This window comes from Perognathus longimembris, chromosome 10, assembly GCF_023159225.1.
Source record: "Perognathus longimembris pacificus isolate PPM17 chromosome 10, ASM2315922v1, whole genome shotgun sequence".
Lineage (NCBI taxonomy): Eukaryota > Metazoa > Chordata > Mammalia > Rodentia > Heteromyidae > Perognathus > Perognathus longimembris.
Window position 1 is genome coordinate 55,683,975 of NC_063170.1, and position 72,089 is coordinate 55,756,063.

The 72,089-nt window shown below is 38.1% G+C and overlaps 1 protein-coding gene across 1 annotated transcript; it reads left to right on the top strand.

Annotated features, from left to right (window-relative positions):
• Nucleotides 1-32,497: 32,497 nt before the first annotated feature.
• Nucleotides 32,498-45,522, top strand: Kbtbd8 (kelch repeat and BTB domain containing 8). The gene is made up of 4 exons (XM_048356120.1): nucleotides 32,498-32,580; nucleotides 33,187-33,397; nucleotides 37,538-38,652; nucleotides 42,399-45,522. The coding sequence occupies exons 1-4, from the start codon at nucleotides 32,565-32,567 to the stop codon at nucleotides 42,860-42,862; spliced, it is 1,806 nt and encodes a 601-aa protein (XP_048212077.1). The 5' UTR covers nucleotides 32,498-32,564; the 3' UTR covers nucleotides 42,863-45,522.
• Nucleotides 45,523-72,089: the final 26,567 nt, after the last annotated feature.

Here is a 72,089-nt window from a genome sequence, read left to right on the forward strand (position 1 = left end):
TTGCTTCGTTTATACCTACTAGACCTTACTAATAGCAGGTTCCTCTTAGCTCTAGGTCAAGATCTCTGTGAGCTGGCTTTCCAGACCATCAGTAAGGGCATTTTTGGATCATCTCTGACCTGACCCTTCGAGGGCACCAGTATATTGTGTGTAGATAATTTTCTGACTTCTAAATACAATTTCTTCATAGGAATAGGAAGACTCATTTCTATTTCCCCTCTGGGCTGAAGGCAAACAAAACACATTACACTTTATAGTATTAAAATAACCTGACATTTCTAGTATTCTGAGCTCTTAATATGATAGCTCTTCATTCTCATATTTATTTCTCTAACTGTGGCTTAGGATATTCCATGAGAATTATATGTTATCTTCTTCTAAACATTAGTTTACCTTTAAGTTGGGTCAATAAGGTTCTTGTTGTTGTTTTTTAACACTTTGGGAGATGAAGACTAGAAAGTATTCCTATTATTCTTCTGAACTTGTGTTTATTTTCAAAAGCTAAGATCATCCATTTGAGAGAAGACCATAACTTCTTTCAAATGAATGCTAGACAACATTTCTGACAAGCAAGTTGTTATATCAAGTATCAACTTAATGGTTTCACACCAAGAGTAGTGTAATAGAGATATAGACATGTATTCAGCTCTATGGATTTCTTCTATTATTTGTAAATGAGTAAGTATGCCAGCTTTCCTGTCAATTTGGCTTCAGCCTTATTAGATGTCCTCCATCTTCCAGAGGAAGTATGCCCTGCCCCATAGAATATCCTGCCCTGTAGAGTTCTGGATTTCAGTTTAGAAACAAGAAGCTCATATGTAAGCTCTGGAAAGTGAGATGGAAAGAAACCTCTATTCCCTACAGGTGATAGTGGCTTCCTGGAAAGCCCATGCTTACAGATATAGGGATCCGGTCAGAATTTCCCAGAGACTCCCTAGAATTTCAGGGGAATCTGCTGCAAAGATTTGCACTGATATCCTCTCTTCCAAGAGCTTCTAATACTCTAATTCCCACCTTAAAACTGTCACACCCATGAAATATTCAGTGGCATCTCTTTCTGTTTTCACCTTGTCTAATACTATAAGTAAATGAATAGATGAATATCCAGAATATCACTGTATTATTCTAAATTATTCACCATAGTATTCAACAGTGGAGACCCAAGTGTTTGCTGCTGGATAAATCCTCACGAGTTATGTTTTCCATCCTATTCTACATGTAAGTAGGGCTGGCCATTGAGCCTATTGTACGCAGAGTTGCTGGACCCTTTTAGGGCTAAAGCATGCAAGAGCTCCTTTGCTTTTACTCTTTATTACCACCCACAAAGGTCTTAGGTTATGAGCTATAGGTCTAAGACAAGAACATTTCCAAGAACCTGAATCTATGAAGGGTAAAGCCACTTTTCCTTATCTATGCTGGACATGTTATAGGAGAAGTAAAAAATCCTTCACTGTGTGAAGTCTGATGAAATGTGGTTAAATTTGTTTGCACAGCTGACTCTAACCCAACGTCACTATTTCAGAAGCATAATGGCTACTGCTCAAGATAAGCTTTGAAGCTGTAATTGTACTTTTAAAATAAAGTGCGTTGGTCACAAAGGTCAGGGAATGAGGATGAATACAGTAGAAGTAATTTGTCTGCATGTATGAAAATGGAATTAAACCTATAGTAATTGCTTTAAGTAGGGGAGAATGATAAAAAGGTAAGGTTGACTGTATATACACAAGGATGTCTGGAAATGTAAAACTAACATATGCTAATGGAACTAATTAAAGTGTGCTATATTATTTAAAGAATCCTGGCAACTTTATACAAATTAACTTAAAAAAGAGCAAACAGGAACCAGAAGTAGTGTATGCAGATTCTGGCTTTTTGGTGATTAATTGGAGATAAGTTTCACAGACTTTCTGGCCTGAGCTGGCTTCAAACTGCAATCCTCAGATTTCAGTCTCCTGAATAGCTAGGATTATAAGGATAGGCCATTGGCATCAAGCTCATTCCATTTTTAAGAATTATAAAATGATGAATAAATGAATAGCAGACACAAAAATGTAATCCATAAAGCAAAAATAGGAGAAAGTATTCTTTGCTTGAAATGAATATGTAAAATGAAATAAATAAGCTATTACTTTCAAGTTATGAACTCATTAAATTCATTTTGAAAGAACGCTACCTCAAGTAATTGAGTTGAAGGAAAATTATTCACTTATAATTTTAGACTAGTAGTATACATGTCTTTTGGAAAGAAATTTGGCAAAGGCAAAGTGTCAAAATTTGTCAAAATTTGTCATAATTCTTGCCCTAATAATTCCACTGTGAAGAAGAATTGGAAGTGAAAGATATAGACACAGACACACACAGACACATATACATAAACACACTATATACAATATATATTGAATGTGTTAGCCAACATTGAGTTAGTAGTCAGCAATGTATTAACAATATAAGAACATAATAAAATGCAAATAATAGATGTATTTAGTTGCATGATGTTTCATAGCTATTAAAATAGTAGAAAGCAGGATATCAAGCTTGGACATGTACCAAATGCACCAGAACTTAGAAAATGAAATTGCTGAGCCCAACTTGAGTTTCTACTTCAATAGGCCTGGGGTAGGAGCTAAGAATTTTCATCTCCAAGTTTTCAGGTGTTGCCTGTTCAAAAGTCCACACTCTGAAAAGTCTAGGCATAAGGATTGCAAAATATGAGCTAATATTTAATATATACCAGGAAAAGAGAAAAAATAAACTTTGAAATTATGTACTACTTGTTCCTAATTAAGAATAAAAGAAACACTGAAGTGAAATACCAGTTAAGAATATAGGATGAGCCAGGCGCTGGTGGCTCATGCCTGTAATCCTAGCTACTCAGGAGGCTGACATCTGAGGATCAAGGTTTGAAGCCAGCCTGGGCATGAAAGGCTGTGAGACTCTTATCTCCAATAAACCACCAGAAAACCAGAAGTGGCACTGTGGCTCAAGTGGTAGAGTGATAGCCTTGAAAAGAAAAGCTTAAGGACAGTGCCTAGGCCCTAAGTTCAAGCCCCAAGACTGGACAAAAAAAATGAAAACAAAACCAAAACCCAAACCCCCAAAACCACAGGGATGAGGAACCATTTGGCTTCCATAGAATTTTTCATCTGGAATCCCAGTGCTTTGGTCTGACCAATTCTTCAAGGTTCTTTAAAAATACTTGAGATGTACAAGAGGGAAAAGAACTAACAAAACAGAGAAAATATCAAGATAAAAATAAGTTAACTAGTTTCCCTTTTTTGTTTATAATTTTATTGCTTCTATTTATTCTTATTTTTTCATTTTATCATGCATTCAGTTTTTACATCAAATCGATTCTTCAATTGAAAGACAGACCTTTATAATACACACCTTTATTAAGTGATGTGTCCACATTTACTATAAATTGGATTAGTGGCCTTAAAAAATAAGGCAAGTGGATACTTTGGGTAAAAAATACTCATACCCCAAGCTCATCCATGTCAAACACTAATCAATTACAAAAGAGAACTCCCTGTGCTCTTTTCTTACTGATAAAATACAAATGCTAAATATTGCATGAGACACACTGAAATTCTGATGGTTTGTCTGGATTTAAATCTCCATGGTCTTCTATAGTTTTATTTGCTAAACCTGGCCACTTTGTCTCTACATAAACAGCCCTGTGAGCTATGTCCTCCGCCCATGACTCTGCTGTCATTGCTCCTGTTCCATTTTCATTCAATTCCTTGGTCCTTACCTCCCCTGGATCACGGTGCCAGCGCTAGTCTTTCCCTGGCTGGCCCATCTTCTTTTCTTCTTTACCCATGTAACTTCTGATTGAGCTGACATCAACTCAGAAGGACATTCTCTGATGTTCCTAGCAAAGGAAGTCCTATACCCTTCCCTCTTGCCAGTATGGAAAACAGCAGTATTTGTCTTCATGGCTGTCTTTCTTTCCATTCAGACAGATATTCCATGAGATCTTGCTTTGTTGCCTTTCTTGCTCATTTCTGGAGCAGTATTCATGCCTAGCTAGTTACTCAACAAGTGCCTCACAAATGTATAGATTATGAGTATCAAAATACAGTGTCTTGAATTTCTTGACACAGGAATAGACACACATTTCCCCCCCCTGGAAAGAGAGTTGCTACGCTTTTCCAGAAAGACCTTAAGCTCAAACGTGAACTAGTTTCAAATGTGCAAAAGTAATACATATGGTAATGGTTTCATAAGGCATGTTAATCAAGAACCACAAAAATCATTTAATCTAGAAGGTTTCCTCACCACCATCAAATACTGATTATATTTACATAGAAATTGACTCATTATCATGCAGCTGATAAACACTACTAAAGGGAGAGCCTGAAGAAACAAATTTGCCAGAGAGAATTTCCAATCCTAACTGCTCCCAAGAAATAATCATTTTAAACCTTCCTGCCACCCAGAAAGGTGACATTCTGTGTCATCAAACTTCCTTTCCTTATAGAGGCACCAGAAATTCTATGCAGTTGGTAAGAATAATGTTAAGAATAATATTTTAAAACTTTAAGACGTGTGCAAATGTCTATTGAAGGATGTGATCATAAAAAGCTAAAATGACAAGGTTCTAAAAATCCAATTCATGTGGCAAGCTGTTTTAAAAAAAATGGTGTAAGGAGATGAAGAATAAGGAAACAATTCCACTTCAGATTCTTTGAGAACCATGGTGTCAATGACTGGGCGTGTATGAAAGCTCTAATTACGTGGTACATAAATGGACTCATACGTTGAAAGCAAATAAAACTTTACTTTCTATCCCCCAAAATTAAAGAACAGATAAAATGTATAATCATGTGAGTATATTTTCAGTATGATTTGTATTCTATATATTTTAAAATCAGCCTCATTTTCACTGATGTTACAGATGATTCTGCTGGATATGAATCACCACCAAGTAAATCTGGGATCTTTATTGATTCACTGTTGACGCTGGCTGAAGGCAGCCACATGCCAGCATCCTTACCTGAAGGGGTACTCTCCTGCCCTGGCCCTCATTCAGAGAGCAGACCCTCCGGTTACAAAGGTGCAGGGTGTCATGTCAGCTCAGTTTACGTATACACCCATCTCAGCATGGGGCTAATTGTAGTTCTCTATTTTACAGATCATTTTGTGTTGAAGAGCTAAATTCATTTCTATAACACAATTTGAATGATATCTAATTGGAAGATTTAAAGCAAGGTCAATATGGTGATTTTTTTTTTTTTCTGTGCTGGTATAGGGCCTAAATGTTACTGAGCAATTGCTACTCCAGGCTGGTGCTCTACGACTTCAGCCATAGCTCTCCTTCTGGCTTTTTCTTTCCTTTCTTTCTTTTTCTTTTTGCTGGTTAACTGGAGATAAGCGTCTCAGGACTTTCCTGCCCTGGTTGGCTTCAAACCTGGATTCTGAAATTTCAGCCTTCTGAGTAGCTAGTGAGCTAGCAGCTAGGGAACTCAGTCACCTCACCAGGGACTATTACTTTCATTTTTTGTTTGTCTCTCAATTTCTTTCAGAAACATTTGAAATTAATAGCTAAAATGGTGAATTTAGCCAATAGTTGTAAATAATTAGCTCATGATTATATAAAGAGAATTTTTTGAGCTCTAACTTCAATTATATTAAAAACTGCAGTCATAAAAGGTCCAAATAAATGTTCTAAAGATGAATAAAAAGCTGTTCAGAGGCTAGCAGGGAAGAAGAGTCTAATATGTTGTTCTTTGGCTATGGGTTTCATGCAGGAATAATTACTTATTAATTACATAAATGAAAACTATTTAGATTGATCATAAACACAGGGTATAGCTAGGGTGATCCTATTTAACTGGAAAATGAGAGATTTTTTTATTTAATTCACTCCCTCATTAAAGCAAACCTCTGGCTAACACTATCAATGCGGCGCACCTGTCTTTGTGGTATTTGGCAGTCCTGAGATTTGAACTCAAAGCCTCATACTTTCTACTCTGGTACTTTACCACTTGAACTACACCTCTGGCTCAGCTCTTCACTGTTTGTTTGTTTTTTTAAATGTTGTCTCACTTCATGCCAGATGTATGAATGACCCTCAAACCACTTGTTTTAGGTTTCTTATGGCTGTAGAGATCACAGGCGTATGTTACTCATTCAGCTTCCCTCTGTAGAGATAGAGTCTCATGGAAGTTTCTGCCACGAACCATGATTCTCCCAACTCAGCCCCACAGGTAGCTAAGACTACAGGCGGGAGCCACCAGAATCTGGCACAAGGCACAGATTCCTATACATTTTCATTCTCAAGCTGCTCAATAATATACTTCACTTCAAAAGTATGGAAAGTATTCTCTGTGGTTTCTTATATAAGGAGTCATTCACCCAAGCTGTATTTAATGCGGTTGAGGATTGGGGTGTAAAGTTGATAGCATGAAACAGATGGATAGATGGGGAAAGATCAGATACTGTTAATACACAAGCCTTAGCATGTTCAATTGCGAAATAAGCTATCAGGGTATTTTATAAAAATACAAATTCCATACCCAAAGACATATTTGATACAAAAATACAATTTGTCTTAAAACCTGCTTGATAAACAGGACTGTACATCAAGGTAAACTGCACACGTGGATAAGTTTTCCAAAATGACTAATAGAGTCTCATTTTAATAGGTTAGCTGTGTAAGTGAAATAAAAATTTCTCACTTTTTTTGCAGATGGAAATTAACATAATTTAAATAAAATAAAAATTCATAGAAGCATTGCTTTGCATCTGATTTCTTTAATTTAAAAAAATGCAATCAATTTATCCAAACATTAGATTCTGCCTAAATTCTCTCTTTATCTCAGATGAAGGACTATATAACAACACAGGAGCAAAATCTCAAATTACAGATGGCAATCTTCTCATAATCTTTTTCTTTTTGTACTAGGGCTTGAACTTAGTGTGTCATTCATACTAGGCAGACACTATACTACTTGAGCCACTCCAACAGCCCCTTTTTGCATTGGTTAATTTTTTGAGATAGAGTCTGACTTTATGCTTGTGTTATCCTGACCACAATCCTCCTATCTATGCTTCTTCACAGAGCTGAGGTGACACACAGGCACATACCCATCCATTGGTTGAGATGGAGTCTCACAGATGTTTGTCTTGGGCTGGCCTTAAACTGTGATTTCCCCATCTCTGCCTCCCAGGTTGCTAGGCTTATAGGTTTGAGTCTTCTTAATAGAATTCACAGTGCTGCCTGGAACTGCATTTACATTCACGAAGACATTTAGATGTCACCATATACAGCTGACCCATTGATGCGGTGGGCTCCTAGAGTTGAAATCTGGCTAAACTTTCTGCTCCTGTTTTATTTGTCTTCCACAACCAAATCCATGACTTTGTTTTCAACACTTAATGATCTTTATCATTCCCAGATACATCACATTTAATGAAGGATCAGATCAATAAGGAAAAGAAAGATCCATAAAGATAAAACTAAAAATGGGATCTTAAAAATGAAGTCATCCAGAATAGAGAAGGAAAACCAAGTAAAATGGCTCAAAAGGACAAATTTCCTTATAAGAAATGAGGTCACTAGGGTTCCGAAGAGACAACAGGTAAACTGGGTGCTTAAAGAGGCTTATAAATTCTCCAGGTAAGATTTAGAATAGAAAAGCAGTTATCTCAGGAGTAAAAGGGGGGATAGGGGAAGCAAAAACAGTTGCTTGTTCTCTTTTACCATAAATATTTCACCCAGATTATCAAACTATTTCCCACTAAATCTTCTTCATTCTCAGACAGAGCAGAAGTATTTGCATTGTATTAAATAACCACTCTTTTAAATTACTGTTCATTATACACTTGTCTCTCAACTGAATACAGAGTGAAAAATAATGTAGGAATAAAAAACAAAGCATATTTTCACCCAGAAAAGTCCTAATCACAATAAACTTATATGACAAGTTAAACTAAATCAATATCGTTTTCAAAAAGGAGATATGACAATTTGCGAAAAGTATTCAATACACCTTTATGTACACTGCCATAAAAATAACAACCTGTATGAATTGGTAAGGAAACTTTTTACAATCCCCAAATAAAGCAACTGAAGTTTCTGAGGATTCTTAAGGAGGTGACAGCCCCAGGGGACTGTACGGCTCCTGTGGCTTGCTTCCCCCCCTGTGCACGCACTTATAAATAGTTCCTTTACTAAACCGCCCTTGAATTAACCCAACTCCTGCTATGCCATCTGGCTCCTGCGGGGGGCCTCGCTGACACAGAGAATGGCTATGTTAGGCGCTTTGAGAGAGTGGCTATAAAGAGAAACCTGGCATTAGGCATAAAGCAGAGAAAGGGTGAAGCCATCGCTTCATCCCTTCAATCTGTTAGAACATGTGTGCCTTGTATCATGTCACATAGAGTGCAAAAACTACAGCCACATTAAAAGAAAGAAAAAAACATTCTTGCAATGACATCTGGCTCTAGCGTTGTCAAAGTAAAAACTCTGGAGCTAGGTGGTCTTAGAAAATCCAAGGGGATAAAGCATCCTCTGATCTAACACCTCTGGGTATTCTGAAGGCTGCGCCTCCTTCCGCGGAGCATTATGGACCTTGTGCAAATAGGCATCCTTGTGTCTTAGCTAAAGTAAGAAGACCTCTGTTGGCACTCCCAAAGCCTCAGAGACCATCCCATAGCTGCTGGAGCCTCCGTGTGTCAGGCCACCATCAGAGCAAACCTGACACCCTTCCTCCCCAGTTGAGTAGCTGGTCTCAATTTCTCATCATCTCCAGTTAATGCACAAAATGGGTCTCCAGCACATTCAGATGAAACAGAAGAATAAGCAACCTTTTCCTGAGTGCCCAAGGAACCTTATTTTAATCATTTGTCCCATCACATCAATTTTCTACTATATTACTGTCTAGTACATGAAGGAAATAGAAGATCTTTCATAATTCCTTTCCCAGCCTGTCTTCCTTCTTCTACCATTGGTTGCTTCTGTCTTTCCTTACCAATAGTATACAGACAGTCTAGCTTCATGATGATTTTTAAGGTGGTAATGGTCCCAGGGACATACTATGCCTCAGTTTACCAACATACAGAAACCTAGTACTCAGGGTATTGCCCTAAACACCAAGTAATAGAAAGAAACTAATGTTGTCCAGCATCTATGATGTGTCCAGAGTATGGTATATGTTTCACTTAATCCATACCATCCATTAGGAGCCTGAGGCTCAAACACATCAAGTGCTGTACCCAGAGGTTAAGATCCAGTAGTGATGGAGCTAGGGAAGAACCATGGCCCGTGCTTTCTAACCTGGTGAGATTTCCATGGTTCGTGGCTCCCAACCTGAATGGAAATCTCCCAACCTGAATGCTTTTTCTCAACTGGCAGAACCCTCTGCTTCCTTGAAGCAACAGCTGGACTTTCACCTCCCCTGTAGGCATCCACAGCTAGGCAGGCAGGGTTGGTCTCTTCATTTGGTTGGATCCCATAGCACTTTGAAAACCTCTCTATCACAGTTCTTATAGCACCACCTGTATTTCAGTCAGTCTGTAAATATTAGTTTCAAGGACTTTCTTGAGAACCAGAATCAGAAATTAATTCATTTTTGATGTTCAGCTTTCTCATAAAGCCTGGTAAAGATAGGATGCTCTGCCAATATTTGATAAAAGAGGAGGAAGAAAAAGAAATACATTTTAGAACTACACTGTCCCAACAACTTTGAATATAATTGGAATGGAAACAATTTATGTGTTTCTTGGTAGGAAACATTCTAACCACAGCCTAGTTAAATATGTCAAATAATAGGACATGCCACAGTCATGATCCATGGAATGAAGGACTTTCTAAAACAACAGAGGAAAATAACATTTACTGATAACATCACTTTTAGAAAGCACATCATGCCATATGGTTCTCTATGAGATATAAACTTAGTTTACCAAAATGTACAAAGGTAAGATTCCCTAAGATAAAAGGCCTTAGTGGCGATAAGGTAACTGACAGATTTATAAAAACAAAAGGCAAAAGGAAATGTTAACTGTTTAAGATGAAGTTGACTTCTCTAAAATTCTATAGCTCTAGCAGAAATTGTTAAAAGTGCATGCTAGTGGTTATATAATTACCTTAATTGTGACTTAGGTTAATAAAAGCTCCCCCAAAGGAATACAATTATTATCTAAAATTATGACTTTCAATGTTCTAATCTAGAATAAAAAGGGAAATGAGATAAAGTATTTTAACAGCTGTGTATTATTAGAAATATGACATTAGAAAAATCTCATTTAAAATATGGAATAAAAATGACCTTTTTCTGTGAGGTAGGATAAAATCCATTTATTCTCTTCAACATAATATAAGCCAGTTTTAACAAAAGGACCTAAGTTTTCTTTGTGCATGATTGTATTTAAATTACTACAGCTCTACAGTACTAATTAATTAATGTCAAATCAAGACACTGAAATGGTAATTATTATAAGTATATAATATTCAAAATTCAGTACTCTTTGCATTCCCATTAAGTATAAAACAGAAACTAACAAATTAAGTAGAGGTCTCTCTTTTCTCTTTTTTTTTTCCTATTTCAAAAGTTTATAGACAATGGTCCAATAGCAAAAAGTAGTGCTGGTCAAAGCAAGGTCTATTTGCAAAAGAGCTTCAAAATCTATCATTTGTAAACTGATTTTGCCCTTTTAACCAGTAAAAGAATCCAGGAGAATCATTTCCATCTTCCATATATTTAATCAGTTAACTTAAAGACTTTTCCTTATAAGTAGCCAAAAGCCAAACAGGCATATTTTCAGAGTCAGTAAGTCCCTAAGCTTATTACCATAAAATGAATTTGCTTGGAGTATATGAAAGAAGATATGAAAGTGTTTTATCCAAAGAGAATTCAAGAACCTTTGCTTATAGAATGCGGCTTCTGACTTGAAGGCCTTGGCATGTGTGCTCTGATTTTATAATAAATAAATGCAGGAAGGTGAGGAAACTTCTGTAGTTGGTGATCTCATTTACCAGGACAAATCTCATATTCCATTCCTCCTGAAACAGGGATTGCAAACAATATCAGTATTAATGCGCTATTCTGAGAAGATATACCACTGCAAATTGCTTTATTAGGAGTTCACTTAATGAGGTTCAAAATGTCTTCTTTGTAAATCTTTAGAGCTACATTAGATTTTAAAATAAAAGATCCACAAGGAAGACAATGGTTTAAATGCTAGTCACATGGTTCATTCAGTACATTCACTAAAATAAGCCTCTAATGGAACACAAAACTTCTACAACAATCCTTTTTAGTTACTTCAAACTAAGGGCTTCACAATACGGGAGGTGAAATAAGTTATGGTGATTATTGACATTTGGAGTTCATTGTTTCATTAGTCAGTGCCTTCAATTCCAACTATTTGCTCAGGATTCAGACACTTAGCTAGGGAAGACAGACCCACCAAAGAGAGCCCCTTTTCCCATGGAATTTAAGGTCTCTCAGGGAAACACAAAGAGAAACATAGTATTTACAGAAAAAGAGATTTCTCCCACACAGGATGGGGGATAGAAAGCTCTGTGACTTTGGAGCCAGGTAAACCTGAAATTAAATTCTGCCAAGAGGTGACTGAGTGATCATGTTTCAGTCTCTTCATTTTAGCAACATAGGGATTGTGATTTATACCATTGAGAAATATTCTGAGGATTAACCAGGACAATGCCGAGAAAGGCTTGACAATTAATAAGTACCCCCCCCATCTGCATTTCTGTTCCCTTATTTTCTACTCAGATAAAGCTGAGTAACAAGAATCTGGCAGTGCAAAACTCCTTTCCTCTGTTAAATTTGAGAAGTCATGGGCTTTTGGAAGCAAAAAAATAAAGTATTTTTCTTAATGAAAAAGTTATCAATATAAAGAATAAGTATATATTGAATTTTGTTATCAAGTTCTTATTCTATTGGGAGAGTTCATCTAATTTCCTTACAAGAGAAAACATTTACACACACAAAAAAAAGAATAATGTTTTCAGTTGCTTTAGGGACAACTGGATTTTATATTCCAAACAACAAAATTCAGATGTGGGGGTGGGGAGGGAGAAAAAAGTATACACTTTCTGAGCTATTTCCTATTAGGTATCTGGAAACCAAGTTTATGGTTTAGGTCTGTGCAATCAATATAAATTTGAACAAATCTAATGCAGTTAAGGCAATCATCAATAGTTTATAGGGACAACAAATATTTTTGCTTACTATGGTTGTTGGACAAAACAAAATATTAATCTTCATTAGAAAGCCTCATGCATGTTAAAAATTCTCTAGGGCATTAATGCTATTTCTAAGTCATTAAATGGCCTTGATTTTGCAGGTGACATTACAAATAACAACAAGCACACTCCTTGCCTCTCTTTAGCTTCTGAGGATGCTAGTTAAATCCTGGAGACCTCTGTACACATTTTAATTCACCACAATTCCTTTAACTATGAATTTCCTTGGAAGAAGCCTGAGAATTTTGCTTATAGTCTACATTTTCATTGAGGAAGAGAATCCTGCTGCTTTAACCTCTTGTTAAAAAAGAAAGCAATTAGGTATAGTGGTATACACTTACAATCCCAGCACTGTGAGGCTGAGGCCTCATGACCATGACTTTGAGAACCCATCTTAGAAAAAGCAAAAAGGGAAGGGAAGGGAAGAAAAGGGAAGGAAAGAGAGAAAGTCATATCATATCAAGGTATGGATGACCATACCTTGGATCAGGAAAGTAACTTCAGAAAATAACTAGACCAATTCCCTTATCATAATAATGAGAAAAGGCATGAAGTTTAAGGTATAGTTTCAAGTGAGCATCAAATCTGTGGTCAGGTCCCTGAGGGTGTAGCATGTTTGTCATGGCCAGCTAGCTAGGGGGCAGGGGTCTTCTAGCTTGTATGTCCCTGTGTCATCTAGCTATGGAGTACAAATCAAGCACTTGAGATTGCCAGCTTCACTGAGAAGAGAGAGGAAAACATTTTCCTATTTATCTCAAAGTGATTTTGAAACGGTTGTTTGGGATTCATGTGTGTTCTAGCATCATGAAAAATATATTTTTTTGTCAGTCATCAGTCTTGAACTCTGGACTCTACCACTTGAGCCACAGTGCCATTTCCAGTTTTCTGGTGATTAAATGGACTTTCCTGCCTGGGCTGGCTTTCAACTGCGATAATCAGATCTCAGCCTCCTGAGTAGCTGGGATTACAGGTGTGAGCCACTGGCACCCAGCATGAAAACCCTTTTATATTTCTTATTCTATCTCTTTTAAATATCTAAAAACAATGTTTAAAGGAACAAATCACACAACAATCACACATGCTATCAACAAAATTCTAACCCATTAGAGATCTCCAAAACATAACTCCTTGCTGCTTAGCTAACTGACTTTAGAACAAGTGACTGGGACCAAGGAGGTATAGTAGGGACTGAGGGCAGTAAGGACTCCAATGAACTGGACAGTCCAATCGTATCTAATGCAGGCAACAGAATTTTGTCTTACGAAATACACTGCCAATGTGGCAGGCCTTAGTTCTTTCAAGTGAAGACTTGAACTCGGTATCATTAGGAAAGTACCAAGGAAAATCACCTGGTTAAGGATCCACATGTGACTGGCTTTGTTACTACCTGTTCTAATGACCTGTCCCTGCCAACCCTAACATAAAAAATATGAACTTGAAAAGAAAGACAGAGTTGGACACTTATTAAAGACTAGCAACTATTAGGGGAAAAACAGAACTGAAGAAATAAACAAAGAACATCTCTAGAAAAAAATTTTGTGGTTTAAAGAATACTCTGGAATTCCAAGGAACTTGTTTAAACACACAAATAAGGAAATAATTGGCCCTGCTGTCATTGGCAGCCAGGTTACTGGGCAACTGTTACTTTGTTACTCTTTCAGGAACATCCAAAAATGTAGTGATGGTCTGCTTACTCACTGTTTAAAGGTAAGTGTGCATTTGCATTTTGTTATCATGCCTGCAGCTGCCTTTAGATGCTACACAGCTCTGTATTACAGTATTTGTCTTCTTAGAAATGGACTTATTTAAAGACTCTGAGCCAGCGATTTTTCAGTTGCTCTCTTTCAAATTGTCTGATCACTTTTTCGTAATGAAATCCAGGTTAAGCATTTCTGGCCTGGATCTGACATTGGTGACATTGTATTCTTCTGAGAGCACCCTATCAGAACAGACAATGGTTATCTGTCCCATTACTGGTGATAGGTTTTTATCACTTGGTTAAGAGATACCCACTAGGGGCTGGGAATATGGCCTAGTGGCAAGAGTGCTTGCCTCCTATACATGAAGCCCAGGGTTTGATTCCCCAGCACCACATATATAGAAAGTGGCCAGAAGTGGTGCTGTGGCTCAAGTGGCAGAGTGCTAGCCTTGAGCAAAAAGAAGCCAGGGACAGTGCTCAGGCTCTCAGTCCAAGGCCCAGGACTGGCCAAAAAAAAAAAAAAAGAAAAAAGAAAAAAAAGAGATATACCTACTGAATTTCTCTATTATCATCTCTATTTTCATTATCATTTGTAGTCAATAGTTGACTACAAAGTTTGTGATCCAATAGAGAGGTAGCATAGCTTATGGATGTGGTCATGAAACAAAAATAAAACTAATTAAGGACCCAAACAGGACTGTATCTGTTATCACCTACTTTAATTGATGGGTTTTATAAAGTGTTTTGGAAGGAAAACAAAAAATAGATAAAAGCAAGTCAAATGAAGGTGTTAGGAGGCAGAAACTCTTGAGTCTGAATGCATCTGCATAACGTCTAAGTTCCAAGGCCACCTGCAAGTCCTTAAGACAAAGACAACTCAGTCTTCATTTCTCAAGCAGAGAGAAACATCACCTTATGGGACTGACTGCAATTAAATGAGATAATAAAGTACATGGGGCCAAGTATCATGCAATTAGTAAATTCTTTTTGTTGTCATCATCTTCATTATAATCTTCATCATAATCATCATCAACATCATCATCATCATCATCATTCAAGGGGAGTGACTCTTTAGAGTAATACTGCAAGTGGATTCAATGTAGTATGTAATCCCATTTCAATGAGTGCATTTTATATAAAAAAACTTAAACCTTTGAGTGCACTTAAGATGTTTAAAATTATTTTTATAATATCCACAGAGTACATAATGACAATTTATTGACACAAAGAGAAATTAAATCTTTTCTCCTGGCATAGAAAATTAAGTAAGGGTTCTACTTTTACCTATTTATGAAGTAATTATCATTTGTCTTCATTTGCCTTCATTCTTTTTGAAACTGTGATGGCTGTCGGCCCTGTTAAAATCTAAAATGGTTTTTTTTTTCAAGATTAACTTTTTTAGAGGCATTTGTTCATGATTTAAAATTTTTCTTCATCAAGATTTAATAATTTCAGAAACTTTTATTTTTCTTACCAAATTACATATAGCTATCTGGTCTAACAAAGTTCAATAAAATTTTATTAATATGAAAAGTGTGTGTGTGTCCTTTGTCTTTCAAAAATATAGCCATTTCTCTACACTGTAGAAGATAGTGACAAAATACACTACAATATCTCTGAGTTTGGAGTCTATACCTCCAAAGTTCCAAAGATAATCTCTTAAAGCCTTTTTTATAAAATTAAGCTTGTGTATATAATAAATACCATATAAAAATATCTCCTAAAATTGGATTCAAAAGGTGGGGTTTTGTACAATGTGCTTGCCATTTTTATTAGCTTCCAACACATTTGTAAATTGTTTGCTGTGCTTTTCAGGAGCATGTATATGTCACACTAATGGGGAGAGTCTCTCTTTGCAAGGCTCAGAAGTCAAGGAAACAGGTCTCCAGAGACCTGAACAACATGAACACCACCCACATGCTGAAGGACCCTGTAATAAGATAAGCAAAACAGGGGTGGGAAGGGGCTGTGTGGAGGGATGTGTGTATGTGTGTGTGTATGTGTGTGTGTGTGTTCATCTTTTTCATTATCTTTAGACAAAAAGAGTCGTATTTTCCTTATTCCTTCTCAAGAGAGCTCTAAAATCCTGAGCATTATCTTTTCTTTAAAATGTACACCAACATGGTACCTAAATCTGAAGGTCATAGATGAAAACTTGCCCTGGAGAGTTCAGATTCCATTATACGTCCAACCTAATAGTTATTACATAGAAACACTAAGTTCCGGAAGCCCGCCATCAGGGACCACGTGGATCTGGAGAGTGATTCTGCTAGAGAGCTGGATGAAATTGATACCGATTCCAAGACCTTCTGGTCTCGGGACAACAACAACAAACATCACACACCCCAAAGGACAGGGTTCTTGCCCATTGCTGAGAACCTCCAAAGGAACGTGCACAACCTTCGTGTCCTGAACGGCGCTAGGCTGTCCCGGACAGCAGGCTGACCTCCAGGGCTATACTGGATGCTTTCCCGAGGGCCGACGATGCCCTATTCAGTACAGAGGACACTGCTGTACGTTAAAGACACTATCAAACATCTAACTGCAGCTCCTTTGGTGGGACTGTGCCCGCATGGAAGGGCCCTCGCTGTCCAACCCGGTCCATCCATCACTCTGTTAGGTCACACAGGTCAAAACACAGCCCTCTAATACAAGAAACAAGCTGGGCACCGTTGGGTAGCCCCCAATATGTCCACCACGTGCACCTGTGATTCACTGAAATGTTTTGTATGAAGCTGCATCAGAAAGCACTTGATTTAGGACGATCACCTGTGTTGGTTTGATCAGGACTAAAAGGGAAGCTGGACTTTTAGTGGAAAACCGGAGCAGTCTTAGGAAACCCAAGATCCATTCATTGGTGATCCCCGTGTTTAGAGGATTGTGGCTTAACATCTTGAAGGCCATGTTATGGGAATTTCATAGTATCTGAAGGCACTAGGAGGCTTTTGATCATATTTGAAAGGGAGAGCAGGAAATAAGTATATAATAATGTCATCTCTCCTTCTTGCCCCAAATGTCTCCTTCTCATGATTCTTTCCACTGTCCTTTTTGTATCTGTCCCTCAGTGTTTACCACACAGTTATTTGTATAATCTATTTGTGTGCCCTCATAAGCGTGCATTATAATCTCCATCTAACAGTCGTCTTTACTATCTTTTTCTCTTGCCCCGTTGTGCATTTTAGGTTGGTATGATTGAGACAAAATGAAGACCTATTGCTCTATACTATGTTAACTGGCATTCACTATTCATCTTAGCTCACAACTGCATAATTATTTTGTGTGCCTAGTAATTTTTCTTCTGGTAACACAGAAAGTCAAACATGTGGTGCTTTTAAAATTAGGGGGGTCTAGGGCCAAGATGGCATGGGTTCAAATCCTAGCCCTGCATTTCTCTTACCTACTATTGATATTAACCTCTCTGATTCTTAGTTGCTTTATGTACAAAATAGGAAAAAATGGATTTCACAGCAATGCTATAAAAATAAAATGAGATATTGTATAGAAAGCATGTAGCACTGAAAATACATTTTATGTAAGAAATATATTCCTGAAAATCTCAGATAATGTAAGATTGACCCAGGCTGAGGATGGTTCGCTTCACTTCCTAGCTAAAGAGCGGATTCCTGCAGACCGATTATCCACTCATTCCCTCACAGTTCATAATCACTTGTCTGACTAGACTTTGAAACTATGATTCTTAGGGCTGGGAATATGGCCTAGTGGCAAGAGTGCTTGCCTGGTATACATGAAGCCCTGGGTTCGATTCCCACCACATATAAGGAAAATGGCCAGAAGTGGCGCTGTGGCTCCAGTGGCAGAGTGCTAGCCTTGAGCAAAAAGAAGCCAGGGACAGTGCTCAGTTCCTGAGTCCAAGCCCCAGGACTGGTTAAAAAAAAAAAAGAAAGAAACTATGATTCTTGAAAATTACTGAGTTCTTGGGTTTTCTGAAAGAAAATCCTACATGGAGATTCAAGAGGCTCATGGAAAGAATCGTGTTGGAATTTTTATCTTTAACTTTCAGATTTCAACAACAGCAACAAGACAACAACAAAATAAACAGTCACACACCCAGGATGTTCTGAAACTCCAATGGCCCTTTTAGGATGTCTAATGCTAGGGCAAAGACACTAGATTTTCCCAGTCTTCTTTCATGCAGTTCTCCAAAGAAAATGGATCTGGTCTTGAGCAGGGTATCTCTTCTAGCTCAGGCAGTCTTGGAAGAGATGCTACTTGAGCAGTTCATTTTGCTTCCAGCAAGTGAGTGCAAAGTGTTTCCAAGATGACACTCTGTCCCCTACATGGCCTCATGTCTTCGTTTCAGATAAGCAGCATCATTTTAAAGTGATAGGCTGGGGCTGGGAATATGGCCTAGTGGCAAGAGTGCTTGCCTCGTTTACATGAAGCCCTGGGTTTGATTTCTCAGCACTACATATATAGAAAAACAGCTAGAAGTGGCGCTGTGGCTCAAATGGCAGAGTGCTAGCCTTGAGCAAAAAGAAGCCAGGGACAGTGCTCAGGCCCATGAGTTCAAGCCCCAGGACTGGCAAAAAAATAAATAAATAAAGTGATAGGCTTTGCTACTCTAGTGTGTACATTCCTTATCACTGTTATTATATTACCTCTAGATAATTCTTAGTTTTTCATTTATATCTCATTGTGTGTTGGTGAGGATTCAAAATCATTTAATGTTTCAAAATTATTTAATGCATGGAAAAGTACTTTGCAAGATTCCTGGCAAATATGAATGCTTCTATGAGTCGCTCTTTTCATTAAGAGAAGGTCTAGGAATACAGAAGGACTCAGTAATAAATGGAGAAGAGGAAATTATGCTGGGAGTGAAAACTTATAGACTGACTTAAAGCACTGCGCTTGTCACTGGCGAGTTTACATTATGGTATTTGACTAGTGGGTGTCTCAGTCTAGCTTTATGTCAACAGTAAGTGAAGGTTTGGGTTTTGGCACCTGGCAGGAAGCCTCAGCTATACTATGAGCATTCTTTTCTCCTTAGAAGGAAATTTGAGAATGTTAGAACTAACACTCTGTCCATATGGGGGATAAAAACATAAACAATTATAGCAAAAAAGGAATGGAGATCAAGACATAATAAAGAACCCAAATTTGAAATACAAGGTATTTTCCCCAATTAAATTCTCATATCATACCAATATAAAAATTTGTGTTTAAATACTCATCATCTTATTTAAATCCTTAGAGCATGACTTTTTTTTATTAATGACTTTCGTGTGTGTATGTGTAGTGGTCCTGGGACTTGAACTCAGGGCATGGGCACTGTCCCTGGGCTTTTGTGCTCAAGGCTAGCACTCTACCAGTTGATCCACAGCTCCACTTTTGGGGTTTTGGTGGTTAATTGGAAATAAGAATATCACAAACTTTTGTATCCAGGCTAGCTTTGAACCACTATACTCAGATCTCAGCCTCCTGAATAGCTAGGATTAGAGGCATGAGCCACTGGCACCTACGTTTAGCAACATTTTTCTTTTTAACAGAATGTGCTATCAGCATGAGTGAACAGGGTAATAGTGCCGTGTTAATGAGAGGAACACACACACACACACACACACACACACACACACACACACACACACACACACCTTCATATACCTAGGTAGATTCAAAATAAAGGCATTCAACCTAGCCCTGCTTCTAAGTCTCCAATCCTAAAATAGAGCTTGAAGCTTATATAGCATCAGGAACTGTGTTCTCCTGATTTTGCTTTGTTTTGTCTTTACGTGTACCAAGCACAGTGCCTGAATGCCATGGATACTCAATTCAATTAAAAAATTAATGTAAATTTGACTTACCTACAAAATCTATTCCTCTTGTATGTTTATGAAACTTTTATATGTAAAATGTGTAAGATAACTTCTTGGATCCTTCCTTGTAGTTTCAAAGTTCTTCTTATCTATTAATTCCACAGATTTGGTGTAAGAGTTGATTGTGCTTTCAACAACAAAACGAAGGTATGTAAGAGCTGGTCTGGGAGTGAAAGTAGATCTAAAATATTTTCGTTGTAAAAATGCTATTCATTGTTTAAAACTGAAGAATAACTCTTTTTGAAAATTATCAATGATCTCTTCATACAATAACATTTCAGTATCCTCATAAATTTCAATCTTTTTACTTTGGTATATTTTCCACAGTTTAAGTCAATGTGCACAACATGGGCAATTGTTTTCAGTATGTAATATACATTTCTAAGTTTCAACATAGCTTTTGCCACAATAGTGTTCATTCATTGTACAGCATTCTTCCCCAGCAGGTGAAAGGTGGGCCAGAACGCTTTTTCCACTCAGTCAATATTTTAAACCAAGCAGAAATGAGCATTTGAAGATGCAGGATTTCTCCCATATCTTTTACATTATTAAGATAACTTCACAAATTAGAAAAGGCCAGTCATAGAAAAATAGATATTTTTATAGCTTTTCAAGCTCATATAGCCAAATGTGGGGAATAGAATTGAATTTACTTAAATGAAGTAAGGAAGTTGTGATGGAATTTCCTGTAGTCAGTATTACCTGGCAACTATTTGAGTTCAATAGCCTCAACAGAAAGATGTATTCTGAATCAGAACGCACCTTTTCAGCATAGCTTATGGAGGGAGAGTCATTAGAATTGTGCTTTATAGTGTTGTAGGGAGTACAGCTGACTCCAACTTGAGTAGGGAAACATGGTAGGAAATGTTGGGGGGGAGTAGATTAGGTCAACCTGACCACAAAATTCTGCTTCTGTAAATGGCTTGCTTAACTTGTTTGTTGCTTGTTCTACCCCCTGCATCAACCCCCTACAACTGTGCTATGCTTTTACTTTTATAAACTCTAATTTGAGGACTGCTCGGAGTCACGGTGTCATCTCCCGAGTCTGCACTGTGTCTCTGGCTGGTCAGCCTGTTTTTCACTATCACAGTTTCAGCTCCCAAGTCTGTGCTGCATCCCTGACCGGTGAGTTCGCTTTTTGCTTCCCCAATAAATCCATCTTTTTGCTTGAGACTGACTCTGAGTGGTGGACTCTTGGAGGGACGTGGAATCTCCTCCTTCAAACTCCGTAACAATAGGAAGCTATTTCCACCAATCATGGTGGTGCACACATTGTAATCCCTGCTATTTGGAAGATGGACCTAGGATAATTGTGAGTTGGAAGCTGATAAACCAATTGATGAATTCAAACAAACACAATCATAAAAAAGGCACCCATATTTTCACTTTTTTCCTTGTACACTCCTCTCCTCTCCTGTTCTTCCATTCCTTCCCCTCCCCTCTTTTCTCCTACCCTCCATTCCCCTCCTTCTTATGAGATGATATTGTCAGTTCAAGTTTAGATAGTGGAGCCTCCCTCTTTTGTACTATGTCTTTATGTAGGGAGTTTTTGTTTATTTATTTATTTTAATCTGAAAGATGTCTAACCCTTGAAAGTCATACAATGAGTTCCCTTAAATGCTTCTACTTACCAAAAGGTTAATATTTTGACACATGTGCCTCCATATGTATGTACTTTTATGCTTAATATTTGTGCTAACCATTTTACAGTAAGTGGTAGAAATCACAGCCCATAGTTGTTAAAACTTGAGCTTGCATTCTCTTAGAACAAAAGTCTTGGTTGGTTGGTTGGTCAAGGGGCTTGAACTCAAGAGGTCTGGGTGCTATTGTTGACCTTTTTTGCTTAAGACTAACACTCTACTACTTGAACCTCAACTTCATTTCCTGTTTTCAGGTGATTAACTGGGGATAAGAGTCTCACAATCATTGCAGCCAGGCTGGTTTGGAATTGGAATTCTCAGATCTCAGCTTGCTGAGTAGCTAAGATTACAGGCCTGAGATATCAGCACCTGCTATAAAAGTCATTTATTTATATTTATTTATTAAACAGAGACCAGGAATTGGGAGGAATAGCTGAATTCGCCAAGAACAGGTGTGGAAAGGGTCCTTTTTTTTTTTTTTTACTAATAAAGTTTGTATAGCAATTAAATGTCTCCTAAGCCTGCAGAAGCTCAATAAATGAAAAGATCTCAAACTGTGTTAAGGTATGCTTCGTTGACCTGTTTTAGTCTGAGTAATTAATAAAGTATTTGAGTTATATTTACACTATAAACTTCAACTCCTGGAGGAGTCAGGGGGATAACACACTTGGCAATATGAGTAGTTTATTGATTCTGTACATTCCAAACATTTTTAGGTGTTCTTAAACTGTTTCTTAGACCACAAACTGTGAGCATTCCTCTGCCTCCAAGCCATCACAATTAACATATGGCCAGCCAAGGTTGCCTTCTGATTCACAAGTGAACACAAGCATCCTTTTGCTTGTTACCATATCTTCAGCCCCAGAGCCATTTTTTCTGCAAGTTCAGACTAGTAAACAGAACTTGCAATCTGATATAAAAAATCTTAAACCTAAATTCTATCACAATTTGATTCTTAATGATCAGACATTTGTTAGTGAAGTACAATCGTAGTTTACCACCTTTTAGGTGAAAAAAACTCCTTCCATATGTCTCTTGCATCTGCGTTCAAAGCTTGTCTCACCAACTCAATTAGAACGGCTAAAGTATAATATACTTTATTTCCTTAATCTCTTCCATCAATAATTTTTTGACTGTTCCTATCATAATAGACATTTCCTAGGAAAATGCCTTCCTGTTTCAGACTCATCACAGTTCTTATAGCGCATTATCAAATCACTGGGGAGTATTTAATTATAGGTCCCATTACACTTTTTTCCATTGAGACTGGCTTAATCAAGAAATATGTGCAGAACTATATGTGGAACTGTCTGTTTAGAAGCGTAATGTTTTAAATTTGAAGCGCAAAGTCTTGTCAAAGACAAAAGAAATCAAGTCTCTTCTCTGGAACCCAGAGAGGATGTCCCTGATCCACACTTCTGAATGAAACTCCCACAAGCCTGAGCATGAAATGCATGACGGTGGAGCATTTGGATTCCTTTTATGAGTGCTGGGATGTTCCATTGGGACTGTAGACATTTCAGAGGCATTCTTTTCACTTCAATAAATCTGGGAGTGTGTGAGGAAAGTAGACAAGAGTTTCTCAGCCTCAGCACTATAGATTTTTGGCACTGGATAATTTGTTGTGGGAAACCAGCCTGTGAATTGGATATTTTGCCACATATCTGGCTTCTACCCATAGGTGACTGTAGCAACATCCATATTCCGAATGGAACAACCCCAAACTGTCTCTCAACCTTCTCAAATACCCCCTGGAGGTCAAAATCACTCTATGGGGAACTCTTTTAATAGATATTTTGGGTCATTTTTTTATATGCTAGGAATAAACCAATTATAACTTATGGGGTTCGAGGGAGGAGATTCTATGTCCCTCCAAGAGTCCACCACTCAGAGACAGTCTCAAGCAAAAAGATGGGTTTAATGGGGAAGCAAAAAGTGAACTGACCAGCCAGGGACACAGTGCAGACTGGGGAGCTGACACCATGACCCAGAGCAGTCCTCAAATTGGGGTTTATAAAGGTGGAAGCGTAGCACAGATGTAGGGGACTAACACAGGGGGTAGAGCAAGCAACAAACAAGTCAAGCAAGCCATTTACAGAAGCAGAATTTTGGGGTCAGGTTGACCTAGTAATTAAGATGGAGTCTTCTCTATTCCCCCTGCCCAACATTTCCTCCCTACAACAATAACAATAAAAATAATGAGTTTATTTTATTGTCATATGTGTATATACCACAGATTGCCTATATACTCACAAGGTCACTTAGCTATCTTGGTTTTGCTCATGTTCGTCAGAATGAATGGCTAGTGCATTTGTTATCAGTGCTGATTAGTAAGTATTTCTGGCTTATTTCCTTCTGGAAATGGCAGCCTTGGACTTTCATTTTTTTATCCTTCAGTTTTGGTGGCCATACAAAAGGTGAATGGAACTGGTGTGCATCTCTTCAAGTAGAAACTTGAAGAGCAAGTGCACAATTGACCACAACTATTTACTTTCTTGTGTGGTGACCAAGAGCTGCCCCTCCAGTCTGGAACCCTGAGTAATTACAACGAACAGAGCTCCTTGCTGACTTTGGTTGGAGAAAAGCATGAGTGAAAAATAAAATTTGAAGATTTAAGCTACTTGAAAAAAGAGAGTATTTTTTATTACAGCATATTGTAACTTTGCCTAGCCTAACATATGTAGGCTAATTTTAGTGCTACAGATTTGATTCAGAGCACACAGAAGTGGTTGATTTCTCTTTTGTTTTTCTTACCAAGACTAGAAATCAATGGTGATGGTTAGCCAATACCAAGATACTGAACTGGGAATATAGTAGTTCCTGTTCCAGCTTAACTATGATTAATCTGTAAACTGGTTATTTTGCCTGGAAGAAAAACAAATTAATTGCTGTAAGTATCTGGAAAATTAAATAGAATTTTCACTTCACTTTCAGAGTGCTACTAATATTACTACTACTACTACTACTACTACTACTACTACTGAACTACTGGTACTGGGCTGGGAAGATGGCCTAGTGGCAAGAGTGCTTGCCTTGTATACATGAAGCCCTGGGTTCAATTCCCCAGCACCACATATACAGAAAACGGCCAGAGGTGGCGCTGTTGCTCAAGTGGCAGAGTGCAAGCCTTGAGCAAAAAAAACCAAAAAACTACTATTACTACTGCTACTAATACTACTACTCTTCAGTGCTACTCAGTGGGAGTAAATATGTTGCATAATTATCTTATTTAATCCTCCTAGCAGTCTCCTTATCAGCCTAATTTTAAAGCTGAGGAACAGGAGACATAAAAACGGCATTGCCTTGCACTAGGTCGTGGCTAGAAAGTGGTCAATAATAATTTTAAGTTGGGCAGTCTCATGTCAGAAAATGTATTTACTTCCTAAAGAGTGACTCACTGTTTGATTTCCCAGAAAACTAGATGCCCATGTATTACCCAGACATACGCATAACTTAGGACTGTGCTTTCTAATAATGAGGCCTTAAGAAATGTCTGGGGGAAAAGCCATATATTAAAAATGTTGCAAGATCAGTTAAAATCTTTCACAACTTCATGGATTACGGGTTGTCCAAACCTACTATATTGAGTATACTTCTTTCTTACAGGTTGGACATGCAAGAGAATACCATGTTTCTTTGGCCATGTGAGCATTATAATTTTGATTGTAGACACAACTTTTATCTATAATTGTCACTAAGACTTGAAGTAATTATCTTAATTAATTATCTTATTAATCTGTTAACTTTAAGACAAACTCAATAATGTAGTTCATCTCCCAAGATGGCCCCCAAAAATTGATCCTTCCTTCCTTGTATTCAGGTCTTTGGGCAGTTGTCTTTCATTCACCTAACGAGATAACCCACTAAGCATCCACTACAGTTAAATGAACTCATGGTTTATACTAAGATTTGGCATGATTGCTTACCTTCCAATTCTCCTGTTTTAAGCCTGCTCTTCAAATCATTATTCTATGAATTCCTTAACATATTGAGATTTTTCTCCATTTTTGTTCATATCATACATTTGGTGGAGGAGCAAGGAAAGAAAAGTAGAATTGGAAGGAAGCTTAGTAACTGGTAGAAAGCTTAACAAACACTTGGCATCTAAATTCATCTGTTGCATTATTTCCCATTATTGCAATTTACTGCTAGCTTAGTGGCTTTATGTAATACACATTATCCTACAGATTGGATGTCAGAGGTTGCAAAGCCCAGATGTCAGCAGCACTGTCCATTTTAACAAGGAGAGAAGCCATTACCTTCCCTGTTCCAGTCTGCATAGGCCACCTACATTGCTTGGCTCATTCTCTTGCCTTCAGAGAGGATCACTCAAGTTCTGTCATCACATCTCCCTTTTTGCCTCTGACCCTTTGTCTCTTCATAGAAGAACTCTGCTGATTGCATTGAACCACTTGGTTAATTCTGAATAATCTCCTCATTGCAAAATCTAGTCCTATCAGTAAAGTTTCATTTGTCCTGTGAGGTAGGTAACAGAGCCACAGGTTCTATGGATCAGAATATGGACAGCTTACTCTATCACATCCATCTGCCTTTCACTATATTCACTAAGCAATTGCTTGTGCGGCTTTTGTTGCGCGTCTTACACATAGCAGACACTGAGGTAGATGATGAGGATGTAGAAGTGGAAAAAGAATTGACATATATAAACATAGGAATAGGCATAATCCTTGAAAACACAGTTCTGAGTTTTTAAAAAGTCAACAGAATGAGGTCCATGGTACAATACTCCGTGTGAATCACAAGGGCACCTAAACACCAAGATATATTTAGAATAGATACATATATAAGGATCCATATCAAATCCACAATGATCATGTTTAACACTGGGAAAAGATAAGAGTAGAGGATGAGGGATTAAAAGCAAAATGACATATGTAGCACAAGAGATGGGACTTATGAGCCAAAGATACACAGTGAGTAGTATAATTAACTTGTGCAATGCATATTTAAAAAGAAGATAAATGAAACAGTTTTCAATAAATACAGCCCTGTATTTATGTCAACTCATAGAGCTATCCAACAAGTGGGATGGCCCACAGTGCAGAGGAGCACAGAGCAGTCAGGGGCATGTTGTGATGGCCAACTGGCCTGGCTTTATCTATAGGGAACTTTTGACTGGGCCTGGGGGAGGAGGGGCATCTCTGGTTTCATTCATGGGGTAGAGAAGGCTACTGGGCATCTAGCAAAGATAATGTTAAGCATTCAATAACACATCGGGCAGCTTGTTACAAAGAGTAAACATTTGGCTGAAAATGGCAGCCATGCTAAAATTAAGAAACTCTAGTATTATGCTGGGTGCTCTGTAGTCCCAGGCTACAAAGAGATGGAAATTGGAGGGATTGTGGTTTGAGGCTAGCCAGGGAAAAAGTTAATGAAACTCATATCTTAACCAATGAATCAGGCATTGGTGTATGTGTTTGTGGTTCCAGCTATGCAGGACGCCTTACACAGGAGCACAGTGTTCTTAGGCCAGCCTTGTAGCAAACATATGAGATCCTGTCCAAAAATAACTAAGGCAAAAAGGGTTGAGAGTGTGGCTTAAGAGTAACCTGCCTAGGAAGCACAGGGCCTTAGTCTCTCACCTCAAATTCAGGTTTGGCAAACAAAAGCAATGCAACCATGTGATGTATCAATGAGAAATATAAGTGAAATGTTCCTGAAGGTACTGATATATTAATAGAGATCTTATAAATATTTAATTATATTTTAGATACATATGCAAGCTATTAGCATCTATTTTCCAAGTATCTGGTAACTTGTTGTCTATGAATTTCAGTTCCTGTGTCTGCACACTAAAAATTGCTGTCCACTGAGTTTCCCTCCATTCAGATTCTTTTAGTGAATCAGAACATATTTAGGGTTAGAAAGGACCGATAATTGCTGCTTAATTCTGTTAGCTTCATTGGGTTATAAACTAATCTTCAGAGTAGTGTTGTCTTCTCTCTCATATGTTGACATTGGCTTTGGATCTTGAAACCATCTTGTTTTAATATTATTGAATAAATCCAGGTCTCATAAGGTAATTCAGTTCAGGTTCTTTGATCCTGTGCAATAATGCAATTATGCAGAACGATGGTGCAACAGAGTCAACAAATATTAATGGATAATTCTATGTATACACTAACATATGCTTATGAAATAGATGCTATAACATATACATGTATAATAATGTATTAATAGTGTACATACGCATATCTATACACAACATTTATTTATTGGAAAGATAAAATACTCCAAATCACCGTACTGCTAAAATTATCAGTTTTGTCTGACAAAGTCAAAATAGTTTAACAGTATGAATTTACTCTTTGCCTTTTCCTTTCTGTGTTTTGGGGACTAGCAGTATCTTCATGATAGTACTGTCCATTCATAGGAGATTCTTAGTTCTTTTTGACAGACTAGACATGCTTAATAGGAGAAAATAACCTTGAATACTATATCATTCCCAGAGGACGTTTGATGCCATAAGAGAGCTGGTTTTGTAGCCAAAGACCCTTAGGTGTCTATGGATGAGGTATTGAACTCTGTAGGCCTTAGTCTCCTCATTTGTAACAACGACCCTATAAAATTTAATTAAGACATAAATTTAACTGAAACAAAATAGGCAACATAAAGCCATGAATTCCATTTCCTTGTATAGTTCCTGAATTAAGTCTCATCAATATTAAAGTAGGAACAATTACTGCTTTGCCTTCTAGGTCAAGCCAAGACACAGCACATAGGTAAGAAATTACTCCATCAGTTTGGTAAATATTTCTATAATGTATCCTCCTCTGATTCACAGCTTAAATCTTATACTAGCCCAGTGGAATCTCTTCTGAAATCCTTAAACTTATTTTTTAGAATCTCTTCTCAAATCTTTAATATTTATTTTTTGCTAATTAGCATCTACCCTTAGCTCTCATTTTTAGCTGTTTTTCATTGACTCTTAAAGTTAATAATTTCATCTCCTTCCCTTTCTCCCCCTTTCCCTCCCTCCTTCCTTCTCCTTCTTTCCTTCATTCCTTTCACCAGGAACCTTGTATTATGCAATGTCTATGCATAATGTAAGTGGAATAGTGGCAATACATATTTTGGAGGAATTAAATATTCATTCCATTAGCTTCACAGCCTCTCTTTCATTCTAAACTCTAAATGCTTAAAAATCAATGTATTTTTATATCTATAGTTTTCACTCATATCCACAAAATGCAGTCTTCTAGCTATTACCATGTTACATCTTCAAATCACTTCAGAAAGCATTAAAGAACACCACAAATTCAAAAATGCCCAGTAGGTAAAATCAATTTTAATGTCTATTTAGAGTTGTTTATTTAAAAGCAATTAAATTATATGTAATGTATAGGGTTCTAGAAAATTATAAAAATGCCTTAAATGCTGCTATTATATTAAACTTATATGGAAATAATCAGTGTATGCTCCATTCCAGGCAGGAATCCAGCCAACACCAAAGTCTTTAGCAGGGAAAAATGTCACGTTGAGCATATCAAGGAGGTTGTAAATGTATAAGCTGTCATTTGCTGAGAGGTAAGAGTCTCAGGTATTCTCTCTTTACTTTCGTTTTATATAGCTCTAGTCAATTTCACAGCTTCAACCAGTACTGAGCAGGGAAATTGGAAAACTGCAGAATCGATTTGCAGAAGTGAAGTCCTATTTTCTTTTATACCTCTTTCATCAGAGCTGCTATCATTCATGTGTTGTGTGGTATTTTTTTTTATCAACAATAGTCTGAGCACAGCTGATAACTGTTGGAAAGTTATTCGCTTAAAGTAGAAAAAGAAAAAACAAGGCGGATTTGTAATTTTCTCATTTTTCAAAGTCGCTGCTTTGTTAATCCTTCATCTTTGCTACATTTAAATTTTGGTAAAGCCTTTTTTTCCCTCTGTCAAGCCACCATGATTATAGCAACCCTCTTTGTTTTGGGTTCTTAGGGAATAGACATTATAGATAACGCTCTAAATGTTTAATTTGGGCTAATATAGGTCCTTCAAATATTCTGATTTTATTTTTCAATTTTCATCCTCCTAAATGTTTCTTTAAACAGTAAATATGTGAGAAAATGGTTTCAGAGGACAGTAAAGTACTTAGTCCATTAAGAAGAAATCCAATTACTTTTGCTGATGCCTTTCCAGATTGGCAGTAGGTTTTTTTTTTTTGGGGGGGGGGGGTCAGTGAAGCTTAAACTCAGGGCCAGGGCCTGGGAACTGTCCCTGAACTTTTTCACTTTACTGCTTTGAGCTATAGTGCCACTTCTGGATTTCTGGTGATTAACTGGAGATAGGAGACTCACAGACTTTCCTGCTTGGACTAGTTTCAAATTATGATCCTCAGATTTCAGCTTCCTGGATAGCTAGGATATACAGGCACGAACCACTGGCACCCAGCTTGGCACTATTTTTAATAGACTCCACTTAAATTTGAAATTAGAACTACTTTATTTGAAAAGAAAATTCAAGACTCTGGTTATTGATTATAACCCTGAAACAAAATCTTCTTTGCATTTTTAAAGAATACTGAGAATGAGTATGATTATTCCCCTCATTTTCCTTCTACTTATTCTGGTTGTTTTTTGAAATGTACCATAGTGATAATGAAATCTTTACTATGAAGTTTATTTATAGTGTGTCATATGAATGGCAAACTTGAAATGACAAAATTTTCATTTCTTGAATTTAAATTACAGAGGCTTTTTTCCCCCTGTATATTTTGCCCATTCCCAAGTTTCCTAGTCTTGTGGGTCAAATAATCAGGTAATGTTCTTTTCATTAACTTAGAAATATTGCCAAGTTGGTTGTTAAATAGTTGAGAATTAAATGAAATAGAAAATTTGGCACGGTCGTACACACCTGTAATCTCAGCACTGGGGAGCGTGAATTGAGTTCAAGGCAGTTCAACAGGCTACACGGTGAGATCCTGTCTCACAGTAAAATAAATAGATAATTAGCCAACTGTGTCTTAAGCAGTAAGAGACATTTTAGCATAGTTGAAAAGATTTTCAATTAAATCCAAATTTCAGATGAATAACAAATAGATTTAAGTGCATCCCAAATAATGCATGCTCTCTATTTTTACTTGCTAAATCGGACAATCTGAGAACTGATGTCATAATATTACCAATACTGCAAGCAAAGCCTCTATTATTTTAATAAATTGGACTCATAATAGTGGAAATTTAAAGTCATGAGTAACAAAAGTTAAATCAAATTCATCCATGCAAAACTATGTTGAAAAAGTTTTCATAAAGAGGAATAGTTAGTGCAGTCCTGAAGAAACACTAAGTCTTGTTAATTTTTGTAGAAGTTTAAGTATTTTGAGCATCAAATTTCTCAGAATATTGAGGGAATAGAACTAAATTGAGTTTAAAAAATTTTGCCTTTCTCAATTATAACTTAAATGCTAAGATCCTTTATTAAATTCATCCGGGTGTTGGGGCTTTGGCTCGGAGGTAGAGTGCATGAGGCCCCAGGTTCCAATATGCCCCTCCCCAATAAACAGATGAGTAGAAAGAGGCATTCAGCCAGGTGTAAGCAGCTGACACTTGGACTCAGGAGGCTGAGATCTGAGGAAAGCCCGGACGGGAAACTCTATAGGACTCTTACCTCCAATAAATCACCAAAAAGACAGAATTTGGAGCTGTGGCTCAAGTGGTAGAGTGCCAACCGTGAGCGAAAAAGCTCAGGTACAGCACCCAGGCCTTGACTTCAAGCCCCAGGACCTGCACAAGAAGAGGGAATCAAAGGAGGAGAAGGGAGAGAGGAGAGAGGAGAGAGGAGAGAGAAAGGAGAGGGAGAAAGAGAGGAGAGAGGAGGAAAGGGGAGGGGAGAAGAGAAGAAGTCTGAGAAGAAAAGGGGAAAGGGGGGAGAGGAAGGCGAAGTGATGGAGAGGAAGAAAGAAAGAGGGAGGGAGAGGGGGGGTTTCAACTGTTTAATCTTCTGTGTTAGGAAAGTTATGACTGTGTGTCCACTAAAAATTCCTTCCCATTCACTGCTAACTCCTTACATTCAAAGGTCTAGCAATCCTCACTACTTAGTCATCTACTTCCTATCTACTTGAAAATATCAAGCCTTATAATGACACCCTATGAGATGCCAGAAACGGGTAAAGTAAATCAAAACGGGTGGGCAATAAATTTTTGCTTTCTTCTAAAGGTTTGCAGCCCATGGAGCAGACTGAATATGGATTGTTGTCCACGTTACAGGTAAAACCATCTAAGAGTTTGAGACTCATCTAAGATGTCACCTATATCAGTTAAAGAGCCAGGGCTTCAGTAATCTCCCCTTGTCCAGACTCAGGACTTTCTCCAACATTTCTCCAAAGTATCTTGCGTCCTTATACAGCGTCACCTTCTCTCGAAGGGGAACAGGTGTTCCCCCCCCCCCCCCCAGTTGTAGAGGAGCTAGGCAGGAGTGGAGTTAATGGTCCCGAGTAGCCATTGCAACCAGACCTAGTCAACATGTGGAAAGCGGAGCACCCAGACAAGGCGAGGCTATTTCAGTGGGGTGTCACAGGTGATTCATCAGAGATGGTTTGCTTTGAGGCCTTCTGGAATTTTCCTTCAGGATGAGGTGTCATATTTCCGTTGCATTTTTTTTTTTTTTTTTGGCCAGCAGCCCTCCTGTCTATTTCCATAATGTTTTGGTTTTACAGCCCTCACGCAGAGCCTGCATTCATAGCGTAACCTTAGTCATTGGCAGGAGGTTTAGGGTATTAAAAAAAAAAGGTTTAAAAAAGCCAGAGGCCAAGAGAGAGGCTAAAAATGGGGAAATTTTGCGCTAGGAGAGCTTCCTCTACTCCAGCCCCATAGAATGACAGGTTTCCTCAGCCAGAAGACTACTTCTCCCGGCAGACCTTGCGCGCCCCGCCCCTGCTCCGCGCTCTCCACCTCCGCCCGAACCAGCCAACAGGGATCCGGGTCTTGGGCCTCCGCCCGAACCCGACCACGCGGGAGAGCGGACAAGAAAACTACATTTCCCGACATGCATGTGCCCATACTTCGACCAACCAACGATGGGAATTCAGAATGTGGAGGCGGAGTCAGGATGCGCAGGACACCCTATTGGCCAAGAGAAGCTTGGAAGGGCCGGAACCCGGGAGCTAGAGGAGCGAAATGACATTTCCTCTTTAAATAGCTGGAGCCGGGGCCCCATCTAGAAATGGCTGCGTCGGCAGGTGGGTCGTGCGGTAGGCAGGACTGGTTTTGGAAGATGGAAGCGAGGGGAATAAATGGGGGCCAGGCACACACTGCGAGCTCAGGAGGTGGCCACGCGTGGCCGGAGGGAAGGATGGCGTGGTGGAGGTGGCTTGGGGGTGCGGGGGGGGTGGGGGGACGGTGATGAACGGCGTGGGGGGCGCCCGGAGATTGGAGCGCCCGGGTACCCGCCGCCGCCCGCCGCCGTTGGCGAGGCGGTTGCGGGGTCCCCGGCGGCCGCCACCCGCCCAGCTTCTCTCCGGGGGCGCCCGGCCGGCGTGCGGGCTCGGGGCGGCTCCGGCTCGCTCGTCCGGTCGGCGAGCGCGGCGTTTCGGGCTCGCCGGGCTTCGGCTGCTGCGGGGCGGCCTTGGAGCCGGTTCGGCCGCGGGCTGTCGGCGCTCGGCGTCCCCGACCCCATGGTCCGCGCTCCTTGGGGGAGGACGGTCACCCGTGTGATGGTGTAGGGGCGGGGCGGGGGAGACCCCACAAACACGCATACAAAACCCAACAGCCCGACCGCCCCCGCGCGACGCCGCAGCCGCCGCCGGCTGGAACTCCGTGTGGCTGTACGATTTCTCTCCTCCTAGATTTAAGTAAGTCTTCCCCAACACCGAATGGGATCGCATCTTCAGATCCAGCCAGCGAGGCCATGGACCCCTTCCATGCGTGCAGTATTCTTAAGCAACTCAAAACAATGTACGATGAAGGACAGTTGACAGACATTATAGTGGAAGTGGATCACGGGAAAACATTTTCCTGTCATAGGAACGTTCTTGCTGCCATCAGTCCCTACTTCAGGTATGACGACGGTGGAAACTTCTATTGCTCTCTGCACCGAGCTCCCTTCCCCGCCCCCCCCCCCCCACCAGTGTTATGTACTCTATGTTTATACCGAGCTGGGACTATACAATTAAACTAGGGAGGAGATATGTATCCTCGTGTGTGTGTGTGTGTGTTGTGTGTGTGCTATATGTATATATACCACTATATATGTCAGTCACTGCTCACATATGACTAAACTGTAATTCTTTAAAAATAAAGTTAAACATTTAGGAACAAGTACATCAAACATTTCAAGTGTTCAGGTAGCACATGTGGTTAGTAACTGCCATATTAGGTAGCCCAAATCAGATTGCTACAGAAAAGTTTTCCCGAACAATGCTAATCTAGAATTTGGTCCAAAAAGTAACTCATGATATGATATATATTTCTTTAGTGTGTATAACTCTTTGAGAGTTCACTCAGTAGAGAGTTCCCTCCCCCACCTCTTGTGCCATTAAGCCTGAGCTGTTCTTGGACTTTTTCATTCAAGGCTAGTGCTCTGCCTCTTCAGCTATACATAGTTCCACTTGTGGCTTTTTGGTGGTTAGAGGAAAGAGTCTCACAGATATTCCTGTCTGAGTGAACAGTGGTTCTCAGATCTCAGCCTCCTGAATAGCTAGAATTGCAAGTGTGAGGAGCTACTGCCTGGCACATAGATAGTTTTTAATGAAGGTAAAAGTGTAATGAAAATGAGCGAAATAGTGTTTTATCTTAGGTCCCCCAAAACCAGTTCTTTTTATGCTTCTCTTCTGAATTTTTTGGTTTTCATTTTGTATTACGTTTTGCTTATCATAAAATATTGAGAAGTACAAATTTTAAAACTTGAGTCTGAAAAATAACTTCCTATTCTAAGAAGGTAGTGGAAAAGTAGTTTCCTGCCCGAGCATAACTTTTTGTTTCAGTTGTTCACTTTTATAAGCCTTTCAAGATCTCAAAGTGGTGCATGCATGACAGTAAAATCTTCTCAGCCACACTATAAATGTGCTTTTTTTCTGTTGAAGGTTCCTACCTTTAGAGGGAACTTAGCAGTGTAACATTCCAAACAGTAGTTTCTGGTTCCTCTTTCTCAGAATGCAGGGTTAAATATAGTTACTTCAGTCTAATCCTTGTGATGTCGCCATTTAGACTTGCCTAGGATAGGTAATTTGGACCACTATGCATTATCACAAGATAGTGAGCTGGAAAGAAAAAAAGAGATGAAATTCACAAACACAGAAAACAATGGTTGGCCTGGCAATGAAAATTGCCAATGACATTTTTATACGTAGGTTAAAAAAATCTCTTTTCAAGATTTTATGGTGTATTAGATTTGAGCAGTAAAAAATGGGCACTTCAAAGTTACAATATCTTACTGAAATTTCATTCTCTACATTTTATCAGTTAAATACTAGATGTATACTATACTTTGGGGGCTTAGATAAAAGAAGCATGTGTACAACATCTTTTCCTTAATTTTGAACAAGTTAAAGAAATGCTTGGAAAACCTGAGCATAAGATAGATGTGTTCAAATAAAGCTGTGTAGCTAGAAAACTGAAGAATCAGGCTTTAAACTACTCTGGTACACAAATTTCTTGTAATTAGTTCTGCTCTTGATGTAGAATCTAGAAAATCATACTTGATATCTTTAAATTTTATTTTTCTTTATTTTGTATGTTTTGGTACTTCAGTTTGAACTTTGGGTGTTGCACTTTCTGGGCTGGTGCTATCACTTGAGCCATACTACTAGCCTGTACTTAATAATTTCCAAATCTTGCATCACAAGTGGAAAAATTAGAATAGCTGGGAATCATAGCCATTTCATGATCCCAGTGGCTTGGTAGAATTAGTATTTGTGTGATTATTAGAAACTTTTGTGATTCAGGATTTTGTGAGAGGAAGTGCTTTCACTGTTGCTTAGCATTTACCCGAAGAACCTATTAGAACAGAGAACTCATTGGACACTAGACCACTCCTGTCCAGAGACCAGCCTACTCCAGGCAAGAGTAGTTGCCATGATAAAAGGATGTGAGGTAATGTTCTCCTAGGGGAGTTAATTCTGTCTAATGAAAGACTAATTTTTTCTTTTTAATTGGTATCTGTATACATAAGTCTTCCAGCACCTGAATTGAAAACTCGCTCACATATAGGGACATCTGGTTTTTAATCATCAAATCCTGTGATAGTAAACTTAAAAATTTACATTGTCAGAGTGAAAATGGAGCTCAAGAGATGCATAGCCATTTAGCAGGCTGTGTCCTTCTACCCATTTTTAAATACCTCCACGTGTTTGATGGAGGCTTTAAAAGTGACTGGAAATTTTCCTACTTAAGGGTATTTTTTAAAAGTAATATAACTTGGGCTGGGAATATGGCCTAGTGGCAAGAGTGCTTGCCTCCTACACATGAAGCTCTCGGTTCGAAGCTCTAGGTTCGATTCCCCAGCACCACGTATATAAAAAACGGCCAGAAGGGGCACTGTGGCTCAGGTGGCAGAGTGCTAGCCTTGAGCGGGAAGAAGCCAGGGATGGTGCTCAGGCCCTGAGTCCAAGGCCCAGGACTGGCCAAAAAAAAAAGTAATATAACTTTAAAAAATAAAATGGGAAGGATCTGGCTCCAATAGTTATCTTTAGTATCAGTCTTAGGTTAAATTCCTCAAGAAGTAGATTAATTTCCTCAAGAAGTATCAATTAAACATTCTATAATAAAGATATTTCCTCAAATAGCTGTTAAAATGAGACTTTTGCTATATTTTGTTTTTAATGTTTAATTTTAAGGATTGACTAGAATGAAAAATTAAAGCAAGGGTAAAAAAAAGTAAACAATTTTTATAACAGATTATTATTTAAAGAGCCGGGTTTTAGCCACTTAATGGTCAAGAAAGTTTGATAAATGCACCAATATTTTAACTTTCTTAAAAAAGTTTGGTCTTCAAGGAAGTCTTTGGAATTTTAAAAATCATTATTTTCAAAGAATCAATGATGTGTTAAATGTTAAGATTTTCTTCAAAAGACCCTATTATTATCTTTACGTGTAGATATAAATAGGTGAAAAATGGTAAGTTTGAGGAGATTAAGTATGACTTTTAAGGAAAGGTCTAAGGGCTTACCCTTGATCTTTAAATTTCATGTAAGTATTAAGAGGCCATTCAAAGACAATATAGTAGTTTTAAGGCATTTAGCTAGAGAATATGCACTTTCGAAGAACATCTTGCTTTTACTAAGATGAAATTTTAAAAAATTATTTGGGGTAAAAGTTGCTTTGTTCTTTTCGCTAAGATATAAGTAAATTTTATTAGATTATGCCTCTGTTGTATTATTTTGCTAGTCTTACAATTATCTGCAACTTCCTGGGACAGGACAGTTTCAGGTCCAGGGTCTGGAAGGCAGCTTAACTAGAAGCTTGTGCTCTGTCTCCTTTTGGTTTACTTAGATGTAGTTTCCTTTTCTCACAGTTGGCATTATTGAAGATAGACAGGCCCTCTGTGGTCACCTTAGCTCTCATGTGGGTCTTTGACTGGACCTAGGATCCTAATTAATGCAAGAGTTGACTAACAAGATATTTTATTATTATTAATTTTATATGTACTTGGAGATCTGGACAAATGAGTGAAGTCCCGAGAAAAGTTGGAAGCATAATGTCATTTATCCTTTTTTAGCAAAGAGCAATACATTTGTGAAGTAATGAAAGGGCAAGTAGATCCCTGGACTAGGGAAGATGTAGTTGCGCATTGAAGGTAAGAGTTGTTTCAGACTAACTGCATCCACAATTAATCCATTTACTGTGGTGGTCAAGGCTATGTGTATGTGAAGCAAATCCCACTAAAGGCTTTCCATGGCTTGTTTCATGTTTAGAAAGACAAACAAATAGCCCTTCCTGTAGTTACAGGTATTTAAATGATTCCTGCACATGTTGAGAAAGACTGTCCTTAACTTCTGCAGCCTGAAGTGACTATGTCTGTGGATAGAGTTTTTGGGATTAGCTAGACTAAATCCTTTTGTTAGGTGATCAAGTTTTATTCCTGTTCACAATACCTTGGAATATATTCATTCAGCTTCTAAAAGTTGTCTGTGTGTTAATAATTTGTCAAGATAATGTTTAGTTGCAGCACACAAATATTGACCACTTTTTCCTTCATAGATCCATGTTCACTAGTGGCCTTACAGAAAGTACTCAAAAAGAAGTTCGAATCATTGGTGTGGAAGCTGAATCGATGGATCTAGTACTGAATTATGCCTACACTTCTAGAATTATTCTGACAGAGGCCAATGTTCAAGCTTTGTTCACTGCAGCTAGCATCTTCCAGATTCCTTCTATTCAAGACCAATGTGCTAAATATATGATCAGTCATTTGGAGCCACAAAATTCTATTGGTGTCTTTATATTTGCTGATCATTATGGTCATCAGGAACTGGGAGATCGATCAAAAGAATACATTCGTAAAAAATTCCTATGTGTCACCAAAGAACAAGAGTTTCTCCAGCTGACAAAAGACCAACTGATAAGCATTCTAGATAGTGATGATTTAAACGTGGATCGAGAAGAACATGTTTATGAAAGCATTATAAGGTGGTTTGAACATGAACAGAATGAAAGAGAAGTTCACCTTTCTGAGATTTTTGCCAAATGCATACGTTTTCCTCTGATGGAAGATGCGTTTATAGAGACAATTCCACCTCACTTTGCACAAGCTATAGTCAAAAGCTGTGTAGAAAAGGGAGCAGCCAACACTAATGGCTGTACACAGAGGCTTGGAATGACTGCTTCTGAAATGATTATATGTTTCGATGCTGCCCACAAACACTCAGGAAAGAAGCAAACAGTGCCTTGTCTAGATATAGTTACAGGAAGAGTGTTTAAACTATGCAAACCACCAAATGATCTGAGAGAAGTTGGGATTCTTGTATCACCAGATAATGACATTTACATTGCAGGAGGGTACAGGCCAAGCAGCAGTGAGGTTTCCATTGACCACAAGGCAGAAAATGATTTCTGGATGTATGACCATTCCACCAACAGGTGGCTATCCAAACCATCCTTGCTTCGAGCCAGAATAGGCTGCAAGCTAGTGTATTGCTGTGGTAAGATGTATGCAATTGGAGGTCGAGTTTATGAGGGTGATGGCAGAAACTCACTAAAATCTGTGGAATGCTATGACAGCAGAGAGAACTGTTGGACAACTGTTTGTGCAATGCCAGTTGCAATGGAATTTCATAATGCTGTGGAATACAAAGAGAAGATCTATGTTTTACAGGGTAGGTGCCAACTTTCGTTCCTGTAGGCATACATATCAAGCCTGATTTACTTAATTATACAGAAGAGGTAACATTTCCTGTTCACAATTATGGCACGTTTCTCATAAAGTATTTGTTGATATGGTCTCTTCTGTAAAGGACCTATACAGAAAAGTCACCTTGTAAATCAAAAAAGGTTTTAAATAATTAAAAGTATTTTCAATTACTTAAATTTTGTTTTTGTATGTTCTCATATTTTGACTATGAGAATTAAGTTTTGAAAACATTCTTTAATAATTAATAGATCAGCAACTTGGGAGAACTATTTCAGGACATTTTTTAAGACTAATCAATAAAATAAGGTTAGTGCACAGTTATTTTCTTCAGTAATATACATATAATTAAAGGATATAGTAGCTGTTTTGTTATGGAGCTTACTGAATTAGTTTAAAGGAAAAAGTATTATATACAGTATTAACTAGATTAACAAAGAAGGTTTTTTGTTATTGTTTTGTGCCGATACTGGGGGTTGAACTCAGAGTACTCTTGCTTAGTGTTTACACTCAAGACTGTTGCTCTACCACGTGAGCCGAAACTCCCCTCTCAGCTTTTTTTTTTTTTTTTTTGGCCAGTTCTGGGCCTTGAACTCAGGGCCTGAGCACTGTCCCTGGCTTCTTTTTGCTCAAGGCTAGCACTCTGCCACTTGAGCCACAGCGCCACTTCTGGCCGTTTTCTGTATATGTGGTGCTGGGGAATCGAACCCAGGGCCTCATGTGTACAAGGCAAGCACTCTTGCCACCAGCCATATCCCCAGCCCTCCTCTCAGCTTTTTGCTGGTTAATTGGATATAAGAGTCACTCTCTCAGATTTGTCAATGATAGCTGGCTTTGAACTAAAATTCTTAGATTTCAGCCTCCTACATAGCTAGGATTACAAGTGTGAGTCACTTGCACATGGCTTATCAAGATTATTTTAATAAGCCTTATAATTGCATGAGTTAGGAAACTTAAATACAAAGGTTCACATATTTTTCACATTTAAATTTCACTGGTTCATATTTCCTTTCATAATAGTTTGTTTTCAGTGTTTTGTACTGAAAAAATGTAAGACATCACCTTATTTTCCTATTCCCTATTTGTGAATATACTTATATGTAAAACACACACACACATACACTCTTAAACTTAGAGGTCCTGTACTCTGGCAAAGTTACAGTAAAAATATAGCAAATAGGTGAGAATAAAGTTCTAATTTATGAGAACAATTTTTTTCTTGTATGTTTTAGTTGCTGTAAAATGTTTTAGTTGCTGTGAATATTGAGATGAACCAAATCCTTATTTCTCTACATTGTTTCTTAATTGGTTATAGTTAAATGTTTTCATCACCCTACTATTTTTAAATAAGAGGAAAAATGAAACTTCAACAAAGACATAGATGCCTTTTTAAGCCCTTATCCTTTCTTTTTTTTAAATTGTCTTTATCCTAATCTTTTAACTGAAAATATTCCGGAAATGCCTGAAACGTTTGGTCTAAGTTCAACATCAAGTTAATTCACCGAAAAGAGTCCTATTTTCCACTGCCTTATTTTAATTACATAAAGACAGCATGTGGTTTGGATTTGTTGGTCTTGCCAAAAAAGTAAAATTTAAGAATGCATGTAAAATACATCCAGTATGACTGGATAGTGTGCATCATCCTGTAATGACATATGCTCCACCTGTATTCTGGTGGTTAACCGGTTAACTGACAGAGGTAGAATCAGTTATAAGGTTTCTGATTGAAATGTAGTGTGTTCATACAAATATTATAGCAAAAAAGAATGGAATTAATAAAATTTCAAGGCCAGAATAAAGATCATTTAGTATGAGCTTTTAGTGCAAATAAGAGAAATCTGAGGCCCTGAGGGTTTTAATTGCTAGTCATTGGTTTTACTTTATTAAAGAAGACTTTAAATTTTAAAGATGACCTTTTTATGTTTTTTTGTTGTTGGTGGTGTTCATGGTGTTTGAACTCAGGGCCTGGGTGCTGTCCCTGAGCATTTTTGCTCAAGGCTAGAGCTCTACCACTTTGAGCCATAGTGCCACTTCTGTTTTTCTGGTGGTTAATTAAGAGATTAATTGGAGTCTCATGGACCTTCTTGCCTGGGGTAGCTTTGAATCATGATCCTCAGATCTCAGCCCCCTGAGCAGCTAGGATTACAGGCATGAGCCACCAGTACATGGCACATTTAAAAGTTTTGTTATCTTCTTTATCAAGATTTTTTTTTTTTTTTTTTTTTTTTTTTGCCAGTCCTGTGCTTGGGATTCAGGGCCTAAGCACTGTCCCTCGCTTCTTTTTGCTCAGGGCTAGCACTCTATTACTTGAGCCACAGCACCACTTATGGCTTTTTCTGTTTATGGAATGCTGAGGAATTGGACCCAGGGCTTCGTGCATGCTAGACAAGCACTCTGCCACTAAGCCACATTCGCAGCCCCTTTATCAGGAATTCTGTCATAAGAGCAGGTGATATGCAAGCAAAAGCTGCATGATTAAGTAAAATAATGTCAATGTTAAAATGCCACTATTATTAAGTAGGAATTTGAATTTGGAAATAAGAGTAACCTCATTTAGAACAGTTTTCAAGAGGAATCTTAATTTAGAATTGGCATTTCTATATGGAACAAAGCCTCTTTATATAAATAAACCTGATATGAATAGTTGGAATGTTGTGCTATATAGGTGCTCCCAAATCTGAAACTTTGTTAGTGCCAGTGTGATACCCCAAATGGAATATTCCACACTGGACCTTGTATGGTAGATCATGGTCTAATCACAAATACACTGGAAAAAACTGTTCGTGTGTTTCATAGTTAGACTTGAATTCTATCCTCAAGACATCTGTCTTTTATATACAGATGTTCCAAATCTGAAAAAATATCTAATATTCAAATATTTTTAGGTCCAAGCTTCTCATATAACAGATATACTGTCTGTGACTATTGAAAATATTTTGATCTGCTCATATGTAATTCTGATTTCTTAAAAGATGTTGTGAAGCTATTCTAATTAGCAAAGCTATTCTAAATCCTTAGGTATAATTTTTTTTTCAAAAAAATTATTTATTAAGCCATGGTCTCCTTGATTTTGAATTCATATTCTTCAAGCCTATGGAATATGCAGTTCTTAAAAGACATTTTTAACTGGCAGTCTGAATTGATATACCTTTTACTGTTAAATTAGAATATAAATGGACTGAAAGTCCATTCTACAAACCGTGTGTGTGTGTTTGTATTTTTAGTGTTGCCAACTTTTCATCTGTTGAAATTTATTTTTGCATTATAGTGGCAAAATTTATGTAAACACAGCAGTGACCCACAAGCACAAATTGAACAATTCTGTGTCCTCTTTTCTAATTAAATAATTACAACAAAAATATGTAATGGCTTGTTTATGATGGAGCTGCATGTATGCATTTTGGCTTGCTAGGTGAACATTACCAATGATGGTTTCTTTAGAGCTGGGTTAAAATAAATTTCCTATAATTCACAATGGGTTAGAACAAACGGAACTAAGCTCTTAATTATTATTCTGTAATTATGCCAAAGTAACTGCTTATATATGTATTCTCTTTGTCCAAATCTCCTAATTCAGGTTAGATATAATATTACCTTTACATTGTATTTACAAATGGAAATATTTGGAAAAGTACATTCTAATCTTTAGAGGGATTAAACACACAACCAAAACCAAACACAACAATGTACATATTCTTGTTTTCTTTTTTTTAGGAGAATTTTTCCTCTTCTATGAGCCTCAAAAAGACTACTGGGGTTTTTTAACCCCCATGACTGTGCCTAGAATCCAGGGCTTAGCAGCTGTATACAAGAACTCCATCTACTACATAGCTGGAACCTGTGGAAATCATCAGCGTATGTTTACTGTTGAAGCCTATGATATTGAGCTGAATAAATGGACTAGGAAGAAGGACTTTCCATGTGATCAGTCCATAAATCCATATCTTAAGCTGGTTCTTTTCCAGGATAAACTCCACTTATTTGTTCGAGCTACTCAAGTGACTGTTGAAGAACATGTCTTCAGAACCAGCAGGAAAAATTCCCTTTACCAATATGATGACCTTACTGACCAGTGGATGAAAGTATATGAAACCCCAGATCGGCTGTGGGACCTTGGCCGTCATTTTGAATGTGCTGTTGCTAAACTCTATCCTCAGTGTCTCCAGAAAGTACTGTGACTCGTGACAGATCTTATGAGTATCAGTGGCATCTCATACCAAGATATCTTGTCAGGAGAGGCATTGTTGATACATTGAAGAAAGCTGAGAGTTTTAATATACAGAAATGGGTGCTTCTAAAGATTACAGTGTAGGGATGGATTTGCTTTCATTTTTGTGATGCTTTCATTTCAGTAAGGAAAAGGTAACAAAGTGCAATTATCAGCATTTTTTTTTCCTGGCATAAAAGTGATTGTGCTATTTTAAAATTTTGTGATAAATAGTCACTGAGCTACCAGATGAATTAGGACAACTATGCACTCGTAAAAGCAGTTAGGGTAACTAGGTAGAGACATCCAAACTAGTTGACATGACTTTTTATTTTAAATACGGGTAACTATCCGAGGCAATATCACTAGGATTTTATTTAGCTGTGACCTCTCTAGCCCAGAGAAGCACTAACTTAGATCCTCATTCTTGATATTTATATATATTTACATGTTTTATTTGTGTACTGTTTTCAAGAGATTTAAACATTTTGTTATTAGACTGAAGGAAATATCAGTCTCAGACAGAGCTTGTAGATTGATTGATTGTTTCACATTTCCCATATAACTTAAGTTTAGCTAAAGTTTTAAAGTGGCAGCTTTCTGTCTATAACTTTTTTAAAGTGCTAACACTGTCTCTTTTTTGTTTTTGTTTTTTAAATCCCAGAAAGGGCTTAAATTTGTAGGTGGCTGGTGCTAGTATAAGAATTCATGTGAATAGTTGATTGATTTAAATGGTCTGAGCGTATGTTTATCTTTCAAGTTAGTGTATTAATTTCATGGCCATAGTATTTTACCTGTTGAACTCTTGTGATTACACGGGACTTGCTATTTATGTAGTAGGATATGTCAGCTCTTGGTCTAACTGGATTCAGTCATAGAATAATAAGACTGTTATATACCAAGTTTGCACTAACATGGGCTATTTTGTTGGCCAACCTCCTTTGCTCTACCTGCTGATACAGATATTGTCGGTACATTGTGTTATAATGTGAAGTTTTGCAACTACTTTCAAAATTCTATTTCCAGAAAAAAATTCCTGCAGTGCTCTAATACTTCAGTGGGTTTTATGTTTCATATTATAGTTACAACTGATTTTCTTTCTTTTTTTTTTGCACTTAACAGTGAGGAAACAGAATAACAGCTTTATAGGTACTTTGTAGGTACATTTTTCATGTTCAACTGATGAATTTCTAAGTCAGTTAGGAATATTAACACGAAGGACAAAGTAACTCATGTCCCTAAGGCAAGTATTTGGGTCAGTAACCTAATCTTTAGTATGCCTAGAATAATTGATAAAAAAAAGATAGAAGTCTGTCCTTAATCTAAACAGTTTGATTCTTTTGAAGAAAACAAACTGGCATGGTTTGTATTACAAAAGATCTTGTACAAATCATAATGTGATACTGTGAACAAATTTCAAACATTGCCTCTTTACATCACATACCTCATTTTTTCAGAAACTTTTCAAACTGCTTTAAAACACCTCTACAAGTAGGGAAAAAGTTCAAGGGGACAGCATTTTATAGAATTAACATTTAAATCTAGTTCTAGTAGATACATGGTTTCTTCTTATTGGTCTTGAAAGTGTGACTAATTTCTTTATAAATGGTATTAACTAATGTTTTACCTCCGTTTTTCTTCTATTTTCTTTGTCTCCATGCTGTTTTGGGGTTCTTTCTATAAGTTAGTTCAGTAATTTTTTTTTTTTTTTACAGTTTTGAATTGCTGACTGGAGGGAAATAAAATAACTTTTTGTTTTCATAAAACTTCATTGAGTATCTAAGGTTTCCTGCCGCTTTTTGACAATCTTCTGTATCTAGAAAAGTGTATTACTTGAAAACCTGACATAGAAATTTGAGTTAGCAATGTGTATGTGCCGTATTGTATGTAAGAGAACAACACTGTGGTTCATTCTTCTATTGATCTGCACAACGGTTGTTCATTTTATTATAACAATTTATATTGAGGGTATGATCTAAGAATAGTGGGTCAAAGCCAAGGCTTAGAGTTTTCTACTGGAGTAGAATATATTTGAATTTTGTATGAAGAACTATTTGTTTACATTACATATAGCTGGGATAAATTGCCACTTTTAAAATGGTTTAAGAAGAGTTCCTAGAATAGGAAGATTAGTGATGTGTGGGTTTATGTGTAGATATTTAAGGCACATTTTCATAGTATGATGAAACTAAATAAAAGGCACAATGGCAACTACAGAACAAAAAGGTCCCACTTTAACTGTGTTTTTGCATTTGAAGAATGTATGTAGCACTTTCCTATATTTTTTGTAACACATTGAAGACTGGACTTGATTTAAAAACTATGTTACAGGAAAGTACAAGTTGTATTCTTTAATTTCCATCGTTATTTCTTGTTACTGTATAAAGTTGATGCTTTCTCGATTTCATTGGTGCATGAGAAGAAGTGTATGTGATCTGTGAGGAAACAGATTCCATGGAAAGCAGATTCAAATGGCATTCAATGTGCAGTGCTCAGGTATGTAGTAAGTACTGTAGTCCTATGGGGGCAAATGTGTAGATATTTTTAAACATTTTGCCGTAATTGCACAATTTTTTGCATTTTTACCTAATGTCATTGTTTCTTATAATAAAAGCTTTTCTGATTAAAAAAATAAACTTTCAGCCTTGTAAACTTGACTTCTGACAAGTTTTGCAGAATTAAAATGTATTGAATATCTGGCCATTGGTAGAAATGAATTAGTTGCTGGGTGCAGATGGCTCACGACAATCCTAGCTGCTTATGGGGCTGAGAAATGAGGATCACAGTTTGAAGCTAGCCTGGACAGAGAAGCCCCTGAGACCATCTAATTTACAGCAAAAAAGCTGAACTGGAGGCATGGCTCAAGTGGTAAAGTGCTAACTATGAATGAAAACCTAAGTGAGTTCAAGACCCTGAATTCAAACCCCAATACTGGCATGTTTGCATGCCAGTAAGTACATAAATAGAAATTTAATATTATATATAATGTTTTTAAAGCAAACTCTCGTTAATTCCTTTATGCTGATTGTTCTGGACTAAAAATGTCTCCTATTTCTCTTTTAGCTACTTCATATGATGGGAAAATTCTGTTCCTTCTTTGAAACATACCTAGACACTCTCCTGTTCCTCTTCCACCACTGTCACCCTAGTTGGAGCTAGCCTGTGTTGTCTGCTTCTGGACAGTTGTCCTATTGAAATCTTTTCCCCATACGGTTGTTTGAGATGTCCCGTCAAGACTAAGATGGTATCCCCTTCTGTTCCTGTGCCTTCAGTCACATCCCCCCAGCTTACTCCATTTCATCCACACAGCTTCAGACATGCCAAGAACCGACACTTGTGGGTTCTTTGCCACACTGTGTATCTGAGCAACCCTTCACAATCTCTAGTAAAATGTCACTTTCCTGGCCATCTTATTATTATGACCATATCATCTATCTACCTTTTTCTGCTTCTCCAGTTAAAATGCAAGTTTGGCAAAGTCGGGACACTCACTGGCTGGAAAGCACAGGTCCCTGTTGTACTTCAGATCATAGTAAATGCAGGAGGAAATGAATCTTCATTTACCTGTCAGAGTACCATGAGAAATGGTTGGACCAGTACTGTCATTCCTTTTAGAGTTCTGTTTTCCTCAGAGCCATGAAAACATCTTCATGAAGCCTGTAACTGATTATCATTCAGACAGTAGATGAGGTATGTCTTATTTGTTGTCCCATCTGCACCTCCTCCCCATCATTACATTGTAAGCCCTCTAATATGTTTCTGGAGGAGATTGTGGAAAAATACTCTAAATTTTACTTTAAATATAGACTTTACAAGTGAAACCATCGGAACTTGAAGCTGCTGTACTTTTTTTTTTTTTTTTTTTTTGATAGGACTGAGGTTGGAGCTCAGGACTTGCTAAGCAGGTCCTTGACCACTTGTCTATGGACCCATGTCTATGGACCTTTTCCCTTCTAGTCATTTTTCACTTAGGGTTTGGAGAGTTTTTAACCATTGACCACTCTCAGAGGGTAATCATACTTACAAAGCTGGCATTACAGACATAAGCTACCAGAGCAAGATTGTTGGTTGAGATGGGCTCTTGCTAACTTTTTACATGGGCTAGATTCAAACCAAGATCCTGCTAATTTTTGTGAGCATCTAGGATTATATGCATGAGCCACTGCCAGCCTGACTTTTCTGTCCTCTCTTGACACTGCTGTCACTTAACATCCATAATACGCTCTTACTACTCAATGTAGTTTTATTGTTCTTGGTACAATTAGCCTTTTAGATGAATTAGTATTAAAGGTGTTCTCCCTTCATCAATTCCTTTTCTAACTTTAACGTAGATCTCTTCCAGTCTTATACCAGTTTCCATGTGCCCACGAACATGTTTGATACTCCTGAAGAGACAGGCCTGCAAGTGATGAATTTCAGTTTTCCTGAGAAAGGCTTTTCTTCCTCAATTTTGAAGGGTAATTTTGCTGGATGTAGAATTTCAGCTTTGTTCATTTTCCGTGACAATCTTCTGATTAAATCTCAGTACTTTAGTGGGCTGTGTCCTTAGCTGGGACCTTCACAGATGTTGCATTTATTTTCCCAGCTCCATCCTCCTGCCCCAGCTGCAGTATCCCAGTCTTGAAGCCCTGACCCCTGTTAGCTTTCTTAATTATTTTCTGATTAGGAGGGAAGGGAAGGCTAAAGGGAATTGGGATGGGAATGGAAAGTATTATTCCCTTTGTTATGAAATGACGTGGTGTATTTTACAACTATTATACCTCTCTTCCAGCCAGAGTCCCTAAGGGTTCTTTCTCAGATCTTTACTATTAGAACCAAGTGGGATTCCAATAGATAAAACCCATAAAACTGTGAGGATCTCATAAGATTGGAGTTGTTGTGAGTCTGCTCTCAGCCTCCAGCCCACCAACCCAGATGACCATTGTGGCTGTAGAACCTCAGGGTTAGGGGAGCGCATCTTGACTGCCAGCCTCTGCATTCACCGCTACCCAGTTCAGAATGACTGTGTGCAATGTAAGTTTTCTGACAGCTCCAGAAAAGTCAGACTCAACTTGAACAGCCTTTTCTTTCCTTCCTCCCTTCTTATTTATTTGTTTGTTTGTGTGCCAGTACGAGGGCTTGAAATCGGGGCCTGTGTGCTGTCCCTTGTCTTTTTCCGCTCAAGACTGGTACACTACCACTTGAGCCACAGCTTCTGTTCTGAGTTTTGGTAGTTAACTGGAGATGAGACAAAGGACAAAAGGGTGAATCAATGCAACGGCGATATTCACAAGAAATGAACTGTATAACTTGGGCGGGGGATGGAAAATGGGAGAAAAACGAAGGAGGGGTGACATTTGATAAGAAATGTGCTCACTCTGTACATCACCTTGACAATAAAAATTTAAAAATATATGATAAAGTAATTTTGTGGGGCAGGGGGAAGGAGTCTTAGGGACTTTCCTGCTGTGGCTGGCTTTGAACTGGGTTGCTCAGATCTCAGTCTCCTGAGTAGCTAAGGATTACAGACATGCACTATCCTTGGCTTGCTTGAAAAGTCTTTTCTTATAGAGTGTGAAGAGATGATATCTAGGATGTTTATATTTTCAGTGCTCAGTGTAGAAGTGCCAGTAACATGCTTCAAATAAATGTGTATATGTGTTGATTAGATGAATGAATTAATCTTTAGGCTTCTGTTACATGCATTAGAGACTTCACAATAAAAAGTAAAAACCATGTTCATATTATTAATCATTGTCAAGTATATTTTACTAGTAAATTTCATATTCATAGAATTATTTGATGTACAGTTCAGGGAATGCTGATTCTCAAGGACCTTATAACATAGCTTTCTAGGCTAACTTAAAATTATATAACTTAATGAGAATCATCAATCACTTTGAGATTAAAAAAAAAAATCAAACCATTAAAAGTAAATTGAGGGTCTGGGGATATGGCCTAGTGGCAAGAGCGCTTGCCTCGTATACATGAAGCCCTGGGTTTGATTCCCCAGCACCACATATATAGAAAATGGCCAGAAGTGGCGCTGTTGCTCAAGTAGCAGAGTGCTAGCCTTGAGCAAAAAGAAGCCAGGGACAGTGCTCAGGCCCTGAGTCCAAGGCCCAGGACTGGCAAAAAAAAAAAAAAGTCCTGGAGCACTGGATACTTAGACATGTTAAACTGTAACCCCCTTGTACAACCTTTTCAAGTACAGGAAAATTTAAAAAGGGAAACTGAAAATTGCAATGTAATCATTTAAAATCACCTTTATGTTTATTTGATTTTTTTTTTTTTTTGCCAGTCCTGGGGCTTGGACTCAGGGCCTGAGCACTGTCCTTGGCTTCTTTTTTCTCAAGGCTGGCACTCTACCTTGTGTCACCATGCCACTTCTGGCTTTTTCTATATATGTGGTAGTGAGGAATCGAACCCAGGGCTTCATGTATGTGAGGCAAGCATTCTACCACTAGACCATATTCCCAGCCCTTGAAATATTTTCTATTGTCTAGTTTGTTAAGAGAAAAAAAGATAATAGGTCCTTTTCTCTCCCACAAATATATACATTAACTATAATTTTTGTGTACAAAATATTTCAGTAAATGCTAATAGAAACCATTTCATCTTTTCCCCCCAGTACTGAGGCTTGAATTCAGAGCCTTATGCTCTTACTCGGCTTCCTTTTTGCTCATCACTTGTCTAGTCCAGCCTCTAGTCCAGCCTCAGCCTTCTGAGTAGTAAAGATTATAGGCTTCAGCCACAAGTGGCCAACAGAAACCACACTTTTTTTCTTTCCTGTACTGGGGTTTGAACTCAGGCCTGGGGCTTGTTAGTCTGGCCTGCTACTGCTTGAGCCATGCCCTCTGCCCTCTGTTTTATATTGGTTTTATAAACACAAACTGTAGTGTTTGAGGGTGACTATGGGCAGAACACATAACCTTTCTGAGTTCAGTTTCTTTGTGCATAAAATAAGCTAATAATATGATCATCTTAGAGTTTCTGAGGGTCAAATAAACATTTAAATCACTTGTTACAGTGCTGGATACATAGTGAATATTCTATAAATATTTGTTGTGGTTAGTATTCATAACCATACCGCTGACTTTTAGATATACTTGGAGCAGAACTTTACAGAACAATATTCTGTAATAGCTAACATAAAGTATATGCTAAAGAGAAGTCTAACCATCTGGACTCTGCCTATAAGCCATGCATGAAAACAATTTTCACAGTTTTGCAGTCACACACTTCTCACTTTCATTTCCGGACTGCGCATTTTTTTAAAGGATTGAAATTAAACAAATGATATTATAAGCAATTTATACAAAGCTTGTAGCCTCTGTCTACAAAATAAAACTAAGACCTTGTTTGCTTTGAAGAACTGAAAAAGGCCTGTCATTTTATCTTCCATTCTCATTTGGAGATAAGAATCTATCTAGTCACTTTGGTCATGTATGAAATTACCATATGCTGGTTGGTTTAAGAGGAAAAAACAAATACTTTTTTTTTCTCACAATCTTGGAGCTAGAAGTGGGAAGTAAAAAATGTGCAGGCTGAGCCAATGTCTGGTGAGACATAAGATTATATTCTGACTGTATCTTCTCTTGGTGGAAAGTGGATGGACAGAAAGCAAACTCTAGTGTCTTTATTTAATTTCCCAGGGCTGAGGAAGTGCTAAGCAAGTGCTCTACTGTTGAGCTATGCCCCCACACCTTTGTATCTGTAAATGTTTGAGTCCCACTCATGTATGTTTGTAATCCCATCACACTGCGGTCATGATTTCAACTCAGGAATATGAGTGGGCAGGGGAAAGTAAACAGTCCATACAGTAGGTAGTGGAATTTGGGTCCCTTCGTTTATCGTTTGAGACATTTGCAAAAATCCTATAAGGATAACAGCAAATGGGGTCAGAGCCCCTTATGACAATGCTTAGGCGAGGACAGCAGAGAGAATTTCAAAGATGAGCTCTGAAGAGAATGAATAAAATGCAAAGGAAAAGGCCAGACATGCAAACGTAATTAAGCAAAGTGGTAGGGCCAGAAATCAGCCAGTGAATTAAGGTGCAGGCGGCAGGTGTGAGTGAAGGCAAGCTGGGCAGGGTTTGCAGCTGCTCTACCTGAAAGCCTCTGATGGGGAGACTCGGAGCCACCGTGGCACTGGTGAAACGGCTTTTCAGCGAACAGAGGGCTTTTCAATAAAAATGGAAAATGAGGCATCCCCAGGCAAAAATTCATAGCTTATCTTATTTCCATACTCCTCCAGAGATAGTTCACAAAAACCTAGGTGGCAAGGAGGCAGAGCTAATGGCAGACAAAGCCCTCTAAAAAGGAGCAGAGTAAGAGAAAAATCCTGACTCAGAAAGAGACACACTTTCTGGGGCCTCTTACATTTCCGGAAGAGAATACAAATAGCTCTGCTTGCACAGCTCTTCACTAATTTGCCTCAGAGTCAAATCTCTTTCTCACCCCTGACCCAAAACATCTGGTTTATGACCGTATTCCAAAGTCCCAAGTCTCCTAAAGGATGTGGTGGGCCTGGCGGTGGCAGGAGTCTTGGCAGAAGGCAGGCCTACACACAGGGGCCGAAGACCCAGGTCCTCTCCTGCTGTGTTCTATGAGGCAGAGAGATCGTACCCAGGGCCTGGCTCATGTATCTCAGCCCCCAAGTTGTATCTGAGGATAACTTTGATCAACCGTTTATAGAAGCCTATTATTTGTCCCCTTCTGAGAAATATGAGAAGAGAAATATTCTTTTATACTCATTCATAAGATGTGATTTACAGAAACCATGTGCATCATATACATATATATATATATGACTTAGGGGAAGGTAAGAGATGCTTATGATCTTTTTTCTTAAACCTACATTTCATGGTTCTAAAATACAAGTGTTCACACTTTACTGGGAACTAAGCTGTCCAAAATTGATTTGCTCTACCGTATCACATATTTTGTATTTATATAGTTATGTATGACAATAACCTTTCAGGTGAAAAGTACTTAAGTGTGTATGGGCCATCGGCTAGTATTTTGGTCTTTCAAGGCACTTTCCATTTTTGAAATGGTTTTGTATATGTTATCTTTTCGGCATCTACTATGGGTCTTGAAGCTATTTGTCACTGCTTCCCTTTTACTGTCTAGGTAAGAAAAGCCACTGAAGGCAGACTGATGTGCTCAGGAGATCAAATCTAGCTGTTACCATAAGGGGATGCTCACTCGTTCCCACTCTGCTGTAAGCAGTGAAGGAAGGATTGCCTGATTCCAAACCTGAGGCACAAGGCACAAGGCTCATCTTCCACTGACAAGGGAGCCAGTTGGGGATGTAAAGCGAGTGAGCTGAGTTTCAAGGATCACTATGTATAGATTGTTGTGTGGCAGCCAGCCTGGGGAGGGGTGGTGGGGAGGCAGGAAACTGGGAAAGGTGATAGGTCAGGCAAGAAGATGTGTAGCTGGCACTCACTCAAATCCTATTCAAGGCTCCAGGCACTCAGAAGAGAGCAGGGAAGAAAGCCTGGAGCAAGCCAAGCCTGGGAGGCCCATGTGAGGTGCAGGAAAGGAAAGACAAGCTTTTCAAAGGAGCCAAGAATAGAAAGGGAACAGAACTTAGCACGGAGTGAAAACAGGGCATTCGAACGACAGCAACACCTGAAAACACAGCTAAACCTTTTGTTCATGAAGCCTCCAATGTCACATGAAGGCTTTAAATTCTGGCTGAAAAGTTGATCGCTGATATTGCAAGAACAGATGAGTTAATGAAGTGGAATACCTGACCAATGACTCAGAGGCGCTTTCCTCTGATGTTCACATACTGGTCCTCTCACGTGGCTGCATCTTTACACAAGTCCTCTGCTTGGAAGCTCCGCAGGAGCAAGGACCCATAACCTCAAGTGTGTCCCGAGCACAGCTCATGATACTTACAGACAGGGGTCCTTCCGCTGTGTGAGAAATGATGAGAATCTACTTATCATGGGTTCATTTCTTCCCCTGTGACTCTGACTTCACATTTCCTGTTGTTTGGATGGATACATTTGCAGGCTTAGTAGTGACTGGCAAACATTTTTATATGAGGCCTGGCATCAAACATCCGGAAAGTTGTGAAATCAGTTTGCCACAGATAAGATAGACAGATGGAAATATCTGGTGCTTTTTTGCACATGTGTTATATACAACATTACATCATTTTTACTGTGCTTCAACTCACTGTTATCAAAATACATCTCATATAAATACTGCTTTTAAAGAGATCATTTAATTGATCTAAAATGCCCTGCTTCCTGAAAAAACTCTATTACAAACACATGTACATTACATGTGAAAACATATTTACACATACACTCTTACCATCTCTTGTCTTCAGGGTCATACAACATTATTTTAATATGGGACTTTATTAAAGTCCCATTCTTTATGCACATCCTGTTTATTTTTTGCAAGGATGGTAGATTCTCTGAGGAAGTATAGAATCATAGTCATCTCTTACTATCAATCTTATTGTTCAGTTAGCCTGGACATTAGCAAACTATTTTGATAGGATCCCTTGCTTTGTATTTTATTGAAACGTACTGGGCACTGGTGGCTCACACCTGTAATCCTAGCTACACAGGAGGCTGAGATCTGAGAATGATGATTACAAGCAAGCCTCAGCAGGAAAGTCCATGAGACTCCTATCTCCAATGAATCACCACAAAACCAGAAGTGGTGCTGTAGCTCAACGTGGTAGAGCTCTAGCCTTGAGCAAAAAGTGCTCAGGGACAGTGCCCAGGCCCCAAATTCAAGCCCCACAACTGACAGACAAACAACAACAAAACAGTGCCTAGCAGTACTCAGAGGAAAATTTATATCTCTGAGTGCATACATCAACAAACTGGAGAAACAGCAACTCAATAATTTAAGGAAGCACCTTAATTTCCTTGAGAGAGAACAACAAGCCAAGCCCCAAGTCAATAGATGGAAGCAAATAATTAAAATCAAATCAGAATTAAATCAATTAGAGACGAAAAAAAAACATCGAAAAAATCAACAAAACAAAGAGTTGGTTCTTTGAAAAAATCAACAAGATAGACAGACCCCTAGCAAACCTGACCAAAGAACGAAGGCAGCACACTCAAATAAACAAGATAAGAGATGAAACAGGTATCATCACCACAGAAATAACCGAAATTCAGAAAATAATAAGGGACTATTTTGCAAACCTTTATGCCAACAAATTCGAGAACTTGGAAGAAATGGATGATTTCCTAGAAAAAATTCATATCCCCAAACTGAACCATGAAGATTTAAACCTTCTAAACAGACCCATATCCAGAATTGAAATAGAAACGGCAATAAATGATCTCCCATCCAAGAAAAGCCCAGGTCCAGATGGATTCACTGCAGAATTCTACAAGGCCTTCAAAACAGCACTCACACCAATATTTCTCAAACTCTTCAATGAAATTGAAAGAGAACGTTCACTTCCAGACTCATTCTATGAAGCCAGTATAAGCCTCATCCCAAAACCAGGCAGGGACTCATCACGGAAAGAGGACTACAGACCGATCTCCCTGATGAACAAAAAAAATTCTCAACAAAATTCTGGCCAATCGACTTCAACAGGTCATCAAAAAAATCTTACACCACGATCAAACTGGATTCATCCCAGGGATGCAAAGTTGGTTTAATATACACAAGTCAATTAATGTAATCCACCACATCAATCGGAGCAAGCTAAAGAACCACATGGTTTTATCTCTGGATGCGGAAAAAGTGTTCGATAAAATCCAGCACCCATTTATGCTAAAAGCCCTGGAAAAACTGGGATTCCAGGGAACATTCCTGAATATAATCAAGGCAGTTTATGACAAACCAACAGCAAGCATAACTCTAAATGTTGAAAAACTAAAGCCATTCCCTTTAAAATCAGGAACAAGGCAGGGATGTCCACTCTCTCCCCTGCTCTTCAACATAGTACTAGAATCCCTAGCCAGAGCAATCAGGCAAGAAGAAAATATAAAGGGGATCCAAGTAGGAAAAGATGAAGTTAAACTTTCTCTCTTCACAGATGACATGATCCTATACCTAAAGAATCCCATAGACTCTACCCCCAAGCTACTAGAGCTGATCCAAAACTTTGGCAAAGTTGCAGGATATAAAATAAACCTTCAAAAATCAACGGCCTTTCTCTATGCTAACGACCCAAAGACCGACGCTGAAATCAGGAAAGCTACTCCCTTTGCAATAGCCCCCAAAAACATAAAATACCTAGGAATAACCTTAACCAAAGAAGTGAAAGACCTCTTTGAGGAGAACTTTAAAACCTTGAAAAATGAAATTAAGTCAGAACTAAGGAAATGGAAAAACCTCCCATGCTCCTGGATTGGGAGGATTAATATAATCAAAATGGCAATATTGCCAAAGGCTATCTACAAATTCAATGCAATACCCATTAATATCCCAACACCATTTTTTGATGAAATAGAGGAAGCAATCCAGAAATTCATATGGAACAATAAAAGACCTAGAATAGCAAAAACAATCCTAAGCAGAAAGAACAGTGCTGGAGGAATTACAATACCCAACTTCAAGTTGTATTATAAAGCTATAGAAATAAAAACAGCTTGGTATTGGCACCGGAACAGGCCTGAAGACCAGTGGAACAGAATTGAAGACCCAGAAATGAACCCACAGAACTACGTCTACTTAATCTTTGATAAAGGAGCTAAAACAATAGTTTGGAAGAAAGATAGCCTCTTTAACAAATTGTGCTGGAAAAACTGGCTCAACACATGCAACTAAAACTAGATCCTTATGTATCACCCTGCACCAAAATCAATTCCAAATGGATTAAAGACCTCGAAATCAAAACAGACACCCTGAAAACACTAAAGGAAGGAGTAGGAGAAACACTTGGGCTCCTTGGTGCAGGACGGAACTTCCTGAACAAAGACCCAGAAAGGCTACAAATCAAAGAAAGGTTGGACAAATGGGACTGCATCAAACTTCAGAGCTTCTGCATGGCAAAGGACATAGCTCACACGATAAACAGAAAGCCCACAGATTGGGAGAAGATCTTTACCGGCCATTCAACGGACAAAGGCCTCATATCTAAAATATATGCAGAACTAAAAAAATTACCTTCCTCCAAAACAAAACCGCAAAGAACCAATAGCCCCCTCATCAAGTGGGCTAAAGACTTACAAAGAGACTTCTCTGATGAGGAATTGAGAATGGCCAAGAGACATATGAAAATATGCTCTACATCACGGGCCATAAAAGAAATGCAAATCAAAACAACATTGAGATTCCATCTCACCCCAGTAAGAATGTCATATATCAAGAAAACTAACAATAACAATTGTTGGAGGGCATGTTGCCAAAAGGGAACCCTACTTCACTGTTGGTGGGAATGTAAACTGGTTCAGCCACTCTGGCAAGCAGTATGGAGATTCCTCAGAAGGCTAAATATAGAACTCCCCTATGACCCAGCAGCCCCACTTTTGGGTATCTATCCAAAAGACCACAAACAAAATCACAGTAATGCCACCAGCACAACAATGTTCATCGCAGCACAATTTGTCATAGCGAGAATCTGGAACCAACCCAGATGCCCCTCAGTAGACGAATGAATCAGGAAAATGTGGTACATATACACAATGGAATTTTATGCCTCTATCAGAAAGAATGACATTGCCCCATTTGTAAGGAAATGGAAGGACTTGGAAAAAATTATACCAAGTGAAATGAGCCAGACCCAAAGAAACATGGACTCTATGGTCTCCCTTATTGGGAATAATTAGTACAGGTTTAGGCAAGTCATAGCAGAGCATCACAAGGCCCAATAGCTATACCCTTATGAACACATAAGATGATGCTAAGTGAAATGAACTCCATGTTATGGAAACAATGGTTATATCACAGTTGTAACTACTTTCAACATCCTATGTGTATCTGTAGCTTCTGTTATTGATGATCTTCTTGTACCCCCTTCCTGTGGTTGTACCTACACTATCTCTGTATCTTATCTGAGTATATTGGAAACCTTGTATACTGGTATTAGAACTATGAAATTGAAAGGGAATACCAAAATTGAGAGACACAGGGTAAAAAAAGACAAACAACTACAAAAGCAATACTTGCAAAACTGTTGGGTGTAAGTGAACTGAACACCTCAGGGGGGAAAAGGGTAAGGGGGAGGGGGGAGGGGGGTATGAGGGACAAGGTAACAAACAGTACAAGTAATGTATCCAATGCCTAATGTATGAAACTGTAACCTCTCTGTACATCAGTTTGATAATAAAAATTTGAAACAAAAAAAAACAACAGTGCCTAGATAAGTACTGCAAACATCTCTGTGGGACATATACACTGCTTCTAAGAATGAAAAGGCCAATTGAGTATACATCAAAGAATGATAAGTCTTACACGTGAATACTGTGAGAAGTTAACTTCATTATCACTAGAAAAAATGTGAATAATAAAAACCAAAGAGTAGGTAGCCATGATATCTTAAGGAAGTTTGCTGTGGACTATCTTTGTGTTCAAAAGAGGGTGGCAGGAGTCTAGCACAAGAGTAGCTTTTACTCAGTAGCTTTTTAAGCCTTCTGTCAACCAAGACATTTTAAGCACCTTTCTAATACTTGTGTAAAATACAATAAAATGATTTTAGATTTCGACTTCAGTCATTTTTCTCTTGTGTACTTCCCTGAACTTCACTTCAGACATCATTTTCAATTTTGAATAATCACATTTAAAATCCACCCCAAGGAAAGAATTGTAGGACAACATAAAAAATGAAGTCATTTTTGGTGTGCCTCCCACTGGTGAATTGACTTTGTTTAACGAGGTGACCTTTGCTGTGCAAAAAGACAGCAAAACAAAAACCTGCCAAATTGTGATAAAATAGAGGTTTTTAAATATAAAATGAATTAAGCTAAGAAGACTCATAAAGGTCAAAACCATGGAGTAAATGGAGCTGAAATAGTGATTTGTGGTTGATGTTCATTGTACCAACTTTTTCCCAAGGTTATTTTTTTTTGAACTCTTAATAACTGTATTAGGAAATGTAATTAAAAATAATTTATTGACTAATCCATGTTTCAGGTCACATGTTAGCCATGGAATAACTTTATCATGCACCTACTATATATCAGTCAAGGGGAGCACACAAGTGCAGGCCTTAATAATGACCCCTGACCTCTTGTGACTTCTGTTTCTACAGAGGCACAAGGAAACCTTCAAGCGGTCCATTTCGTGACTCCTGCTGTGAAGGGGGAGATGCAGGTGGATGCTGTGTCCCCGAGTGCAGGCTACTGAGCTGAGCTCTGAAGATAAGACCAAGGTGGATAGGCATAGAAGAGAAGGCACTGTTCATATGGATGTACAGAAGGTTCCCAGGTGGAAGGGAAAGACTGGAATACCTTCTCACTTGGAAAGTAGTTCATTGTGGAGGGAGTGTCAAGTTCAAGAGAAGAATAAAGAGATATAAACTGGTGGTGATTCTTCATCAGGAGAGTTTGACCCTTAGGAAAGAGTGGTCAAGGCCTGGAGACATGTCTTGTCCCGGTGACTGAGGAGGGGCTCTGGCCTCTAGTGGGAAGGTCTCAGGGCTGCCCCTGAGCATACCTTCATGCCCAGGGCTGTTCCTAATGATGCCATCTAGAGGGCTCAGGTCTGCTTCTCTGCCAGGTAAAGAATCAGAGGTACAGGAGTAGTGAAGTATTGTAGAGTAGCAAATTTAGTGAAAGTAAAAATAGCATTCAGACTCCTAGAGAGGGGCCCTGGAGCCAGGGGCCCCTTGAGGTCTTCTCAGAGGGCAATTGTTATTGGTATAGAGGTATTTCCCATCTTTCCTCCCCTGGGTATCCTCCCTTTTGAAGACTTTGCATTGATTACCTGATGGCCACCCCTAGCTCTTTTCATTGGTTCCCCATCTCAGGGCACCAGTACAGAAGTAGATTTGATTGGTCATGCCCAACCCTGCATAAGGCATTAACTCACTACTAAGGTAGGAATTTGAGCAGGAATCCATGGCATTATGGGAAGAAGAAGCACTACTGTAAGCAAGAGCCTAAGACACCACGAGAGAAAGGAGTTCCATGGTGAGTTACATGCTGTCTGCCATGTGTTATGTTGGTCATTTTCTATCGCTATGTATCTAACAGTTCTCCTTCTTTTACCCCTCCCACCCCCAATTATCTGGCCCTCAAGGTTAATAGTGCCTAAGCTAAGAAAATCTGTTAGAGATAACCTTAAAGACATTATTGGGGTTATATTGAAAATGTAGCTGAAGGTATTTGGGATTCATTCTAGTAGTTCCAGGGAAACACCTAAGAATTTTCTGCACACATTTTTTTTTCTCATTGTGAGTCCCATTCTATCATGGTGGAAATACTGGCACTGAGTTGCACTGATCTGGTCATCCCTGTGTTTCAAGATCCTATCTTATAAGAGTGGGAAGGCAATCATTGTAAAAATTTTGCTAACAATTTAAAACCAAGCAGAAAAGATTACTAATTTGGTCCTTGTGAGTCAAAGCACATTAAAAACATGTGTATATTTTTATTCTTTTGCCATGCAGGATCAATCATGAAAGCCCACTCTCATAAATCTAGAGCATGTGAGGAGAACAAGAGAAAACACACAGGCTAATGCTTGCATTTTCAGAGCAAAGATTTGCTGAGTTGAAGACAAAATTTAGGACAAGCATAGGGACTCATGCCTCTAATCCCAGCTGCTTAAGAAGCAGATGTTGGGAGGACGTTGCCCATCTGGGGAAAAGTTAGAAGATTTCATCTCAACAAGTAAACCATGATGGTGTGGAGAGAGCAACAGGTAGGAGGATTGTGGTCAGAGGCTGGCTCTGGACAAAACATATGAGACGCAATCTGAAAAATAACCTATAGTTACAAAGGGCTGAAGGCATGACCCAAATGGGAGAGTAACTGCTTAGCAAACCCAAGACCTTGAGTTCAAACCCCAATAGTCCCTCCATAATTAGTTTCAGATACTTTTGACACTCAGAACCTCTCTTTGCAGAATTGTGCACCTTAACCCCCAAATATTTAATTTCAGGAATTCTCAGAACCAGTAGAGACACAGTGAACTCACAGAAGACAGTGAGGCTTCCAAAATATATAATGGCTAGATTCACAGCAACAAACATTTGTCAAACCCAGCAAGACTTAGAACTATCCAAGGGAGGCCTAGCATATATTTTTTAAAAAAAATTTTTTTTGGCCAGTACTGGCCCTTGGACTCAGGGCCTGAGCACTGTCCCTGGCTTCCTTTTGCTCAAGGCTAGCACTCTGCCACTTGAACCACAGCGCCACTTCTGGCCGTTTTCTGTATATGTGGTGCTGGGGAATCGAACCCAGGGCCTCATGTATACGAGGCAAGCTCTCTTGCCACTAGGCCATATCCCCAGCCCCGGCCTAGCATATTTTAATCCATGAAGATCTCCTTCCAAAAGGCCTAATGCATCATCTTATACAATATAAGTCATATTGCCACACAAGAAAATGACGATGGAGTGCACAATTTTTCTTATGATCCATAATGAAGACAATATGTTGCTCTGCTTCCAATAACCTCTGTGAAGAGCAGCTCCAAGAACCCTGTGCTTTCTGCTCACCCCTTCCCAGTTACGGCTTTCTCCAAAATGAGTCATCAGTGTGATTACAGGCTCATTGCCTTATGAATTGGGATGAGTCTGTTGATGTGTGCTGAGTTCATCAGCCTTTTCTTCTACAATCAAGTACCAAACTTTCCTTTACCTGTACTCTCTTTCAATCCAGATGTTACAATTAGCTTAGTCACAACAGATTGTTCCCCAAATATTTTCTTATACACACATATGCTCTCTCTCTGTCTCTGTCTGTCTGTCTGTCTGTCTCTGTCTCTGTCTGTCTTTAGTGCCTTGAGGACACTGCATGTGCTCATTAAAAAGTTATCTCTCCATGGATGCTCTCGCCATTAGTTTACTGTGTTTTCCCCTTCCTGATTTGCTAATACAGCAGCTCCTCATTTTTATGGCTTGTTTGTTTGGCACAAGGAGTGGATGTCCGCTTGCTCTCTAGGTTGTGGCTGTGATTTCTAGTCATATTAAGTTCTACAGCTTGAAATGTTGGGTACTCTGCAAATATCTGGCAGAAGTTAACACCTAGTCAAAAAACAGGTGCCAGCTGGGCCTCTAGGTCTCATCTGGTCTCCTTCCAAGCTCATAGGTTGTTCCTAGGACTCATCTCCTCATGCTTTCTACACAGTGAGTGCCATCTTCAAGGCAGCCACAGTAGGGAGAATCATTCTCAGGCTTCCTATCTCTCTGACTTCACATTCTGCCATATCTATCTGACTCCAGCAAAAAGTTCTCTGTTTTCAAGGGCTCATATGATTAGATAGGGCTCACCTGTAGTTCAGGACTCTGCACCCTAACCTTTCTTGTTTCTTCTAAGTCCCTTGGACATATAACACAACACACTCCTATGTTCCTAGGACTGGAGAGTGCACTTTTGGTGTGGGGGCAGGTGTAGGAAGAGTCATTCTTTCTATCATAGAGCTGTATAGGCAAAGTGTTACAATGGTTCTAATTAAAACAAACTCAGAAAATCTATCACACTAGAATTATCAGAGGTAGGATTGTTTCAATTGGGCCTTGAAGTATGGATATCTGTTTGCTGGAGATGAAGGGAGAAGCCATTTTAGGTTAAGGAGAATGGAGTATTTAGAGATTCAGAGTATGGGATCCTGAAAGAAATGATGACTAGTCAAATTTGGGGTACATAGGGTTAAAGAGTAGATTAGAATTTCTTTTTGAGTTTGGAAGGTCAAGAGCCATAAAACAGAAGGTATTTTAGATAACAAAAGTTTCTTCATGGAAACAAAGGTTAAATGAAAAATACATTGAAATTGATCAATATATTTTCAGTAGTATTTGAAATGGAAAAGAAAAAGGAACCAATTAAGTGTCATCTCTAATGACTAATAAAGACTGCATGAATCACACAATGGAATAGTATGCTGCTGTACAAAAGAATAAGGGTACTCTCTATTTATTTATCTACAAAGGACTCCAAGATATACTATGAAGTGAAAAAAAGCAAAAGATAAGACACTGTATTAGTATGCCAACTTGTATAGAAAAAAGAGGGAGATACTATAGTAATGTATATTACACTATGCTGTATTCTGGGCTAATAATATATATATCACTAATATATGTGTGTATGTATAATATATGTTAGAATTATCTTGTATATAGATGTAAAAACTTGGTAATTGTATCTAAGAAATGGAAAACTAAGCTTGGTACTGGTGGCTCATGTCTATAATCCTAACTACTACTCAGGAGGCTGAGATGTGAGGTTTCCAGTTTGAAACCAGCCCAGGCAGGCAAGTCCATGAAACTCTTAACACCACCAAAAAATAGCTGGTAGTGCAGCTGTTTCTCAGGTGGTAGAGTCGTAGTTTTAAGTGCATAAGCTCAGGAGTCCAGGCCCTGAGTTGAAGCCCCAGGACCAGCATATCCGCACCCACGCATGCACACGCACACACACATGCACACGCACAGGCACGTGCGTGTGCACGCACAGAATCAACAAAACAAACAACAAGAAATGAAAAAGTCCTTACAAGCTTACAAAAGGTACATGCATTGTTTTATTTCATTTTCATATTACTGATTGAAGAATTTAAGTTAAAAAAAGATCTAGTAATATCGCACCTTTACTAGGCAGCCCTGATTTGTTCTGTCAGTTCTCATTTCATTAAGGTATCATTTGGAATATGGACCAACCAGAACATTCCTTTAAAATATCGAAATTATATAAAAACCAACATGCCCTATACAGTGGCAAAATAACTTTTTACTCAGTAGGATCACACTTCTGGGGTTACCCTCGTTGGCCTTCTAATCATTTCTGAAGAGTCTCACATCCTGCAGCCCCTCGAAGCCATCTACTGGGCTATGACACAAAAGGTCAGGGATCTGATGAGCCAGTCTGTGGGTTTTGGGGCCAAGAATTGAGCGAGCCAATCTTGGCTACAGGGTAAAGTGTGCACATATAAGGGGCACAGTGTCCAACCACTGGCCAAGATCTCCACTCTGAAATTCTTTCTTTGCCTAGCTGTGGCGAATATAAGTTAATCTCTTGCTTTTTGTGACACCAATACACTTGAATACCGTGTAGGCTTAAAAGAGAGAAATGGGACATTCAACAGGGAAAATGTTATTTTCAGTGATGGGACATTTTGGAGAAACTGCATTATTGTTCTATGTTTAGGTACTGGTTTTCTTTCTAAAAAACTCTAGGAAAAGAAGGCTGGATGCTCTCAAATAGGGCAAGTTGTGACTCTGAAGACCAATTATATGTGAACAGAGGGCAGAAGGGGCAAGCCAGCTTAGAATAAAGCAAGTTTCATCCCAACTAAATAAGGTATCCTTGGAAACACCTCAAGAAATCCCAAGTTACAGTAATGCTTGTTGATTCTTTAACATTTTCTTTTCCTGGTTGGGTGAGAGGCATATAAATAAGTAAAGAAGTAAGGCCAGTGAATTAAGAATACAAATGAAGCGCTTTTTTTTCCCTTTGTAATTTATAAGTATAAAGAAGCTCTCTGAAATTGAGCTGAGATTACAATATAAATAGCCAGGGAGCCACAAAGCCTTCAGTGATTTTGATAACTGACCCTGGTGCATAAGATTTTAATCTCTCCAAAACCCCTAGAAAAACTAAAAAAGAAAAAGAAAAAGAAGGGGGAAAAAACAGATGGAAAGTAAATTGTCCAAGCTTTGAAGGGAAAACCAAGGTAAATAAAATAAGAAACATTACAGTTGAAGATGAGTTATAAAAATACCCATTTACCTAGTATTTCCCCAAGTTTTTCTCTACAGTTGTGTGTCTTGTTTAAAGAGGGTATGTGTTCACATTTCTGCTTTCTTATTTAGTAGAGGATTATACTGTTGAGAAAGTCTGGCTCTAAAGTTGGTTAAATTCTGAGGCTGACAGTAACACGGGGGGAGGGTAAAAAGGTGCCCATTCAGACCCTAAGGCTGTGACTAGATATTTCTATGCAGAATGAAAGCTTTTGCCCAAACATGGAATTCACAGAGTGAGCAGAGCATTGTGAGAAATCAAGAGCTCATTATATCCAAGTGTAATTATTTTGTCTTCCACTATCCATTGAGTTTATTTCGTTTTATAGGCACATTCTAATTATTAACAAATGAGGGAAAACAGAGCTTCCCTATGATCCAGCAATCCCACTCCTGGGCATTTATCCAAATGACCACAAACTAGGCTGCACTAAAGCCACTGGTCCAACCAAGTTCATTGCCACATTGTTTACCACAGTTAAGATATGGAATCAACCTAGATGCCCCTCAGAGAATGAATGGATCAAGAAAATGTAGTATATGTACATCAACAGCCCATTGAAGTGCTGCACGAAGGTGTAAATAACATGGCAACTATCATACGTTTTTATATCTCACATGTTAATACTGAGATCAGCTCTTTACTGGACAGCTTTCAGACTAAGAATTAGATCTTAGCTCTTTAGAGCCTAAAAAATAAGAAGCAAACAGAACTTAGGGATGACTGTTGAAATGTATTTCATGCTTACCTGTATACTTTAAAAAGCCAGTGACCTTTATTTTGTCAGGGATTTTCAAAAGCTCTATGAAATAGTGAAAGTCAGTTTTTCCATATATAATATACAGAATCTAGACTCATACAACAAAGAAAGAAGTAGGCCTTATTTATGCTAAACTATTTGTAACAGTTTTTACTTTCTTTTTCATTCCAGAGAAAATAGTCTGTTTTTGAGAAATGAATGATTTGAAGGCAAAGGTTGTTACCATATAGCTATGACCATTTGGGTCTGTGTCAGCTTCAGCGTTGCATAATTTTTGTATTTTGGTTTGTGTATACAATAGGGAGAGAAATCTTAGTTTAGTAAATATGACAAAATAGCTACTTTTTAAATTGCCCATTTGGCATTTTTTGTAACTGAACATCAAGACTGAAGTTTTGTAACTAAATTTGGCATTTGTAAACTTATTGTGAAACACCATAAATAAAGTAAGGCAGATTGTCTTTCTACATTTATTATTGATGCTTCTATAAGTATTGTCCCCATAAATAAGTCTCCAAAGTCAAAGAAGTGGATGAAAAGTTAGAGTTTGAGGGTAGAAGAGAAGATACTTAGAAATCTTATCTTAGGGGAAAGTGGGAGAAAATGAGGGAGAAGGTTAACACTGTTTACCAGAAATGTGCTCTTTACCTTATTTATGTACCTTTACAATAAAAAATTAAGGGCTGGGAATGTGGCCTAGTGGTAAAGTGCTCGCCTCATATACATGAATCTCTGGGTTCGATTCCTCAGCACCACATATATAGAAAAAGCCGGAAGTGGCGCTGTGGCTCAAGTGGTAGAGTGCTAGCCTTGAGCAAAAAAAGAAGCCAGGGACAGTGCTCAGGCCCTGAGTTCAAGCCCTAGGACTGGCCAAAAAAAAAAAAAAAAGACCAACATACAATAAAAATTTTAAAGTCTTATCTTGTAACATAACATAGTACTCCATGTTATAACATTCTTTTTCATATGATTCAGTTATCTCTGGTCAACAGTCATTTAATATATCAAAACAATAAAGTGGATTCTTTTTCCATCAAGTCCTACTTGGTTTCATTACTAAAGACTACTATCACTATTCATAGCCTAGCAAATCTCAATGTACAATGTAATGTGACAGGCAACCACAATCCCAAATAATTAATAAAACCATGTATTCAAAGCCGTGTTCATTTAAAAAATAATGTGGCCTTTATTAACATTGCATTTACATTTCATTCTACTACAAGGAAAGAAAGGATAAAAGGAAACCTTATTTTGAAGTCTGTACCTAAATGATTTTACCTGATAGCACAATATCAGATGTGAATAATTTTAGTTGTGTTAAGATTTGATATTTAACACTTTTGAGTGTTCTACCTTACGATTGAAATCATAACTAAAAGTGTATGCAATAATATTTACATTAAGTAATTGCAGGACTCCTGAAGCATATTTCAAAGTATCTTTTAAGATATCTCAATAGTGGTGTCAGAGTTTGGGGACTTAGGGTTGGAAACAATTAGCACAAGCCTCAAATCCTGAGCTTTCATGTTGGTGTATAAATCCCAGAAATCTCTTAATCACTTTGAGACCAAGCTTTCATCTATTTTTCTCACGAGAGAGTTATCAAAGCAATCTTGCAGTTAAATTAGGGCATGCTGTAGTTCTTTGGAGGATAGATTTCATATTTACTTCTAATAAATCGATACATATCCTAAGCTTATCTAATGTCATAATTAGGCTGAACTCATTTTTCTAGGATACGCTGCTTTGGCATTAAGCCTACATATTGTTATCACAGACAGGCTGAGTTTATGTTCCGTAAAACATAAAGTTGAATGTTCTAAAAGTGAATAATAGAGAACATTTTATAGACTGTCTCATAGTAGATTTTTCTGGTTGAGCTTTTAGTTTATTTAATCTTTTGTCTAGATCAACGAAAAGCATTTAATTTAAGATGGCATGGCCTAGAGTAAGTATTAATGGAGATATCACACCCTAACTTTTTCTCGGCAGTCTGGTTAAGTATCAAAAGGCTCATGTGTGGCATTTGCATTAGTCATTTGACTTTACATTTACATTTGTTATTTGACAGGCAAATTGCCAGTTTCTATAACGATCATACTTACAACTTTCACTTTTTGTGTCCATTTTATGAAATAAAATCAATTTTATATATATATATATATATATCCTTTTCATATGTCAGATATTTTTAAAGACAGCAATACACTCTCCTTAAAAACTCCTTTCTATAAATAGGCCATGTAGAGCTAGCCAGCATCTTTGAAAACATTTATGCTAATGATTTTAGCCATTGTTGAGTTTTGACCTTTATTCACATTTTCTTCATTATGATAATTGTGTCAAGCAATCTGTGAAAGCAAATATCACAGCACTGACTTCCCCTAATTATAGGCTAATGAGAACTGTATTTGCATTCTTTCACTTTCCTGTTTTGTCTGTATGTTCATCTGGATAAGTACTTTAAATTTTTTTTAAAGATTTAATTTTTTTAATATAGTAAAAGCATTTAACATGAGTTTTGTCCTCCTAATAATCTTTTAAGTTTACAAGAATTGTTATCTATAGGTACAACATTGTATTATTTACTTCTTGTGGCCTGGGAAGGCTCCTAAGGGACGTGGTAATATTACGCAGGGTGTTACAGGAAAGAATAAAGAGGGTATTTGGGAGGACTCAGGAGCTGAGGTAGTAGAACAATGTCTTCTTGTTGTGTTGGATTTGGATCCAAAGTTCATTGGACAACCTGACTCAGTAAATTTTAGCCTTTTTGTTTCGATATAGTCTTTATCGGAACAGAAAAGGCTTACAAGGTATCTATTCAGTAAGTCACTCTTATACCTGGATATGGGGAAAAGTTGTATTATCAGATTCCTGCCACTGTAGAAACCTTAATTTTTCAAATAAAGCACAACAAGAAGGCTTCACTTCCTCTTTGTGTCTGCACATAGTCATTTTTCTCTATGAGGCTATGCTCTGACATTCATTAGTATAAGACCAGTATTATATGAGATAAAGGCCCAGCTAATGGCCTCATTTAACATACTTATTATTCCAAAAATGAGTCACATTTTCAAGTAATGGGGATTAGAACTTTAACCTATAAGTTTTGGGGAAACAGGACTCAGTTGGCTAAACCTTCCAGTTTTATTTCTGATGGTTTGGTAATTCCCTGGAATTAGCTCCTCATAGCAGCTTCCTATAACATTAGTTCCTTGGTGGACAATATTGTTTACTACTGGCAAAGTCCAAACAGGATTCATTTTTTAAATCCCACTTTATAACAGCATGGCAGTTCTGTATACAAGAATCAAAATGAGTGCAGGTTTTATAATCTATACTAATTTGGAACTATACAAATTTGGAGCTTCATTGAGATATAAGCCAAATACCACAGAATTAACCACTTCAACTGCAAGTCAAGGTTATGTAACCATTCATTTGATTCCAGAACATAGCATCCTTCTCACAGCCCATAGTAGTTACTCTCTTCTCCCCCACTCCCCACCCCGCTGCCTTAAGAATCACTAATTGACCTTTTAACTCTATTGATTGGTCTATTCTGGACATTTCAAGTGGAATCTTGTTGCATTTATCCCTTTGTAACTGGATTCTTTCACTTAGCATAATAATTTCAAAGTTCATGCATACTGTATCACACATTTCAGTGCTTCATTCCTATTTACTCTAAGGCTCAATTGCATGGATATATGATATTTTGTTTGGATATATGATATTTTGTTTACCCATTCATCAGATGGAGAGTGTCTACGTTGTGTCCACTTTTTGGTCTTTTTGAATAATGCTGCTGCGAATATTTACATACAAACACTGTGGAGATGTATGTTTTAAATTACCTTTGGCGTAAACAATTGTCAAGTTACAGGTTTCATAATAACTCTGTGTTTAATGTTTTGAAGAACTTTTTTTAAGATGACTGCACCATTTAACCTTTCTTCCAGAACTGAATGAGGAATCCAATTTTGCCATATTTTTGTCAAGACTTGTGATAGACCATCTTTTTAAAGAAAATTTATTTATTGTCAAAGTGATGTACAGAGGGGTTACAGTTTCATAAGTAAGGCAGTGAGTATATTTCTTATCCAACTTGTTATCTCCTCCTTTATTTATCTCCCACCTTCCCTCCTCCCCAATTATCTCCCTCCTCATCTTTTTTATTTTAAGCATCCGATCTATCTGAGAACACATGCTGTAGGATTTCTCTCATTTTGAAAATGTTAAGTCATGTTTTATGGCAGAGACTGGCCTATGATGGTGAATGTTTCATAAGAGATTGAAAAGAATGTGCATCCCACTGTTATTAAATGAAGTAGCCTATAAATATCAATTGATTTGATGTTGCTTTTGAGTTCAGCTATGTCCTTACTGGTTTCCTGCCTGCTGTGTTTGTCCACTTGTGACACAGGAGTGTTGACGTTTTTAATGAGCAGACTCATCTACTTCATCTTGTAGATATGCTTCTGTTTGACATATTTTGATTCCAGAGCAATCTTGAGCAAAAAGAACAAAACTGGAGTTAACACAATGCCGTGTTTCAAGATATACCACAGTTAAAAAACCACAACATTGTATTGGCACAGAAAACATACACATAGAATAGAATAATCTTCTCAGAAATAAAACCTATGTATCTACAGCCAACTCATTCCCAAAATGCTGCCAAAAAAATACACCAGAGAAAGGGTAGCCTCTGTAGTCAGTAGTGCTGAGAAAACTGGATATGCACCTGCAGGGGTTCCAAACCTGGCCTGTCTCTTACCTTTCTCATCTTGTAAAATGTGGGGAACTGGCCAGGCACCAATGGCTCACACACGTTTTCCTAGCTCCTCAAGAGGCTCAGACCTGAAGATTGCAGTTCAAAGCCAGCCCGGGTGGAAAATCTGTGTGTCTTTTTATCTCTAATGACCAAAGTGGAGTTGTGGCTCAAGTGGTAGAGTGCTAGCCTTGAACACAAAAGTTCAGGGACAGTGCCCAGGCCCTGAGTTCCAGCCCTAGGACTGGCACCAAAGGAAAAAAAAAAAAAGAGTAAGGGAACCTGTGAGAAAGTGGAGGGTGAAAGGAGAGAGGAGAGAGTGAAGGAGGTAAGATATAAAAATACTTCATGTGAAAATAAACTAGTTAAAATTGTTCAAAAAAGAGTAATAGAGCAGTGAATATTATCAAAGTGCATTATATATATATATATATATATAGAGAGAGAGAGAGAGAGAGAGAAAGAGAGAGATACAAAAAATTTAAATAATGACCACAAAACAACAACAAAAAACCCAAATCAATTTGACAAAAGACCTGAACATTTCTTGTAGGGCAGGGGTACTGGCAACAAATTCACTCTATTTTTTTTTTTTTTTTGGCCAGTGCTGGGGCTTGAACTCAGGGCCTGAGCACTGTTCCTGGCTTCTTTTTGCTCAAGGCTACCACTCTACCACTTGATCCACAGCACCACTTCTGGCTTTTCTGTTTATGTCGTGCTGAGGAATCGAACCCAGGGCTTCATGCATGCTAGGCAAGCACTCTACTGCTAAGCCACATTCCCAGACCTTCCCTTCATTTTTAAGGATGATTTTAAAAGAAAATGAATTCTTTGTGAAACCGTAGCTTCTTTTGTTGATGATCCTCTTGTATTCCCTTCCTGTGGTTATCCCCATGCCAGCACCGTATCTCATCTGAGTACCCTGGATACCGTATATACTGGTATTAGAACTAGGGAAGGGAAAGGGAAGATCAAAATCAAGAGACAAAGGATAAAAAGACAAATGACTCCAAAAGCAGTACTTACAAAACTATTTTGTGTAAACCACTAAACAACTCATGAGGGGAGAGGGAAAAGGGGATGGGGAGGGAGGAAATGAGGGAGGAGGTAACAAATAGTACGAGAAATGTACCCACTGCCTTAAGTATGAAACTGTAACCCCTCTGTACATCACTTTGACAATAAATAAGTAGTTATTAATAAAAAATAAATAAAATTGCAAAAAAAAAGAAAATGAATTTTAGGTAGGTAATTTTTCCTCTCTCAATGTTTTAAACACTTCACTCCATTTTCTTCTTACTTGTATGATTTGTGAAGAGAAGTGATATAATTTATATGATTGTTCCTCTGTGGGTAAAGTGTTTTTCTTCCGGATTCTTGCAAAAACTTTCCCTTATATTTGATTTGATATAGCTTGAATACACGCTGGTGTAAATTGTTTGGTTTTATTTTCATGTAATCTTCTTGTTTCCTCTGAGTTCCCCAAATCTGTATGTTGGTACCTGGACATTAATCGGAGGAAAGTCAATCTTTAGTGTTTCATTCATGTATTCTTTTTATGTGTATGTTACATATTTTGGAGGTAACCCATACTTCCTTTTCTTCTTAATTTTTTCTTTGTGTCAGAATGAGGGTAAAGTAATTGTTTTTGTTTCATCTTTCCTTTAAAACATTCAGTAGTGGGGCTGGAGATATGACCTAGTGGCAAGAGTGCTTGCCTCATATACATGAAGCCCTGGGTTTGATTCCCCAGCACCACATATATAGAAAATAGCCAGAAGTGGCACTGTGGCTCAAGTGGCAGAGTGCTAGCCTTGAGCAAAAAGAAGCCAGGGACAGTACTCAGGCCCTGAGTCCAAGCCCCAGGACTGGCAAAAACAAAACAAAACAAAACAAAACAAAATTCAATATTTAGCACTTTTTGAAGAAATGAAAACAGAAGGGAGATACCTGGAAAGACAGAGGAGACTCAACATGGTTTAGGGTAGCAAGAGAGGCAATAATGGAACAGGAGGTATGATGGGTAAGTGTATCTATAGTATATTGTCTACATGGATGAACATATCACCAAGCCCATTATTTTGTATAGTTAATATACACTAATAAAAAGTAAGTTAAAAATAGTTCATCTTCCCATAAAGTTTGGAGATGAGGGAAGTTCAGGTACCAGGGTTCTTATTATGTAGGAGGCCTGCTACTTATAACCTAGGAGCACAGACAGGTGATGTAATTGCCAAAATTAGTTTTATAGAACAACTGGATTGAGAACATGGCAATTTAAAATGTAATTATTTCCTTAAGTATGAGCTGGAAATTTCCATTACTGTCTATCTTTATATTAAAAAAAAGTCTTTACAGGGCACATTAATTAATTAGATAAATTCTCAGGAATGAGCTGTGAAGTGTAAGCAGACATAAATCATTACCATAATAATTTTAATTATAATTTATCCATTAAAGGAGGTTAGAAAGATTCCTCATTAAGAAATACTTTGATGGCACACATATATAAGGATATTTGTATATTCATCCATTCATCAAACATTAATGCTAGACTACATGCTAGGTACTGGAAATATGAAAATTAAATTACACAGCCCTCGTGGAACATGGTAGGCAGCCCATCTTCCCTTCCCACTGTGTCATTTTGGGGGAATTAGAAAGAATCTGGATGGAAGGTAAAATGAGTGACATGAAGGAACCAAAAGAACTGTACTCTAGAAGAACCTCCTATCAGTAGTACAGTCACAGGAGTTCTCTCCGATATCTATCTATCTATCTATCTATCTATCTATCTATCTATCTATCTAACTAACTAACTAACTATAGAGTCCTAGATA

Excerpts from the sequence above, each read along its gene's own strand:
- Kbtbd8 (XM_048356120.1), top strand. Across the intron at positions 33,398-37,537 it reads GCCATCAGTCCCTACTTCAG|ATCCATGTTCACTAGTGGCC; the intron begins GTATGACGACGG and ends TTTCCTTCATAG. Across the intron at positions 38,653-42,398 it reads GAAGATCTATGTTTTACAGG|GAGAATTTTTCCTCTTCTAT; the intron begins GTAGGTGCCAAC and ends TCTTTTTTTTAG.